General features: G+C 41.4%; 4 protein-coding genes across 4 annotated transcripts; 2 read left to right on the plus strand and 2 right to left on the minus strand.

Annotated features, from left to right (window-relative positions):
* Positions 1 to 1263: 1263 nt before the first annotated feature.
* On the minus strand, positions 1264 to 28988 carry LOC134675270 (4-hydroxybutyrate coenzyme A transferase). Its single transcript, XM_063533490.1, has 10 exons — positions 28665 to 28988; positions 10092 to 10254; positions 7809 to 7947; positions 6849 to 6939; positions 6189 to 6377; positions 5712 to 5838; positions 4697 to 4785; positions 3287 to 3406; positions 2472 to 2618; positions 1264 to 1966 (listed from the first exon to the last, which is right to left on the minus strand). Exons 1-10 carry the CDS (start codon positions 28837 to 28839, stop codon positions 1782 to 1784), a joined length of 1425 nt encoding a protein of 474 aa, XP_063389560.1. The 5' UTR covers positions 28840 to 28988; the 3' UTR covers positions 1264 to 1781.
* Positions 28989 to 29930: 942 nt separating this feature from the next.
* Positions 29931 to 46972, plus strand: LOC134675174 (V-type proton ATPase subunit B). Its single transcript, XM_063533366.1, has 11 exons — positions 29931 to 30086; positions 32103 to 32221; positions 33229 to 33358; positions 34634 to 34765; positions 35991 to 36115; positions 37148 to 37378; positions 40422 to 40524; positions 41611 to 41765; positions 43895 to 44032; positions 44718 to 44846; positions 45814 to 46972. Exons 1-11 carry the CDS (start codon positions 30014 to 30016, stop codon positions 45949 to 45951), a joined length of 1473 nt encoding a protein of 490 aa, XP_063389436.1. The 5' UTR covers positions 29931 to 30013; the 3' UTR covers positions 45952 to 46972.
* Positions 46973 to 55923: 8951 nt separating this feature from the next.
* Positions 55924 to 66241, minus strand: LOC134675082 (serine/threonine-protein phosphatase PP2A 65 kDa regulatory subunit). The gene is made up of 6 exons (XM_063533243.1): positions 65867 to 66241; positions 63450 to 63684; positions 62662 to 62848; positions 62092 to 62246; positions 61391 to 61508; positions 55924 to 56986 (listed from the first exon to the last, which is right to left on the minus strand). The coding sequence occupies exons 1-6, from the start codon at positions 66090 to 66092 to the stop codon at positions 56135 to 56137; spliced, it is 1773 nt and encodes a 590-aa protein (XP_063389313.1). The 5' UTR covers positions 66093 to 66241; the 3' UTR covers positions 55924 to 56134.
* Positions 66242 to 67967: 1726 nt separating this feature from the next.
* Positions 67968 to 69990, plus strand: LOC134675046 (uncharacterized). The gene is made up of 2 exons (XM_063533191.1): positions 67968 to 68449; positions 69511 to 69990. The coding sequence occupies exons 1-2, from the start codon at positions 68248 to 68250 to the stop codon at positions 69966 to 69968; spliced, it is 660 nt and encodes a 219-aa protein (XP_063389261.1). The 5' UTR covers positions 67968 to 68247; the 3' UTR covers positions 69969 to 69990.
* Positions 69991 to 72089: the final 2099 nt, after the last annotated feature.

Raw genomic sequence — 72089 nt, forward strand, 5'->3', positions numbered from 1 at the left:
CTGAGCAACTTTTACTATGGGACCAACCCCGAAAACGAATGGAAAAAAAATGGATGTTTCATACATTTTGCTGGTCTGATGTTAAAATTTCCTATGGGAGGGTCAATTTTTAGGGTTCCGTACCCAAAGGGTAAAACGGGACCCTATTACTAAGACTTCGCTGTCCGTCCGTCCGTCCGTCCGTCTGTCTGTCACCAGGCTGTATCTCACGAACCGTGATTTCTAGACAGTTGAAATTTTCACAGATGATGTACTGTGACTAAAAACAGAATAAAATAAAGATTTAAGTGGGGCTCCCATACAGCAAACGTGATTTTTGACCAAAGTTAAGCAACGTCGGGCGTGGTCAGTACTTGGATGGGTGACCGTTTTCTTTTTGCATTTTTTTCCGTTTTTTTTTTGCTTTATGGTACGGAACCCTTCGTGCGCGAGTCTGACTCGCACTTGCCCGGTTTTTTTTCCGCGTTTTCGGGGTTGGTCCCATAGTAAAAGTTGCTCAGTATGACCTAAACATTTATGGGTCTCTTTCTTGGCCTTTCGTTCCGATACATACTGTATATTGTGGCAAACCCACTATTAGTAGAAAAAGGCGCGAAATTCAAATTTTCTACGGAAGGACAACCTTTCGCGCGTACATTTTTTTAAATTTGCCGCCTTTTTCGACTGATGGAAACATGATGGAAATGGGTTGACAGGCTACATATAGATGGTCAAGCAAATCGTGTCAGTAGAAATAGGCGCGAAATTCAAATTTTCACTTGGCACAGCCGCTTTGTTAGGAGAAAAACCAGAAAAAGGCGGCAGAATTAAAAAAAATATAGGCGTGAAGGGTTAATCTTCTATAGAAAATTTGAATTTGGCGCCTTTTTCTACTGATAAGTTTGGAATGAGTCTAAAGATTCTTTTGTGCATATGTAACCAAATAAAATATCCAGAATAACTATATTTTTATTTACAAATATAGGAAAAACAACTACAAATTGTAATTAACATCTACGTTTTTCTCTGAATCTGAAATAAATGTGTTTGGACAGTTATGGTCACGGTGGAGTGCTCAGGGTGGTATTCCATTTGTCCAATATGTATTGCGTCTCACATGAGAGTGTGAGACGCAATGACATTGTACAGGTGGAATACCACCCTTAGGCGTCGTTCGAGGTTATATTATTTATTACTGTGTTGTGTAATGTTATTACGATACGAGTACTTTCTGGATATGAGTGTAGGTAAATTTACTCCATAGATTTAGGTTAATAAAAGGAATTTTATTCAACTAGAAGTACGTTTAATACATAAAAAAATACAACATAATTAATCGAAAATATTGATTGTTAACGATATAAATTCGCAGCGTTACACGAAGCAATAACTTACAAAAAATACTATAAATAAATCTGAACAAAATGGAAAATAATGAAAAATAAGTGTTGATTTAGTGATCTTAAAAAAACAGTACGCTTACACTACCTACGAATGACGAGGTATCACCTATTTATAAAATAATACATTTTATCTATTGACAATATAAGGCAATCTGTAATATTAGGCTATATTGGAGACTACAGACCTCTAGCGTCCTAAAACCAATCCAAATGCATAATGGAATCACTGGAAACAGCCAATGTAAATTACAATTGTAAATTGTATAAAGGCAGTGCGTATAACTATCATGCAACTAGGTAAACTACCATAACGTAGTTATTTTTTTATGCTGGCAACCCACAAGGGAGGTTATGAATACTTCTGTGTTTGGGGTTACTTTTTTTTTTCTTTTTTTTAATTTAAGGCGCAGGCATGCACTTCAGTCTTTCGAAAGCGGCCTTCTCGAGTGCCTCACGGTGGTCGGGATGGGCGATCTTGATGAGTTCATAGGCACGCTGGCGCAGAGTTTTGCCGAACAGGTTCGCGATGCCTTGCTCGGTGACTACGTAGTGGACGTGGGCGCGTGTGGTCACTACACCGGCTCCTATGAATAAAACATACGTGAAATAAGCTTATGTAATGGTAGAAAACGTGGAGGTTAGGTACACTGGACTGTATGATCGTCAAAATAAATTAGTGTTTGACCGAACTTTCGGTGTCAGTATTTGTTTCGGCAGGTACATATCTGTATTAAAATCATGTTTCGGCCGTAGGTTCAGCTTTAGTTTCCCTGTCACTGGTTTAAGTGGCGATTCGAGGGTAGATTTTGTTTACTTTTATTTAAATTCCTAAAGATGCAAACTATAGAGCAAAACCGAACCTTCAGTTTCGGTAAAAAAATCCGGTTTCAGTCGGACTCGTATTTGTAAGACTTAGAATCAAAGAGTAATTTGGAGTTAATTCATACATTGGACTGAAATAAATTTTGAGGGGGGTTATTACACTTGGTGCCGTGACCAGGATATTGAACACACTCACCGGCACTAGTATTAGAACAAATTAAATTATTTTCAGAAAGTTGTTATTTATTTATTTCAGTTTACACTCACCGACTTTAAGAGTTGGCACGATCTTGCTCTCGCCGCGCTTGGTGTTGGAGACGATGGCGATGATGGGCTTGCCGCGCCCGTCCACGGCCTCGGCGGCGCCGCGGATGAAGTCTACCTGACCGCCGAAGCCGGAGTACATGCGAGTGCCTGGAATACGTTTTTAAAATAAATAAAAAATACAAAAATGTACTAAGTCCCACAGTAAGCTCAATAAGGCCTGTGTTGTGTTGTGGGTACTTAGACAACGATATATATAATATATACATATTTATAAATACTTAAATACATAGAAAACACTCAGGAACAAATATCTGTGTTCATCATATAAATGAATGCTCTTACCGGGATTCGAACCCAGGACCATCGGCTTCACAGGCAGGGTCACTACCCACTAGGCCAGACCAGTCGTCAATCGGTTTTTGAGCAGATAAACAATTGATATGCATTATTACTGCCAAATTTGCCCCGTTAAGAGTATTATGAAATGAGTTACTATTGTCTAACCAACCGTTCCATCACTAAAAACGAGAGCAAATTTGAAGAGTCTTAGAATTTGAGAAGAGACTTCAGAACAGTTGGTATTGCACATAATAATAATTTCAGCCTATATACGTCCCACTGCTGGGCACAGGCCTCCTTTCACGCGTGAGAGGGCTTGGGCTATAGTCCCCACGGTCGCCCAATGCGGATTGGCGACTTCACATACACCTTTGAATTTTTTCGCAGATGTATGCAGGTTTCCTCACGTTCTTTTCCTTCACCGATAAGCTAGTGGTAAATATCAAATGAACAATGGAGCATGCGAAAGGGCTAACCGATGGAATCCGCCGCCACTTGGCCGGTGAGGTCCACTTCGATGCAGGAGTTGATGGCGGTCATGGTGGGCTGCAGGGACACGATGTGCGTATTGTTCACGTAGTCGATTTCCAGCATTTCTGTAACCAACACAAATGAATCAGAATAAATAATAGTACTAGGTGCAGAAGACTCACTCTCTAATAAACGCGTCTATTACGATCAGGACAGGTATGGCCGCTAGGTGGCGACAGTGCCACGCGCGGCTTATGGCTAGCCACCAAAATTGATGTGGAACGGATGTACTTTTAGCTATCTGTAGCAAAGCGACGAAATCGCAGAGTGAGCCACGCCTGACAAATGGTTAAAATACACACCCGTTTCGGTTTAAAGGCACGTTCTTTTGACCGACGGCTATACATTTAATCCTTTGAACGCAAAAGACGATAACTGACGCGCGTGGCTACAGCTACAGCCCAATATCATCCTTCATATATTATATTCTGACAAGGTTCACGATGAAACGCCGCACACGATAAGGCGTGGCGCATAGTTTGGAATTTTTCATTGAAATAACAAATACAATTGCTCATGTTATTAAATAACCCAGGGATTGCATGCGGCCATTGCTGCAAAAAAACAGCCAAGGACGTTGTGCAGCGATTTTGATTTCTCAGCCTGTGGAAGTGTTATTTTAAACGTTAAAATTCTATGAAATCATGGCGTATATGTTAGCGATGTGACGAGTCCACTTTTTTTCGATTCGAATCATTCGAATCGATTCGGCCACTGATCCGAGTTGAAATTCGAACTGACTCGACTCGACGGTTTGCGTGGTTCGCGACAAGGTCACGGGCCGCGGAGCCGCAAACGAGTCAAGCGGCAGTTGTTGTAAACAGAACCTTCAGGACACCGAATTAAGGTTTATTTTTCAATGGCCATACTACCAGTGAACTCGACTCGGGATGGCAAATCAAGCGGCAGTTGTTGTAAAAAGAACCTTCGGGCTATGGAATTAAGGTTTATTTTTGAATGGCCTTAGCGTAGCGTTGACTCGGCTCGGAGAGTTGGTGAATTGGCGATTCATTCGCCGAGTCAGCGGATCGGATACCAAGTTACCAGTCAGTTTAGTGGCCGAGTTGATTCGGATTGCCAATAGTCTTGATTCGAATCAACTCATCTGTAGGTTGATTCGGATTATTCGAATCAGATAACTCGACTCGCCCATCGCTAGTATATGTTAGTAATACTAACATATACGCCGTTAGTAATACTAACATATTAGTAATACTAACTTAGTATGTATCTATGGGCCTTAATTGCCAGATAATAAATGATATTTAATTTAAAAAAAAGGTTCAAATGTGCCTCTAGCTGACTAATGGCACTGAATGTAAGACCACCCCATCGGTAAATACGTAGATACGTACCAATGGCGGGATTGTTGTCAACAAAGTCATAGAGCTCCCGGGTGCCGACCATGAAACTGCCGACGATACGACCGCGGTGAGTCTTCTTCCTGTAATATGAATATTGAATGAAAACCAGCGTTGCAGTTAATTTTACTGGAACATCATGCTGAGTCGAGTCCCTTTTTAACATGACGCTGTTTATATTGTAAACATAAATCTAATTTGTTTTAAAAGTTTGTAAGATTTTATGTGTAAATGCTTAGACTAAATACACATTATTAGATTTATGTTCAAATGTACCATTAATGTAATGATGTTAAATAAAGTTTTTCCATGTATATGTCTTCTATGAATATGGGGCCAATTAAAAAAAAACTCTCTCTCTCTCTCTGGGGTTGTGCACGCGAGGTGTTTTCGGCTACGTTTTGACCCCTTCCCCTCGGTGATATCCGGTGAGGAGTCGTGAGGTTTTTGGCTACTTCCCTCCCCCACATAACCTCACGTATATTTTTTTAATTTTTTCCATCTGATCAAGGCCTCGCGCGCTAAAATTTCGTAAAATAGACACGCTATTTTGAAGTGCGGAGTGAAGATTTATGCTTAACGAAACCGAGAAAAAGTACCTAAAGGTAGGTATTTTTTCTTAGTTTCGTTCACAATAGAAAAATACACGTGAGGTCTCCTTATACCAAAGTCTGGCTGATACGTGTGGTGGGGCAGTTTTAAGACTATAGTTCGTTTTTTTAGCATTAGAAAGAACTTGCAAGAAGGTAAGCGATCTTGACATGTCTTTTAATTGAAAAACGCTTTTTAAAAACCAAAAACTATTACTTATGAAAGCAGAAGAATATAAATGATCGTATTAGATTCATAATTGTTACAAATTTGCCGTAACTTATTTTTAAAATGTGTTTTTCAATTAAAAGACACATCAAGATAGTTTACCTTTTTTCTAATGCTAAAATAACGAGGTATAGGTTGAACTGTACATAATTTCGCCGTCCTATCCCCAATAATTAAAAAAAAAGCTCACTTGTTGTTAGTAATGCAGCCGCGACGGAACAGGTCAATGACTCCAACACTGAACATCTCGGAGTGGATTCCGAGGTCCTTGTGGTTCTTCAGGGCGGATAGCACGGCGTCGGGGATGCTCCCGATACCTGTAACAAATGAAGACGATGATGACGTATACAGGGTGGCCAAAAAATAAGTGCATTCCCGCTGAGTCAACTCTACTCGAAACCGTAAGGTCTCATTGACTTACCCATCTGAAGCGTAGCACGTAGCACCATCTTCAACCAAGTTGTCTCCGATCAGTTGTCCAATCTTCGTCTCATTCTTCGTCAAAAGTGTCATTCTATGGAACTTGGTAACTATGTAAACAAACCGCCATATTGAAAATGAATCTGATTGATGATTTTGATGAATTTACTAGTGACTTTTGTGTACATAGTTAGCAAGTTCCATAGAACGACACTTTACTTGGAACCGTAAGGTCTCATTGACTTACCCATCTGAAGCGTAGCACCATCTTCAACCAAGTTGTCTCCGATCAGTTGTCCAATCTTCGTCTCCTCAGGACTCCCGCCTTTGCCGCCATGCTCCGGTAACGGAGTGTTGTCCTCAACGGCGTAGTCGATGTGCGACACGTGGATGATGGCGTCGCCGAATGTGCGAGGCATGTTCACGTTCACTTGAGCTGGAAAAAATAATTGGGTGAGTTTTTTCAACTTTTGACCCATGGGTGGTATTCCACCTGTCCAATGTGTATTTTGTCTCACATTTTGCTTAATGAGAGAGTGAGATATTGGACAGATGGAATACCACCCTTATCAAGGTTTACAATAAAATCTCAATAAATATACGCATACTATGGCCGTGATCGACTAGGAAATCATCATTATCTGTAGGCGAATTTATGTAATAAAAGGATATAAAGCACCCTTAACAACTTTTACCGATTATGGGGCCAAGTACCAAATCGAGAAAAAAAATGTTGATATCGATGTTTATGGACTTCATGTTCGAAATAAAAATATTTCATTTCATTTCATTTTAGGCAGTTTAATTGTTATTCTTCTCTTTAGATCCTTATATCTAGATATTTCTTAATTGCATGCGAATTGTAGTTTGTGTAGCAACGGTAAATATACTGAAATAGATGACTCACCGATAATGATTTTAGAGTTGACTAGAGCGGCGCGTACGCAGTCTACGGACGTGCCCAAACTGCAGTAGCCGTGGCTGTCGGGGGGAGATACCTGCGAACAGGAATTGATTATATAACAAAATAATACTGCAGAAAAATGCAATTAAGATCATAAAAGGTAAAGAAAAAAAACGTAGACTGCAAATTTAAAAAAATCTAGGTGCGATGGGTTATCGTCAAATAGAAAATTTGAATTTCGCGCCTCTTTGTACTGACAAGATTTGCTTGACCAAGTATAGTCGTTATTCGACTTGCAAATATCCAATACCACATTCCACCTATCCAATTACTTTGTCCAATGTGTATTGCGTCTCACATTTTGCTTAATGAGACACAAATGGACAAAGAAATTGGACAGGACAGGACAGCATTGACAGCAATGTCGGGCTGGATGGTCTTCTCGTGAAACAGTTTGGGGATGTCCTGGAGGAAGATGGGGATGGCGTCGGAGCGACCCTCGGCCACTGCCTTGCGGACGTTAGCCGCCAGCCATTGACGCTGTTTGATTGTGAACCTTGTTGCAAAGAGATAAGGTCCAACGGTCTCATTACCTGGATGACAGCAATGTCGGGCTGGATGATCTTCCTGTGGAACAGTTTGGGGATGTCCTGGAGGAAGATGGGAATGTCGTCGGAGCAAACCTCGGCCACTGCCTTGCGGACGTTAGCCGCCAGCCATTGACGCTGTTTGATTGTGAACCTTGTTGCAAAGAGATAAGGTCCAACGGTCTCATTACCTGGATGACAGCAATGTCGGGCTGGATGATCTTCCTGTGGAACAGTTTGGGGATGTCCTGGAGGAAGATGGGAATGTCGTCGGAGCAAACCTCGGTCACTGTCTTGCGGACGTTGGCAGCCAACCATTGAGGCTGTTTGATTGTGAACCTTGCTGCAAAGATATAAGGGCCAACGGTCTCATTACCTGGATGACAGCAATGTCGGGCTGGATGATTTTCCTGTGGAACAGTTTGGGGATGTCCTGGAGGAAGATGGGAATGGCGTCGGAGCGACCCTCGGCCACTGCCTTGCGGACGTTGGCCGCCATGAACAGGGAACATGACCTGCAAAACAATGTATTTGTATTAATTTAGGTATTTGATTGTACCCTTTGCGCTATTTAAATGAAACAATTGAATAAAAAATATACCATTCTTTTAATGGTGAAATGTAGTTGTACAATATCGTTCGTTCGTAATCTGTTCGTTTATAAGTCTAAGGGCCAGTTGCACCAACCACATTTGACAGACTTGATCAACGTCAGCTGGCACGCTCCGGCGCTTTCCTATGAAACTTTCCATACATAAAAATTTAGCGAACTCTTTAACGATACGAACAATTTGGTGCAACCGACCCTAAGGGTCCCTAATGGCTGCTCTTCACGTTGGGCCAACGCCAACGAGGGACGCATTTATGCGTTAGAGGGAGCAAGTGATATTGCTATCTCATTCTACCGCATGGCTGCGTCCCTCGTTGGCGTTGGCGTTGGCCCAACGTGAAGAGGAGCCTTAAGGGTTGGCCCTAAGACACGCGCGTTATGTTCGGTTGTTAGATTGGAAGAGAGAGATGAGAGCGGCGCGCTGCTGTCTGGGGATGAGTCGTAATAGGCGAAACTCTGGCGCTAGCATCGCGCTTTCGTTGTACTTCCCCGTATCATCGTGCTTTGCCCACACTTAACTGTAGATAATGGACCTTATGCCTTTTGTAATAAGGTCCACCGATGTACAGTTAGGAGTCACATTATACGTCATAGTCACGACATGTCCATCTGACGGCGACTATCTGTCTGATATCAGGCATATCTTTACTCGACTGCAAGTAGTTTACAAGTTAAAAGAAATCTTAATTTGATAGCAGTAGTGGTCAAATTTGAATATCAAATCTTTTCGAAAATGTCATACGAAACCGTTGAGCCATAAAATAAAAACGTTGAGATAAAATTATCTCATATCATCAGATAAACTTGTCGTTTTATGGCTTGGAAATATCTGAATTCAACAAGTTACTGTAAATGTACCTACGTTTCTATGCTAATGCTAATAGTAATATTACAATGTGTACACAGTCACATTGTGTGACTTGTTCGGGGAGTGTGCCCAAGAGCTACACGAGCTTATTCCACCGTCCCCATTCTACCATCGGACTTTTAGACGCACGGCCGGTTTCCATCCTTACTTGGTAGATATTCCACCAATTCGCACGAAGCGCTTTGCTTCTACTTTCCTTATGCGCACTGCCAAGGAATGGAATTCCTTGCCGGCGTCTATATTTCCGTGTTCTTATAACCCGGCAACCTTCAAATCAAGAGTGAACAGGCACCTTCTGGGCGAGCTCGCTCCATCGTAGGCCACGTCTACGCCTCGGCTAGTCTGTGGCCATGAGTAAGCCCATTCATAATAAAAAAAAAAAAAATTGTGATGTTCTATTACTCAGCTAAATAAATAAAAGTGAACAGATATGAGTATGACTTAATGGTTTCATTTAGCCTCATGAAGAGTGAGTCCTTGAGAGAGCCGGCCTTGCCCATCGTTGTCATTGCACCTTAACTCTTAGCACTAAAGCCTAATTTCAAACAATCCTCACCTGAAGATGCCTTCACAGTCGGGCGCCACATAGGCGGCATCTTTCTCTATGTGCATGTGTACAATAACCCTGATGTCCTCGAGAGAGCCGGCCTTGCCCATCGTTGTCATTGCACCTTAACTCGTAGCACTAAAGCCTAATTTCAAACAATCCTCACCTGAAGATGCCTTCACAGTCGGGCGCCACATAGGCGGCATCTTTCTCTGTGTGCATGTGTACAATAACCCTGATGTCCTCGAGAGAGCCGGCCTTGCCCATCGTTGTCATTGCACCTTAACTCGTAGCACTAAAGCCTAATTTAAAACAATCCTCACCTGAAGATGCCTTCACAGTCGGGCGCCACATAGGCGGCATCTTTCTCTATGTGCATGTGTACAATAACCCTGATGTCCTCGAGAGAGCCGGCCTTGCCCATCGTTGTCATTGCACCTTAACTCGTAGCACTAAAGCCTAATTTAAAACAATCCTCACCTGAAGATGCCTTCACAGTCAGGCGCCACGTAGGCGGCATCTTTCTCTGTGTGCATGTGTACAACCCTGATGTCCTTGATAGAGCCGGCCTTTCCCATCGTTGTCATTGCACCTTAACTCTTAGCACTAAAGCCTAATTTGAAACAATCCTCACCTGAAGATACCTTCACAGTCAGGCGCCACATAGGCGGCATCTTTCTCTGTGTGCATGTGTACAACCCTGATGTCCTTGAGCGAGCCGGCCTTGCCCACCGCTGTCATGGCGTCCAGGAGTGGCGCAGGGGTGGCCGCTGCGCCTTGAGCGAATACCGTTTGACCTGGAACCAATGAAGATTTGATTTAGTTTTTTATAATTAGTGTTCTGTAAGTAAATTTCTTGTAAAATATAAAAGCAGCCAGGTATATAGTCAGACCGTAAAAAGTCTGCAGCGATTTTGATAGGCCACGCTGTGCAAGTGTCATTTGAAATTTGAATACAGAAAGATCGCCGCCGTTCAAATTTAACCTATATTACTTTGACATAAAGTATATTGTGTAGCTTTCAAATAGAGCTCAACGGCTCATCCTATTGTCTATTGTTAAGTAAAACCGCACGTGCTACTTACCTGCAAAAAAGGGTCTTAATTATTTTATTTGGCACCTGAGCGCCGGCTAGGCCTTAGGCTTAGGCCTTATATAAATAACACTTGCACTGCGTGGGCTATCAAATCCGCTGCAGACTTTTTTTGGTCGGATTCTACATATTTTTCCCACGCCGTCCGTTGTCGTTGCTTGCATTTCACCCCATACACAAATGAAATACCCAATAGGGGGTCATCCATTAATTACGTCACATGTTTAGGGGGAGGGAGGGGGTCAAGAAAATGTGACATATTGTGACATGGGGGAGGGGGAGACACAAACTTTGTGACGTCACTTTAACTTCATCAGTAACCGAAAATTTATTTAAATTATTTAGTTCGCTGTACATTTAAATAACAAGTTTTTAAAAGGAAAATAGTTTTTAATCGTTTAATTTTCTTTCCTAAGCAGTTCTGGGTTATAAAATTACTAATATTTATATCGTCAAAAATATTTTGATAAAATATTAATAATACTTAGGTATTTACTTAATTCGATTTGGCGATTTCGTAGAAAAAATGTGACGTCACACTAGGGGGGGAGGGGTCAAAAAACCTAGAAATTGGTGTGACGTAATTAATGGATGACCCCTAGGTACTTATATCTAGATAACAAACTATTTTACAATTATATCATTTTATTTTTAGAAGATGAGCCACCCGGAGCTGAGAAATCAGTGGTCTAATAAAGAACACTAACGTACATCAAAAGACCCGCACCGCAGCATGCGGCTCCTCGAGTTGCGAATTACCTTTTCACACGTGTAATATTGAACAAAGTTTTACAGTGCATATCGCCTTTTGAATTCTTGACATAGGCACGTATTGTCCTTAATCCCGCCCTAGGGCGGTAAAGTAGCATAGCAACATATGTATGTACAGCAGTGGCGGCGCGTCAAACATATCCATAGGCAAGCCGGGGCTAATTTTGCTTACATATTTCCTTTACAACTCTGCTCAAACGTCCAAAAACAGGCAAGCCGGTGGGAATCGGCTTTTATGGACGCGCCGCCACTGATGTACAGTCAGCAGCAGAAGTTGCTGTTCGAGCCAGGTGTTCAAAATGATCTTGACGCTATATACTTTATTGTTAAGAGAATAAGAGCGTGTCAAGGTAATTTTGAACACCTCGCCCGCTATGCAACTTCTGCTGCTGACTGTACATACTGTAAATATATAATAATAAAAGGTGCAGTGACCCACGATAATATCTTACATAACGAAGCGTTAAAATAAATCTGCCACACTCATATTTTATGGCGTAAATTTATGAGCGTAGGTATAATAATACTTCCTTAGTTCGTATGCAAGGTATTTTTGAAGTTGTAATTGTAACGACTCAATGAGAAGCTGTGGAGCATCTTGGTAACAAAAAAACCGGCCAAGTGCGAGTCGGACTCGCGTAAAATGTTTAAAATTCATTAGTTTACGTTACATGTGCGTCTTTGGGTCACTAATTTACATAAAGTGTACCAAATTTCAACTTAATTGGTCCAGTAGTTTCCGAGAAATTAGGCTGTGACAGACGGACAGATGCACGTATAAGGGTTCCGTTTTTAGGGTTCCGTACCCAAAGGGTAAAACGGGACCCTATTACTAAGACTTCGCTGTCCGTCCGTCCGTCTGTCACCAGGCTGTATCTCACGAACCGTGATAGCTAGACAGTTGAAATTTTCACAGATGATGTATTTCTGTTGCCGCTATAACAACAAATAGTAAAAACAGAATAAAATAAAGATTTAAATGGGGCTCCCATACAACAAACGTGATTTTTGACCAAAGTTAAGCAACGTCGGGCGGGGTCAGTACTTGGATGGGTGACCGTTTTTTTTTGCTTTTTTTTTGTTTTTTTTTGCATTATGGTACGGAACCCTTCGTGCGCGAGTCCGACTCGCACTTGCCCGGTTTTTTTGCTTTTGAGGTACGGAACGCTAAAAAACGTAAGAAAATATTGCGCAGTGCGCTGATTTATTATATAATTCTATATCGTTATGTCATCTATTAAAAACAAAATAACAAGACGCATTTACACGCCCTCTTTTTTTTTTTTTAAATTCAAAATTCTTAAAATTCAAAATTCTTTATTCGATAAAAACATGTACAAATGATCAAAGGGATGGAGCCTCCCTGTAAGCAAAATAAATGCTTGTGTTGGGAGACACCGCTCTTCCTTACATAGGTAACTAACTATAACTACATGGTAAACTATTTAACTAAACTTAACTAACTAAAGTAAGCGATAATACCTTTTATTTTGCATACTAACCTACCGGTGTAACAACGTTGAATGTATGTTAATCCATATTAATATCTTATATGTACCTTGAAACGAGCAATCCTTTTATAGATATATATTTATATATGTATATTCGAGGAACTCGGAAACGGCTCTAAAGATTTCGATGAAATTTGCTATAATTATGGGGGTTTTTGGGGGCGAAAAATCAATTTAGCTAGGTCTTATCTTATCTCTAGGAACACGCGCATTTTAGTTTTTTTTTCCCAGATATTTATATGTATAAATAAATAGCCAGATTTATGCATTGTCAATGTTTTTCATAAAAACTCGTTTTATTGCGATCTAATCTAATACAAACAAACTGTTCAATATTCAACTATATTTAATTTAAATACATATCGCTATAGCAACTACTCTAAATGCTGAAAAGTCTTATACGATTGAGACGTATAGCGTTATATGCCATTTTTCTCCCAAGGGTGTAAAGCATGCGGTAAGTGTTTACGATTTACAGTTTTGTAGGCAGAATGCCAAGATAAGGTTGGGTTTATTGTACCATCATTTAGCTGACCATTTGTATACCTTAATGCAACGATATAAGGTATATGTTTGTACAAGTTATTGTGCTGTTGTTAGTATAACTACTGTCATTTGATAATTTTGCGGGAACATACCTATTTATATAAAGTTATATTAAAACTAGCGGAAAGTTGAAAACAGCTCGAGACCGATGAAACGCCATGACAGCTTGTAATAAAAAAAATATTTATTTCGTAAATACAGAAATTACAATAAACGCTATAGTCTGTATCTTTGTGTGGGTGGGAACGAAAGGTCCGAAAGGGCGCTGTGTCAGTCGCGCAATGTCGTGGCCGCGCCGTAAGAGCGCTTTAAAGAGCAGTTATAGACGATTTGCATTAAACATGCAAGATGCAGCCAACACGCTCAAACAGGCTCAAGGTGAGCAGTGTTGCCAACTTGGCATAAATGATGCCAGATCTGGCATATTTTCACTCGCTTTGGCACCAAAATTTTCCATTTAGCATCTGGCATATTTTTTAGCATAATTTAGTCTAAGCCAAGTTTGCACCAACTTAGCAGCAACAATATGCGCCATCGCCTTATGTGGTTCATATTTTCATATGAATTTTGAGTTTTGTGGACGGATGGACGTCATAGGACTATATAAAGTTGGTCAAGCAGATCTTGTCAGTAGAAAAAGGCGGTAATACTGGAGTCAGTTACGGATCGCTGCCATATATGACCCAAAATTTTTTTATTAAGCTATGAGCTTCATCACATATGATCTCTGAGTAATTCTAAGCATTTCTAGCCTCGGAGGCGATAAGAAGCGTGCGTCTAGTCGAGGAGGGCGGAGTACAAAGATGGCCGCCACCCGTCATCATTCAAAAAAATCTTTTCTGGTCTTGGTGGCTACTAGGGCAAGTTTGGTATCATTTTCGTATAAACCGAAGACGTGGAATTCATTGCTGATATTTGTTTTTTTCAGTTTCATAGTAATTTTGCAAGAAAAACGTAAAAAGATAAAAATTTGGGATGGAGGTTTTTGCTTTGAGAGCTAATAACTTTTGTATAGTGGCCAAAAGTATCATACAAAAAATACTATAATAAAGCGCAATTCATGCAGCTTCTAAACATACACATGTTTAGTAATATCCTATTGCAAAAAGATGGTGAAAAAATTATTAAATGACCGCAGCGCGGGCAGTTGGACTCTCGCTAGGCGGCGTTTATCTTACAAAATGGTCGAGTACGAGTATCTACGTAGGTAACTATGCTTACTTTGCTAGATTTTATGATGACGAATAAAATGCTTTCTGTATATTTAATGTCCGCAGTTTCCAGTACACAGACATAATTCTGGTATAGGTTAAAAAAATACACACAGGTATCCCCATGTCTAAAGAGGAGGGCGGCTCGCTTAACAAATAAGATCATGTACAACCGCAATTTCAGGTTGGGTTAGGTTAGGTTCGTTAGTTACCTTTTATCCCTCAGAGCAGAAAATAGAAGCCCCGCGAGGCGGGGCTTCGTTGGTTTGTCACCAAGTCATACTTGCATAACCTATATTATTTTCTAAATGTAAGCTCTCCGCATAATAGTTATTTGTTTTACAAGGGGGCAAAGTTGTTGTTTAACCGCTCGTGCTAATATTGATACCCGATCAAGCGAAAGATTTCAAAATTGAACCACGAGCGTAGTGAGTGGTTCGAAAAATGGAATCTTGAGCGTTGTAAGGGTTTCAAAGAACGAGGGTTAAACAAAATTTGCCGCCGAGTGAAACACAGAATTTTTCGCCACACCAACCTGAAGCAAATATTAAATGTAAAATATCAAACAAAATCAAACCAGGTGCAGGTTGAAGTTATTTATTAAAAACAACAAGTAAGTACCTATAAAATTACTTAAAGTGAGTTATAGCATGAAAATTATCGTGAAAATACATATTTTGCCTCTTCCTAAGTAGTACAATTTCTCTCATAAATAGTGTTTTAATATTATCAGCAAAAATAAGAGCGCTATTTTATTAGAATAATTTCATTTATAATAGTTATTTCTCGGACCCAATTTTGGACCCTGTTTAGGTATGAGCACTGTGAATGTCATCTCGCTTTGTGTGGTAGGGCACAGCACAGCGGATGTCATTCCAGATCTATCCGAGCAGAGCCCAACTGGGGAAGTACGTACTTACCTCCACCTTACAGAAAACACCGGTCAAATAACACTAGGCCCCACTCAAATCGTTGCAAGTGCATTAAAATTAAAGTGCATAAAATTATGTCTGTATGATGAATTATGTCTGCATGAAAGTATTTTATTCGTCATCATAAAATCTAGCAAAGTAAGCATACCTACGTAGATACTCGTACTCGATCATTTTGTAAGATAAACGACGGTCCGCAAGATAAACGAAAGTCCAACTACCCGCGCTGCGGTCATTTAATAATTTTTTCACCATCTTTTTGCAGTAGGATATTACTCAAGGTGTACATGTTTAGAATCTGCATGAATTACGCTTTATTATAGTATTTTTTATATGATTGTTTTGGCCACTATACAAAAGTTATTAGCTCTCAAAGCAAAAACCTCCATCCTAAATTTTCATCTTTTTACGTTTTTCTTGTAAAATTACTATGAAGCTGAAAAAAACAAATACCAGCAATGAATTCTACGTCTCCGGTTTATACGAAAATGATACCAAACTTGCCCTAGTAGCCACCAGGACCAGAACAGATTTTTTTGAATGATGACGGGTGGCGGCCATCTTTGTACCCCCCCTCCCCTTATTGCTTCCCAGGCTTGAAATGCTTAGAATTACTCAAAGATGAAGTGTGATGAAGCTCATAGCTTAATAAAAAATTTTTGGGTCAACTTCATAACTGACTCCGCTATAAATTTGAAAAAAGTATGAGTTATAAGTGTCATTTTTTTAGCATATTTGTTTCAAAAATCTTTGGCATAATTTTGGCATAATCTAGACATTAGTCTAGCATTTTTTCAAAATCCGAGTTGGCAACACTGAAGGTGAGGTAACGACAGCGTTGTATATCGGAACCTGTTGGCTGGATTAGATCTCTGGCCATTTATTAAAGTGGGAGCGAAAGGTCCGATCGCTGTGTCTCGCTCCTACCTATGGTTGCCGCCGCCGCCGTCGTCAGTCGTGCAATATCGTGGCCGAGTCGTAAGCGCTTTAATGCCTGTGCACACCGGCTTGCGTGTGCGTGACGTGCACGTGCGCGTGCGCTAAAATGTTGGAGCCGCATACGCACACGTCATGCAAGCGGTGTGCCGTCTCTCATAAGGATCTGTATACTATAACACCGCACGCGCACGTGCACGTCACGCACACGCAGCCGGTGTGCATAGGCCTTTAAAGAGCAGTTATAGACGATTTGCATTAAACATGCAAGATGCAGCCAACGCGCTCAAACAGACTCAAGGTGAGAGGTAACGACAGCGTTCTATATCGGAACCTGATGGCTGGATTATATCTCTGAGGGCCTACCGCGAAACACGTTCGACGTGTTGCCTCTCCGTCGCACTTGTAAATTCGTACGTAAGTGTGACAAGAAGGCAACACGTCAAACGTGGTTCGCGGTAGGCGCTCTGGCCATTTATTAAATCAATACGAATGGCTACTAAATGTCAAGTCGTGTCTGTTTTTGTTAAGTACATTTTTAGGGTTCCGTACCTCAAAATTGGAACACTTATAGGATCACTTTGTTGTCCGTCTGTCAAAATCAAACTTCTAAGTTAGGTAACGTTAAAAAAAACGTATATTTCGACACTCTCAAGAGAATAAAAACTTACATGGTACTTCCCGTTGACGTAGAACTATGAAATTTGGTAACTAATATCGTCTTAATTGTGTCTCATGCTCATGCCATGAGTTGCGTACTCGCGCCCGTGGGGGTAAACTGGTATTTTACGGGGGTAATAAGCTAACCTAATATAACAATACAACAAACGTACACGTTTTATGTTTTATTACCATTGGGAGGAGGGGTAAAATCAGGTTCCCTAGTTAGTCATAGGGGTGACCGGACTGAAAAGGTTAGGAACCACTGCGCTAGATGTATGTCGCGCGCGAGAACTCAACTCATGCTAGCAGGTCTGGAAAGAAACACGAATCTACTTACTACTTTTTTACTATGTGGATAAACGTTACAAAGTTTTTTTGCCAGGTAGAAAGGAGTAAGAGGACTGGTTATCTTATCTTTGAACCGAAACCGTTGATGAACATGTGAGGGTTATCTAAAGATCATCTTATACAACAGAAAAATACCTAACTGATATTACGATAAGGAACAGATGTTATGATCCCATTGCTTTCAAATCATACGTTTACCGTAACTGTTAAGAGTGCTATTACATTTCGGGGTTGAGCGAGTTTAGGTATTTTACGCGCTGCGGCAGGCCGTGCGAGCTCAGTATTCCGATCCCTTCTACCACACTCGCACTACAATGATGGATTAAACATTCTTGATCCTTCGCGAAGCATATTGAAATCAACCATAACAACACTAACTGTACTTAACTTATAAAGTCCTAAAACTGTTATTTGGTAAGTACGAAAATACTAAATGCAGTGCAAATGTACATAGGGGCTGTTCATAAATTACGTCATCTATTTTTGACCCCCCCATCCCTCAAATCATCCAAAAATCATGCTTCGGATGACTCTGTTTCCTCCTACGTCATGCTACCATCATCCGATGTCCAGACCCCCCCCTCCTCCCATTTAAAACGACGTAATTTATGAATAGCCCCATACTCGTACTTATGAACGTATATTACTCGAAAGAAATTATAGGTACTCGCTTATTTACAAGAAACAAGTTACAAGAAACTGAAGATACACAGGGTCTGATGATGGAGCTGGAAGGTGGCCACGGGTACCAGTCTATCATGTAACTAAACCACTTCGTGTTTGGGCTCGTTTGATTCGTCTCAACAAGATCTTTGACACTGAAGATACACAGGGTCTGATGATGGAGCTGGAAGGAGGCCACGGGTACCAGTCTCTCATGTAACTAAACAATTTCGTGTTTGGGCTCGTTTGATTCGTCTCAACAAGATCTTTGACACAAGACAGTACTCAGGGTCTGATGATGGAGCTGGAAGGTGGTCACCATTACCAATCAATCATACAACTAAACCACATCGTGTTTAGGCTCGTTTTATTCATCTCAACAAGATCTTTGACACTAGGTGATACTCAGAGTCTGATGATGGAGCTGGAAGTTGGTTACCGGTACCAATCAACCATGCAACTAAACCACTTCATGTTTAGGCTCGTTTGATTAGTCTCAACAAGATCTTTGACACTAGGTGGTAAAGCAAACACGAAGCCCAAACACGAAGTGGTTCAGTTATGTGATAGACTGGTACCCGTCGCCACCTTCGAGCTCCATCATCAGACCCTGAGTAGTATCTAGTGTCAAAGATCTTGTTGCGACGAATCAAACGAGCCCAAACACGAAGTGGTTCAGTTACATGGTAGACTGGTACCCGTGGCCACAGTCCAGCTCCATCAACAGACCCTGAGTACTAACTTGTGTCCAAGGTCTTGTTGAGACGAATCAAACGAGCCCAAACATGAAGTGGTTAAGTTACATGATAGCAGTGTTGGCAAAACATCAATTCGAATTGACGATTGACGATTGAGAATTGACCGATCAATTCGAATTGACGAAACTAATTCTAAATCTACTGATTGAAGATTGACGATTACTAATCGTTAATTCGAATTGATCGGTCAATCCTCAATCGTCAATTCGGATTGACGATTACTTTGTATGTACCTACCTAATGTCCTTTTTATTTAGGCCATTTTTGTGAAACTGACCAAATGCGGTCAAAAGCGGTGTCTGAGTTTACCAAAGGTTCCGAAACATGTTTCCGACGGCTATATATGAAGGATGTCCTTTTTGGAACATTTTCGGGACTTTCCTTGAAATTAACCGATAGCGTTCAAAATCGATATCTGAGGTGCCCAAAGGTTTCGAAACTTGTTTCCGAGGGAAATATTGAGAGATGTCCTTTTTTGGGACATTTCTAGAAATTACCCGATTGCGTTTAAAATCGATATCTGAGGTAAACAGAGGTTTCTAAACATTTTTTCAACTGCAATATTGAAAGGTGTCCTGTTTTGGGACATTTTAGTGACATTCTTTGAAAGTGACTGATTGCATTCAAAATCGATATCTGAGGTGCAAAATATGGTTTCAACGGCAATATTTAGATTCTACACTTTAGCCGCGTACTTACTTACTTTACTACCTGCATTACGCCACCCTGCTGAAAAAAGGTCATTTCTCGGTATTGCCGTCAGAAACATGTTTCGAAACCTTTGGGCACCTCAGATATTGATTTTGAACGCAATCGGTTAATTGGAAGAAATGTCCCATAAATGTCCAGAAAAAAAGGAAACTCCGTCTGTATTGCCGTCGGAAACATGTTACGGAACCTTTGGAAATCTCAGATATCGTTTTAAAGGGCCAACGATCAATTTTAAAAAATGTCCCGATCCTGAAGATCCTGAGTACTATCTTGTGTCAAAGATCTTGTTGAGATGAATAAAACGTGCCTAAACACGAAGTGGTTCAGTTACATGATAGACTGGTACCCGTGGCCACCTTTCAGCTCCATAATCAAACCTTGTGTATCTTCAGTGTCAAAGATCTTGTTGAGATTAATCAAACGAGCCCAAACACGAAGTGGTTTAGTTGCATGGTTGATTGGTACCGGTGACCACCTTCCGGCTCCATCAACAGACCCTGAGTACTATCTTGTGTCAAAGATCTTGTTGAGACGAATAAAACGAGCCTAAACACGAAGTGGTTTCGTTGCACGGTTGATTGGTACCGGTGGCCACCTTCCGGCTCCATCATCAGACCCTGAGTACTATCTTGTGTCAAAGATCTTGTTGCGACGAATAAAACGAGCCTAAACACGAAGTGGTTTAGTTGCACGGTTGATTGGTACCGGTGACCACCTTCCGGCTCCATCATCAGACCCTGAGTACTATCTTGTGTCAAAGATCTTGTTGAGACGAATCAAACGAGCCCATATACGAAGTGGTTTAGTTGCATGGTTGATTGGTACCGGTGACCACCTTCCGGCTCCATCATCAGACCCTGAGTACTATCTTGTGTCAAAGATCTTGTTGAGACGAATCAAACGAGCCCAAACACGAAATGGTTTAGTTGCATGGTTGATTAGTACCGGTGACCACATTCCGGCTCCATCATCAGACCCTGAGTACTATCTTGTGTCAAAGATCTTGTTGAGACGAATAAAATGAGCCTAAACACGAAGTGGTTTAGTTGCGTGGTTGATTGGTACCGGTGACCACCTTCCGGCTCCATCATCAGACCCTGAGGACTATCTTGTGTCAAAGATCTTGTTGAGACGAATAAAACGAGCCTAACCACGAAGTGGTTTAGTTGCATGGTTGATTGGTACCGGTGACCACCTTCCAGTTCCATCATCAGACCCTGAGAACTATCTTGTGTCAAAGATCTTGTTGAGAGGAATCAAACGAGCCCAAACACGAAATGGTTTAGTTGCATGGTTGATTAGTACCGGTGACCACATTCCGGCTCCATCATCAGACCCTGAGTACTATCTTGTGTCAAAGATCTTGTTGAGACGAATAAAACGAGCCTAAACACGAAGTGCTTTAGTTGCATGGTTGATTGGTACTGGTGACCACCTTCCGGCTCCATCATCAGACCCTGAGTACTATCTTAAGTCAAAGATCTTGTTGAGGCGAATCAAACGAGCCCAAACACGAAGTGGTTTAGTTGCATGGTTGATTGGTACCGGTGACCACCTTCCGGCTCCATCATCAGATCTTGTGTCAAAGATCTTGTTGAGACGAATCAAACGAGCCCAAACACGAAGTGGTTTAGTTGCATGGTTGATTGGTACCGGTGACCACCTTCCGGCTCCATCATCAGTCCCTGAGTACTATTTTGTGTCAAAGATCTTGTTAAGACGAATAAAACGAGCCTAAACACGAAGTGGTTTGGTTGCATGGTTGATTGGTACCGGTGACCACCTTCCGGCTCCATCATCAGACCCTGAGTACTATGTTGAGTCAAATAAGTACATATAGAATGTCAGGTCGTTTCAAATATTTTTAATCCTGTCCGGTAGTTTATTAAACTGTACCATTATAAATTATAATACTATAAAAACAGTGCTAGGATCAAAGTCTCTCGTTGCGGTTTACACGCACACAGTATAGCGTTTTACACGGCGCCCGCCGCACACAATGATAAAAGACCTCGTCATCGCCGTTGAAAATGTGCGGAGCCGACCGACACACGTCCTGCCTGTACAAGCTCTGCCGCGGCACTGAGCTGGCGAGCGCGCGTCATCGGTAATATAGAGTAGTTTTCAAAAAATTGCCAAAAAATTATAGTAGAATTTCATAAACACTAATGTATACCAACAGTATAAGCAAACGTTGCAGATTGCTTGAGTATGAAAATGACTTCGATATTAAGTAGATTTTCGTAGAAATTGACACTTGTTTCGGAGAGAAAATTGAGTTCGTTTTACTTTGATTTTCTCTTTCTCAAAGGTATGTAGGAAAAATATCGTTTGATATGCCTAAAGTACAGGATATTAGTAATACAAAATAGCCAGGTTTAGCAGAGTAAACTTCTCAACATTTCCAAATAAGAGCTTGCCGTTCAGTGCTTCACGGGGTTTTTCGGAAACGACCATCAGAAATAAATTCATTACTAATTTAATAAGTCCTTTTTCTAATATTTACAACGATATTTAAAAAGATAAGAAGACGCTTTTACTGGAACAAGTACTCATTGTTTCTAATAATGAGCACAAAGTTCTGAATTTCGTCGACTAGTATCATCAATTTTGCATTATTTCGACTTTTCTTGTAAGAGCGCTCTTAATATATTTTTTCTACGTACTTTTATTTGTCATTTAAAGGGTCGTGCACACACCTTTAAAACCCTACCTTATAGTTGTCAAGAAGTCTTTAGTCTATTCCCCAAAAAAGCATTTGTGCATACACGGCATACACGCAGTATCTTTTTGGCGATTTAACGATACTACGTGTAATGACCACTTAAATAATATTGAATGAAATACAGTGTTGCCAACCTTATTTTAAATGTCATCTCTGACAAATAAGTGAACCATAGACATGATTTTTTTTAAATTTCATTCATCCATTCATTCGTTTCCCGCCCGTACCCTCCATTTTTGCTACTTCTTGAATTAAAAAGATTTGTTAAATTTTCAATTTTATTTCAAAGTAAGTGCTTGGTCGTAGAAAAAGTATTGTATGCAACGTTGTTTAACTGAGTCAAAAAATACTCGTGGCGTCTTTATTAACAATTTTCGGCTTCGCCTCAAATTGTTACTCACGCCACTCGCCTTTTTTGACCTCTCTTAAACAACGGTTGCATAAAATACTATTTCCATTTTTATTGTGGAACATAGGGTATCGTCTTGGGTCGTCCCATTCATTTTTCGTCAAGTTCTTAAATTAGTCTTATTCTGCTTTCGGCACTCATTCTACATTCGTCACAATCGTCGATGGCTTTCAATGTAGAATGAGTGACGAAAACAGAATAGGACTAATTTAAGAACTTGACGAAAAACTAATGGGATGACCCAAGACGATACCGAACATAGGTACCACAACATTACAACTTATATTTAATTTACTGTGTAAATGCCTGAAAAGGTAAGATTTTAGTTATATAAGTTATTAATGAACTTAATGTGCTGTGCATACTTAGCTTTAATCTATTACACAATAAATTACAATTATCGGGGGGCACGGCAGTGCCCCCGCCAAGTCGAGCGCAAAGCAAACACTGCCGTACCATCCTTTACTGGAACCATTTCGCCGCATTTTCAGGCCCCTATTTGAGAACCTCTGGATAAGACCAGAACGCAGAAATTTTGGTCATCCAGTAAGCTATAATCACATACTTAAAATCCAAAATTTCAAGTCTGTAGGTCATTTAGTTCCGAAGTTAAGCGAAAGCAAAGTTTCGCATTTATGAAACTCACTCATGATCATCAGAATAGAACTAGTACTTCCCATTAACTCAGAGAGCTGAAATTTGGTACAGAGTTAGGGTTTAATAGCCACATAAAGGGAAAACCTAAAAATATTGCAATATCAGTCACGTATTAAAGATCTAAGAACTGCATAAGTAAGTTTGTAATCCCATATAAATATATGATATTACAAAGTTACTGTTGCAGTTCCTACAAATAGTAGGTAAAGTAAAGTAAAGGTACACTACGATGTACGATGTGAGTATGAATGAAGATATGTTTAGTTATGATATGTGTATACATAGTATGGGTATGAGTACCCGAAAAGAAGGACTGCCTACAAAAAGAGATGAGATCCCATCAAAAACATTACATGTAAAAAATTGCAAGTCTCGCAACGCTTTTACTACAAAACAGTTTTGAGATGTAATGTGAAACCAAGTCGGTTATTTTAATCAGTGCCAGGGGGTGTTAAAACCGTATCAATAAGATATCTTTAATTTGTAATACGTATAATGACTTGGCCATCGCACGGCTGCATAATGACAAAAGGATCATCGTCACCTATTAAAAATAATTCTAATTGAACATAACGCTAGCGCTAATTGCAGTTTGAGCATTACACATATTTACGAGTACGGTACGAGTAAAGCATTATGTGCGATTGCCAAGTCATTATATGATGATTAGTGACGGATTGCTGATTATTATTTAATTATTAGATTTAATGAATGGGCAATACGAAAAACTGTTGCTACTGTACAAGAATCAGAACCGGAAAAAAAGAAAAGAAAGATTTGTAATAGTAAAAAATCTACTCCTAAAAAGAAAAAAAATGTGTTAAATAAGAAAATCTAATAAAATAAATCAATATGCCCACGTTTCTACAAAAAGAAGTGAAATCCCACCAAAAACATTATGTAAAAAACTAGCCAAGTCTCGATGGAGCTGCTTGTTTATCTCTAAAAAGTAATGAAATCTAGACAAAGTCGTGCCAAGTCTAAGGTTCCTTACTGCGATTTATTTATTATTATAGTTAATGTTGTGTGACTTGGCCGTTGAAGGGTATACAAGGGTACAAAACCAGGTGCTCCATGACACCATTGCACCAATCTGTCGCCAGAACCGCTACCCATTGACGATGGAAAATTGCCACTTGGAAAACGTTGATTCAATAACCAGTCAATTGTGACTTGATAAAGCTGCGTATTTCAATAATACTTATGTATGGGCGAGCCTGAAACAAACACTTCTTTTTGGTGCAATGGCAGATTGGTGCAATGGTGTCATGGAGCACCTGGTTTTGTACCCTTGTGTACCCTTCAACGGCCAAGTCACACAACATTAACTATAATAATAAAGAAATCGCAGTAAGGAACCTTAGACTTGGCACGACTTTGTCTAGATTTCATTACTTTTTAGAGATAAACAAGCAGCTCCATCGAGACTTGGCTAGTTTTTTACAGAATGTTTTTGGTGGGATAGATTTTACCGAATCTGGTTTACAGTAAATTACAAAATTTCATTTTTTTTTAATTAAATGCCTTTATTGCCTTCAGTGGACTATTTAGCCAGTGTCAAGTTATTGAGAGCTAAGTATAGGTACAACTAGTTAATATTGTATGGTTAATACAAGACAGTGTATGAGTGTACGGTAATTAGCTCCTGTAAAGCGATAGCTGGATTTTACAATGGGCCATGTGTGTAACTTGGCTACCCTGGCGTTGGCTCCAGAGCCGCGGTTAAACTTGTATCAATAATCTTTTCATTATTCACACACTTCCACATTAGCTTTTTTTTTTATATAGCCCTTTATTCTGAACATGATTGTTGGTTTTAGGGTTCCGTACCCAAAGGGTAAAACGGGACCCTATTACTAAGACTTCGCTGTCCGTCCGTCCGTCCGTCTGTCACCAGGTGATAGCTAGACAGTTGAAATTTTCACAGATGATGTATTTCTGTTGCCGCTATAACAACAAATACTAAAAACAGAATGAAATAAAGATTTAAATGGGGCTCCCATACAACAAACGTGATTTTTGACCAAAGTTAAGCAACGTCGGGAGTGGTCAGTACTTGGATGGGTGACCGTTTTTTTTTTGCTTTTTTTTGTTTTTTTTTTTGCATTATGGTACGGAACCCTTCGTGCGCGAGTCCGACTCGCACTTGCCCGGTTTTTTAGTTTTGAATGTTTATATGAAGTCTCTTGGTTCAGTGTGCCTGTCGGCATAGGCCACACATTAGGTCCACATTAGTTTACTGCATAAAATAAAAAGCTATCAGTAGTAATACTTTCAAGACAGGCACGACCTTCAGTAATGGAGAATACGAAGAAGAAGAGAAGTAATACTTTGCTCTTTATTTATGCTCATTAATATTGTTTAAAGTTTACGCTTTAAAGCAAAAATAAAGAAATCGCAAGCCGATGTCACCAAGATCACAACAGGCTATCAGTGTTTGTATTTGTATCGCCACAAATGTATTTATTTCGTCGTCAGTGGTACTGTATTGTATTATTATACATTTGTATCAGAATGACTTGCGTTTACCAGGTTTAAGTCAATCAAGGTGCTGCCACATTGGTGATACAAAGTATTATATAAATAAATAAATAAAATAAATATTATAGGGACATTCTTACACAAATTGACTAAGTCCCACGGTAAGCTCAAGAAGGCTTGTCTTGTGGGTACTCAGACAACAATTATATTATTATATAGAAAACATGACTCAGGAACAAATATCTGTATAATGTTATATCACATGATAACATTCACTAACATCTTGTAACATTTGTTACAACTTGTTAGATATTTGAATTGCTCCCATACTGGTAAAAAGGCATAACATGTGTACAACAAAATAAATGTTGTATAACAATTGTTTTATAACTTTATCACAAATTGTAACAAGAATTATATTTATTACCACTGTTATACAACATATGCTTCAAACATATGTGTAATGGCTCCTCTACACGATGGACCAACGCCGGCGACTCCAAGGGCCGCAGCCATGCGGTAGAATGAGATAGCAATATCACTTGCTCCCTCTAACGCATAAATGCGTCCCTTGGAGTGGCTGGCGTTGGCCCATCGTGTAGAGGAGCCATAACACCAATGTGGGAGTGTGGGAGTGTGGGACTTCTAAAACTTGGTGGAAAGGTCATTAACTTATTATTAAGTATGTTATTATTTTTACAACAATATATACCAGATATGTGAATGTCAATGTCTCAATTATAGTCTTGTAGTAACATAATAAATTATCATTATCACAGGATAAACAAAAACATGCCTACCAATAATTTATCTCAGATGTTGTATACAGTGAGTAAATCTAATACGGGCGAATCTCTTAACGGTGGTTAGTATAGGACAAAGTAAAGGTAATTAGATAACATTTACTTAAAGTTGCAACAATAATTTTGTCCATACAAAATAATTCAGCCCGCAATGTAATGCAAACACACTCACGTTAAACGCTCGTTGACAATTACTTTCAAAAAATCCTATTGCGTATGTAATGTCATTAACTGTCATGAGTGGGTAAATAATAAATAAGTATGATGTTTTTTATCAGACGAAATTACTACCTAGTTTAAAATCAAATTAAATCAAAAAATCTTATTAATGCAATAATTTATTTTAATAACGACCCATTTAAATTACAACTGAAATGTACTGAAGTTGCTGAAATACTTACCTAAAGAAAACCAACTAAAAAAGAAAACTAAAAAACACAATTACTCGAGCGTTTCTTGGTACAACCCGATGAGGGAATCGCTCTCTGTACACAGCTAGTGCTCGATGACCATTTTGTAGTGTTTCACCGTAAATTAAAATCATGTCCATTAATTCAGGAGAAGTAAAAGTTGTTAAACGAGGCATTTTTATAACATACGATTACTTTTGAATCGAACGACTGACATTGTCAAATCTGAGTTGAAATAAAATAAGAAACTTGCAATTCCACCAAAGAGATTGCCACGTTTTCACACAATGTAGGTACCAACCAAGTTTTGTGGTGTTTAGACGGTTTAGTTAATTCTCGAAATAATTTTGGTAATAACTGTACAACTATTAGGCGGGCCGTATGCTTATTTTCCGCCATCGTGGTATAAAAAATCAGGCAAATTAAATACGAAATGAATACACAATAATCACTTATGAGATACTGATATTAGATGAATTTTCAAAAAGGGTGTGCTATCAAAGGTGCTTGTCTATTGCTCGGATTAAAAATAATCACGTCAAGTGCTGTCATCGTGACTGATTAAAATGAAGTCAGTTTCTTGTTGATAAACATGATAAATAAATAAGATTTAATATCTTTTAACACGCCTAGTAGTACTTTTATCTACCAAAATATCTACAAAACATTAAACGCAGTGTAATGCTAACATGTATTGTGAATGTTCCTCCAGATAGGTAAGTTTGTAAATGCTATTGTTGTATTGCTAATGAACATTTGACATTTCGGTACCGCAACCATGTTTACAGTACATTGCTGCTGAGAAATTTAAAAAAAATTAATTATGGGGTCGTAATGAACTGCAACTCAAAAAAACCTTTTACTTCATGATTACACTAATGAATACTATGTCTGATTTAATTTATCGCCCGTATTAGATTTACTCACTGTATTTATGATCTTACAAACTCTAGTGTGAATGGCAATACAGATATTTATTAGTAATAAATCTTAGAAGTATGCCTGAATGATTCATAGATAATAAACAATAATAACTTATATGAGGAGGAAGCGAGGGGAGGCCTGTGCCCCGCAGTGGGACACTTAAACAAGCTAATTAAAAAAACTTATACTTCATCAAAGAAACAGCTATAGGTACTATGAATGGAATATGCGACTATTAACTATGTTATTGCGTGTAGATATCAAATCACGCAATCTGAGCATAAAAATACACCATAACCAAATGATTCATGTTTTTTATTCATATTTTTTAAAGTTCGTATTTTTTTACGTTGGTTATAATGAGTAGAGTGTAAAAACAGAAGTAGAAGTTCATCAAGTTCACTAACCGATTAACCGTGAAATATAATGTTCAAGGTGCAAGCAGATGTACACAGATTAAACTCATTGTAGTCTTCTTGATGAACTTTGTACCCAATGTACCCATTACCTTTGACGTCGTAGCGTTAGTAGCATCCCACCCTATACCAGCTAATCAGCAATAATAGGCCTGCAATAAACCTATTACGACCAATCCAAGCACTATACCTGCATAGTTCTACAACTATGAAGCTGCGTATGGAGCTAGGGTACTCACCTGATTTCAAACATTTTTCGAACGCCTCCTTCGCAGTCAGCGTCTCGGGCTTCCTGTCCAAAGGCTGCGATAACTCCTGTGTATATGTAAAATACGTTCTATTCGACAACGCAGCACTTATACGCCCGAAATTCCGGCTCGAAACGTTAGGTATAATTTTTCCCATAACAGACATGGTGGCGGATATATTACGTTACTTTATACACGGTAACTATTTGTAGCGGGATATTTTGATATCGCGGCGAAATAATAAATGTTGTTTTTGCGAAGACACCTCCGGCTTAAAAATAAACAGGTTACGAGCGTGACGTTCGTGTCGTCGGCTCCGCCGCGGCAGAGTGAAAATAATGAATGACATTTGCGTGGAATAGTAAATCTATACGGCATAGGCAGAGAGTGGCGCCAAGTTCAGAAATTAATGTGAAGGAAAAAGTTGGTGGGCTATATTAATGCAATAATATAATGTGACTTAATCCATCTAATAAGTATTAAACATAAATACCTAGTTCTTCGCATTCTTCTCACGCTGCTCCTATTCGCAGAATGCATAAATGCAGCTGAAAAACAGATCAGATGAATCTGACATAGAGCATAATAAATCTAAGACCAGAATGAACATTTTTTTACTTTATCAAAAATGATTTGATTGACGAGTAACCTGTTTGGACGTTAAACTTTTTAAACAAACTTTTTTGTAAATTGCTACTACTGACTATAGAAGGTAGAGTTACTTTTACACTCCATACTACTGACTATGCACTTGCTATCTCCTAGTGAGTATTATATTCTTTGTAAGAGATTCATAAGAGCTTGTTGCTCTCGTAAGAATTAGTAACCTAATAAATTAACAGGGAACGATCAAAAGTGGACCGCTTTCGAACAAAGAAAAAAAAAACCTAATATAAAAACACCCAACTTCATCTAAAGTAGACAAGGATGCTCGCTTATTGTTTTTGTGTCGAGTCTACCGGTGTAGTTCATCTTTAACCAAACATATGTACCAACCTAAAAAATTTAACATAATTTGGCATTTATTTTCTACCAATATACAGAAAAAATAGAGCTGCATTCAGTATTTTTTTTTTTCAAAATATATTTAATTGTGAATGAAATGTACTGATCTTATATTAAATTGAAAATGAAAGTTAATTCATTCAATTAATATTAGGAGTCAAAATCAATTTAAAATTAATTTCAGTTTTATTGATTGTCATAGAGTAACGTCATCTTGTGATGAGGTCACGTGACGGCACGTGAAGAACATAGACAAGACATCCATTCGTCAGTTTTCAGGCGGACAGGACAGCGCAGTTTAGTGTTTTATTGAGCTGGTTGCCTGTGTACTCAAAATGAATAAGGCTCAGGCGACTAAGGAGCATGTTTTGGCAGTGTCCAGGGACTTCATATCCCAACCCCGTCTGAGTGAGTAAAAGTTATTAGCTTATTTATCTAGAAATTTGGTTCGTGGACGTCTTGGGACGTCATTCACTTGGTAACGTCAATTATCGATTTTGCTGCACCTTCTTACGGTATTTTGTTATTATATCAGAATAATCCCTCAAATCCTATGTTTTTCCTTATTTAAATGTGTATTTACGTTCCCGAAGTTCTGTAATGGCTTTTTTTTAGGGAGTTGTTAACCTTGGAAGCCTTATCTATGTAATTCGGATAGATCATGTATATTTAGTTCACATAATTAGCTGTAACTCTAAAATTTCATGTTGAGAATATGTTGTCCAAGTCAAATCTTTAGTAAATCGATGTATTATTCCGTAATTGGTTGGTAAAATCTGGGGTTTAAAAGAGAACCTTATGTTTAAGGTGCTAAGTTTTAATTTTGATTAGCATGTCCAATTGTCAGTGCTGATCATATGACTATGGCCATTGGGCTGTTCTGAAAAGATTATATCAAAGATGTTACATATTTAGTCTGAATGTGTTTAACCTTTTTATTATTTTAATGATCAACTGTTCTTTTAATTCATACACTCTGGGTTCCTATAGGATTCATATAATGTTTTTGATATCAGCTGATTGAATAATATTATAAACCTTAACATTTCTATGATTCTTTTTCTTTTATATAATGTTATAAAAAGTAAAAAGTAATATTCTTGGTACAAATTTTTATCTAGAAAGTGTAGGTTTTACCAGTCATGTGATTATGATTTTCAATTATAGACTTAATATTAAACTACCTCAAATTGGGTCCAGATGTATCATGTAATCATTGATGGTAATAAGGTAAACTTTCTAAACTGAAAAGAGGGAAAAGAACTTAAGCTATAAAAAAAGCATTCTTTTAAGGGGGCAATTCAGAAACTTGATAAAACCTTAACATCAAAAATATTGCGAAGTCACCCATGGAAACCCACCTCAAGCCACACAATGGTGTAAAGTTATTCTAAATTTGGCTTTACTTTACTGAGACATGGATATATGCACAATAATTTAAATCTATTCTTTTAGATATTAAGGTCATCATTTAAATATTTTATCAGGCCCCATATTAGGAATACAAAGATATAACAAACTAGGAAATATAACGAACCTAATATAAGTTTAAAATGTACCATACTTTTCCGAAAGAAAAAAGGGAGTTAATACCGTGTGCTGTTTCAATCCTCAGCCATATTCCGAAAGGAACATTGATTAGACATCTGATTAGCAGAAATGTAAGAAACGGACAATTTTTATTTCTAGATTTCAGAGTTTGTTTATTAGGAAAAATTGTTCAGTACACAAAAAGAGTTGAAAATGCATGTAGGTGTTTACATGGGTTAGGGCCAGCAGATGGGTTAGGGGGAGGCGCTTGATACGGCCCGTATGCTAGGGGGCAGCAATTGATATGGTTGATGGGCAAGGAAGGGGTTGGGGCATCCATTTAGTTACAAATTTTATACTCTAGGGGTAGACTGCTGACTCCTCCTGCCACCCCCTGGCAACACCCTTGGTTATTTAGAGTTAGAATACCACTCCAAAGCTAGGGCTACTGCTAACCAAGTAAACATGGCCCTATTTTCCTGTCATCAACTCAATTGTTCTAAGGTTAACTGTAGGAGATCCCTGGACTGGAAGAGGTATAAGTTCGCCTTTATACTAATGACAAATGTTATTTTTCCTTCTTTGTTTTGATTTTTGTACAACAAAGTGTTTTACTACTACAAAAGTAAATGTACTAGTGCTCAACATGATATTGCCCAATAGATGACTTGCTGTCACCTTTATTGACAATGACAAGATGACATGTACTGGTACTGTGTTGAGCACCAGTACGTTTACCTTAATTACTTAACTTGTGATGTAGTGGTGTAGGTAATACTTCACTACTACATCATTATTATCTATTAGATCTCATTACGGGGGTGACAAAACCCCTTAAAAAAAGAATTAAAAAAAAATTGTAAATGACTGAGCACAAGTGTTTTTCCAATGCAGCTTACAAGACGGTGTCGGGTGTCAACGGTCCCCTGGTCATCCTCGACGAGGTGAAGTTCCCCAAGTTCTCGGAGATCGTGCAGCTGAGACTTGCAGATGGAACCCTCCGATCTGGTCAGGTAATAATCATGTTCGTTCATCACATATGATCTGTCAATATTAACCCTTTAACCGCCAGAGTCTGATATATAATATTACATATCCAGCTCATTTCGCCACAGTCTGATAAATAAGACAAAGATCTGATTTGGTTTTTACCGCACATTTATAACTCCCGTAACTATGCCAACCTTACTCTGCGTGGTACAATTACTGTCGGTGGCGACACGAGCACGCTCGATCAAAAATTGCTGGTGGTTAAAAGGTTAAAGAACTACTTCTATTTTACGAAAGAATGTAAATATTAGATCCTTTTAGTATTAATATGATAAAACAAAATATGTATTCTTATATATGTTTTGAAAAACATATATCCTTGACTGTAGCACTACTTTCGGGGAAACTTGGCTCCATTCAGCTCAGCATTGCTCCAAGCAATTATTAGGGTTGGCACCGTCGCCGTCAAGTGACATCCTTTTGCGTGCACAACCACAATAAGAATTTAATTTTGTCTACGCCTCGGCTATAATAAAAAAAACCCTAATAGCCGAAAGGGATATCATGATTCGTCCCTGAATCGCTGTCAAACTTCGAATTTGTAGGAAGTGTCCTTTCTGGAGCCCTACCACGATGTCCTTATTGCGATTCTGTTTATGACCTAAACCACAGAATAATTAATAGTACTACCATACAGAACAAAAACGAAGTTTGACAGCGGTTCAGGGTCGAATCATGCTGTCCCTTTCTAATTTATGGCACTATCCCTTTCGGCTATTTAGGGTTGTCAAAAATCAAGTGATTATCTTATTTGTGGTCGTGCACGCAAAAGGAAGTCAAGTGGTTCCAACCCTAATAATTGCTCGAAGCTATGCTAAGCCGAGCGGAGCCGAGTTTGACCGAAGTCAGGAGTTTCGCACCCCTGCCTAAACTGAATCGCATTAAGGACATCATGGTAAGGCCCTTACTGTACGGTAGTACTATTATTTATTCTGTGACTAGCTAAGCCAGAAATGTGGTTGGTGTCCAGGTGCTGGAGGTCAGCGGCTCCAAGGCCGTGGTCCAGGTGTTCGAGGGCACCTCGGGCATCGACGCCAAGAACACACTCTGCGAGTTCACCGGGGACATCCTGCGCACACCTGTCTCCGAGGATATGTTGGGTAAATAAATAATAGTTATAGGATATTTTTTACAATTGACTAAGGGCCCCCCCACAACTGGCGTCTTTCGAGCGTCGGCGTCTACAATTCTATGGCCGCTGCTCGACGTAACTGCGCAGCGACGTCATTTTCCATAGCGCTGACCAGACGCCGACAGACGCCGACGCTCGAAAGACGCTAGATGTGGGGCCCTAAGCCCCACGGTAAGCTCAAGAAGGCTTGTGTTGTGGGTACTCAGACCACGAAACAACCAACTCAGGAACAAATATCTGTGCTCATCACACAACTAAATGCACCGCTCCGGCCCGCTAAAGGATTTTATCTGGCCCGCCGGGCCTTTTAAAGAAAGGACTACTTATATGGCCCGCGAAATAATAGAAATGCATCTGCAATTCTGGCCCTCTGAAATTTATTAAACTTTTTCCCCCTATGAAGAGTTTGCCCACCACTGGCCTAAGCTCTTAGGGGAATGTTGTGTAAGATTTGGCCTACAGCCTTAATTGCTGAGGTGTAAACTACATCAATTTACTAGCAAGTTTTGACGTCACCTCTAGTAATTAGTGATTCACTTTAAGACTAATTTCCACCTCTGAAGGAGCATTCCATGAAATTATCTACCGTTGTCCCGTACAAACGCGAAGTTTCTGAAGATTTAAAGGTATAAGAGTTTCCTTTTCTATGACAAATGGTCAAAAATATGCACAGAAAAATAATCGCCTGCTTTAAATACCGGGAAAAAAGTCGCAACACGGGAAATAAAATGCGTTTGTATGGGACCGCCCGTGGAATGCTCCTGAAGCAACATATCATCTTACAAATATGGGACTTAAACCGTAAAATTAATATGCCAACGTTTTCGTAGCGCTACAAGCGTAGCCGATTCTAACGTTTTCCCGCTTTGTAGAGGAAAGCGACTACGAACAGAGCCCCCGTTGCCGGCACTCAATGTGTTAATGTTAGTAGGTAGATAGATAGATAATCTCTTTATTTGTTTGCCACAATACACACAGAATATTCAAATACAAAAATGACATAGAAAAAAAGCAATCAATAGAATAAACCGAAAATAAAAACACAAATAAGAGTCACGCAGATTTTTACAAAAATAGAAAAAGAAAGAAAAGATACATATAAATACTGTTTCAAATAGAAATGCTGTGTGCGTGGCAGCAAAACAAAAGGGTTCGGGAGAGGCACTGATATTCTGCCAGGATCAGATCACGTCAACAAAACAAGGTATTAATGTTATTTGAATGTTTTTATTTTGTAACACAGGCCGCGTGTTCAACGGCTCCGGCAAGCCCATCGACAAGGGCCCCCCGATCTTGGCCGAGGACTACCTGGACATCCAGGGCCAGCCTATCAACCCCTGGTCCCGTATCTACCCCGAGGAGATGATCCAGACTGGTACGTTCTAATTACCTGCAAAAACATTTTTCTGTACTAAATGGCTAAAAGCTAAAAAATCTTAAATTTAAGTCGATAATCATATTTTTTCTCAATTTGCACCACTATAGTTCGTTTTTTTAGCATTAGAAAAAAGGTAAACAATTTTGATGTGTCTTTTAATTGAAAAACACATTTTAAAAATAAGTTACGGAAAATATGTAACAATTATGAATCTAATACGATCATTTATATTCTTCTGCTTTCATAAGTAATAGTTATTGATTTTTAAAAAGCATTTTTCATTTAAAAGACATGCCAAGATCGCTTACCTTCTTTCAAATTCTTTCTAATGCTAAAAAGACGAACTATAATATTACCTTTATATGCAATCACATTTTTCTGTACTGAATGGCTAAAAGGAAGTATAAATCTTAAATTTAAGTCAATAATCATATTTTTTCTGTTGTTATTGCGTTTCTCAATTTGGGTTACACGCTAATTAGCACCAGTAACTTAGTAACCATGGCAATAAAGTAATACAAAAGTCGGAAATTACAGTAAAAGTCTTCACTTCAAAGAAACACCGCTTGCTAAACGGTACTCCAAAAAAAAAAATTAATGTTTGGATGCGCCAAAAAAAAACAACAAAGTGCAAGTATAAGTAGTTTCTTGATATGACATAGCTAACATAGCCTAGCTAAAAGATACATTGATTTAGTTTCATAAAATCTAAGACAATTTCGTGCTTCGAAAGTTAGAATTTGACCGATATACGAGATGGCGCTGTACAGCTCCATAAGGGCTATTCATAAATTACGTCATTTCAAATTAGGGGGGGTCTGGACATCGAATGACGGTAGCACGAAGTAGGAGGAAATGGGGTCATTTGAAGCATCATTTTCGGATGATTACAGCGGGGGCGGGGGGGGGGGGGGGGGGTCAAAAATCGTCAAAAATCGATGACGTAATTTATGGACAGCCCCATATTTGCGGTAACTCTGACTGTCAAAAGTTGACGTTTGACAATTCAGTGACCGTAAAACATATGGCGCAGTACAGCGCCATCTGTTTTGGATATCAAACTAGGTGGCACGTTTTTTTCTTAGACTATACCTCTCTATTACAATTTATTCTCTTGATTTATACTTAAAAAAATAAACGTGAGTATAAAATATTTTAGCTGCTGTCTGATTTAGTAAATTAAATTACTCTGGACACTTTTCTAATGACAGTATTTGTGCAGGTATCTCCGCTATTGACGTGATGAACTCCATCGCCCGTGGACAGAAGATCCCCATCTTCTCGGCCGCCGGTCTGCCCCACAATGAAATCGCCGCCCAGATCTGTAGACAGGCCGGTCTGGTCAAGGTATGTTCATATCCTATACATAAATAAATAAATATTATAGGACATTTGTACTCAAATTGACTAAGCCCCACGGTAAGCTCAAGAAGGCTTGTGTTGTGGGTACTCAGACAACGATATATATAATATATAAATACATAAAAAACAACCATGACTCAGGAACAAATATCTGTATCATAATACAAATAAATGCTCTTACCTGGATTCGAACCCGGGACCATTGGCTTCATAGGCAGGGTCACTACCCACTAGGCCAGACCGGTCGTCAAAACATTCATACTTTTGGCATTATTGATTCATTAAATCTTTGGGAAACAATCAAGCATACTGTTCGGATGAACACACAAGTTTTCTCTCTTCTGCCCAATAGACAGCTTGTGGGCATGTAGGTAATGATTTTATCATATCTACTTATCCAAACCAAAGAGACTTTGAAATAGAGAGTTACTGTCATGATAAATGATGTATTATTTAGTTTGCACAAACAGAATAGAGTGTTTAGAAACGGATTGTCAAAGTAAATTATGTAGCCACTACATTTACTGCCATCTTTCGACAGAAGATTAAAACTGTTAGAACGCCATTTGACTTTGATCCTTATCCTTTCACTCATATGTGTTAACTTGTTAAATATTAATATAATGCCATCTCTAGGCCACGGCTCATGGGAGTCTGGGGTCCTTTGTCAACTAATCATGAGAATTGGTGGTTTGCTGGTTTGGCGTATTGGTTATAGGGATGTTTCCTGTACTTAAAATAAATTATATCAAACTGTGCTCGAAATAAAGCACCAGATAATTATTAGAAAAACATAGATAGCAGCTATTTTTAAACACAATTTGTATTTAATAAATCGGATTGAAATATAAGAAGTAGGTGAGTTTACCGTGACGTCACTACATTCGTTTTCATATAAATTCCATATTAGGAAATCATTTTCACAGTTCTAAAAAAGAAGCTGATTTGACTAGTAGGAATGTAGCCTATTGGTGGGAAATTTCCGTGAATACATTAACTTTTTATTTTCTCCGCCAGCAAACCGGCAAATCCGTGATCGACGAGCACGAGGACAATTTCGCCATCGTGTTCGCCGCCATGGGTGTGAACATGGAGACGGCCCGCTTCTTCAAGCAGGACTTCGAGGAGAACGGCTCCATGGAGAACGTGTGCCTATTCTTGAATCTGGCCAACGACCCCACCATCGAGAGGATCATCACCCCGCGTCTGGCGCTCACTGCCGCCGAGTTCTTGGCCTACCAGTGCGAGGTTAGTTCATTGAAAAGTAGATTTCTTAAAGATTTCCACAGGTTAGTTAGACTTTCATACAGATTTCAACAGGTTTTCAAGGGTTCTCGACCAGGGTATACCTTCGATTCTGTCTTATTCAGGCATTTGAAGTAAAATGGTGTTTTATTACCATGTAGTTCTTGGCCTACCAGTGCGAGGTTAGTTCATTGAAAAGTACTAAATTTCTTAAAGATTTCCACAGGTTAGTTAGACTTCTTACAGATTTCAACAGGTTTTCAACGGTTCTTGACGAGGGTATACCTTCGATTCTGTCTTATTAAGGCTTTTGAAGTAAAATGGTGTTTTATTACCATGGACTCTCCTTCCGTCGTTGATAATGCTACAATTTGGTTTGATGTCGATGTTCTTCATCTATTATTATTAGTAAGGGTCGTATGAATCGTCCGGTGATCAACTAGTCTAGTATAAGGTAAGCAAGTATTTAGGCTCTTTTAATTGTTCTGGAGACTACAGCATCCCAGAATGGAGTGGATGGACCCTAAAGGTGTCATAGCGTGTGAACATGGAGACTGCCCGCTTCTTCAAGCAGGACTTCGAGGAGAATGGCTCCATGGAGAACGTGTGCCTGTTCTTGAACCTCGCCAACGACCCCACCATCGAGAGGATCATCACTCCGCGTCTGGCGCTCACCGCCGCCGAGTTCTTGGCCTACCAGTGCGAGATTAGTTCATTGAAAAGTCGTATTTCTTAAACTTCTTACAGATTTCAACAGGTTTTCAAGGGTTCTTGACCAGGGTATACCTTCGATTCTGTCTTATTCAGGCCTTTGAAGTAAAATGGTGTTTTATTACCATGTAGTTCTTGGCCTACCAGTGCGAGGTTAGTTAACTCCTAAAAACAACTCCTTCGAGGATTTCCATGGTTTGCCAATTTGTTCAGGGAATACTTTCGACTGTACAGTCGCCATCAGATATATCGGAGCGGCCAAGGTGTTCACAATATCTGAACACGCACTCTAACGCCCTGACAATAAAGGCGTGTTCAGATATTTGTGAGCGCCTTAGCCGCTCCTATATATCTGGCCCCTGTTTCACCAACGTGACAGGTGCGACGAATTGTAAAATCACTGTTGCTGACGTCACAGGCATCCATGGCCTACGATTACCGCTTACCATCGGGCGGGCCGTATTCCTGTTTGCCACCATCATTGTATTATTAAAAAAAACTTTATGATATCGGAAAAAACAGATATTTCTCTTGCTAAGTTTATGACAATTGTCACAAGAAACACTACAATTGTCACGAAATTCCGACATATAACTCATTACCTGTCAAGAATTACCTACAATTCTTCTAAATCTTTGACAATTGTCAGAAACTTCGCAGGAGAAATATCTGTTTTTTTTCGATATAATAAAGTTTTTTTAAATAATACAATGATGGTGGCAAACAGGAATACGGCCCGCCCGATGGTAAGTGGTAATCGTAGCCCATGGATGCCTGTGACGTCAGCAACAGTGTTTTTACAATTCGTCGCACCTGTCACCGATGTGAAATTGGGGCCTGATGGCGACTGTACCATGTCCAAGGTCAAAGTCCAATATCAACGACGAAGCAGAGTACATATATACTCTGCTTCGTCGTTGATAAGGCTACAAAATGTTTTGGTTGGTGTCAATGTTCTTTGTCTATTTATGTTAAATAGTAAGGATCTTTGACTTCAGGGGACAGTCAAGTCATGAGGGACATACTCGTAGCCATGGGCGGGGTCTATAATAAATAAGTTTCAATGTTTTGTTTGCGAAATAGTGAGTCGTATTGACCATGCGATCCCCGGTCAGGAACTTAATGGTAACATTCCATTTCTAACCGCAGCTGCACTCCTAGTACTGAACGCGTCGCTGTTATTGTCAATTTCCATAGTAAAATGAACAGTAATGCAGCTGTCGTTGGAAATGGACTGTCACCTTAAAGCTGGATCCCCCTTGAGGGTAATTTCCTCATTGTACTTCCTTATGACAGTATTGCCTTGTTGACTACCTGAAGATAGTCTTTTATTTAAAGACTACAGATTTATAGTATACATTTGTATATACATACATTATTCGAAATTATTTTTTTGTGAGACTTATTTTAAAATATTTAGATCACAACGGTTACACACACTTGTATTTAAATACATATATTTTTGCGGTATCGTCTTGGGTCGTCCCATTCGTTATTCGTCAAGTTCTTAAATTAGTACTATTCTGCTTTCGTCACTCATTCTACATTGAAAGCCACCGACGATTGTGACGAATGTAGAATGAGTGAGGAAAGTGTAGGGTATGCTTGTAACTAAGATTAGGGTAGTTTTAAGTTCTTATCAATAAAACAGTTAGCTTCCGACTGCAGACTTTCATTGACGTTGCATTGGCGACGACTCGGGAATTTAATCGTTTTAGATTGCAAATATTATTAAATCAGGGATAAATATCGATACGCGGAGTCAAAATGCCGATCGGTAAAGTGGAACCTTTCGATTTACAGTCGAAACAGTGGTTAAATTATATACGCTGCGTAAAGCAATTTATATTACTCAACGAAATCAAAACTGAATTGAAAGTGGCAACGTTAATAACATTAGTCGGTGAACCCACATATAATTTGATGTGTGATCTGTGCGCGCCTGCTAATCCGGAGGACAAAACATTTGCGGATTTGGAACAATTAATGACAAATCATCTTGAGCCCAAGCGGTCGGTTATCGCCGAACGTCATGTGTTTAGATTACGTAGACAACGAGTGGGCGAATCGTTATCAGAAACACCTAGTCTAGTTATCGTTGTCACAATAGGACTAATTTAAGAATTTGACGAAAAACGAATCGGACGACCCAAGACGATACCATTTTCGCGAACAGCTAAGAGGGCCGGGCAATTTGTAATGAAATGGCTGACTCAGCGTATGCTGAGCCCTTTTCTTTTGCCACACATGCCAATTTTTTTATTTTGTTATAATATTTTGTAACCTGTTTGTTTTTTGTGTGGCAATAAATGATTTCTTATTGTTATTGTAACAGAAACACGTGCTGGTCATCTTGACCGACATGTCCTCGTACGCCGAGGCGCTGCGTGAGGTGTCCGCCGCCCGTGAGGAGGTGCCCGGCCGACGTGGTTTCCCAGGTACCCTATCCTCTTGGGGTTCAATGTCACATAGTGCGGGTCTCTATTGTTTCCCAAAAAGTTTTAAGTCATAATCTTTTGAGAAGTTCTTGTAAGATTCAGAAGGGAATTCTAATTGTTGATACGCTATGTGATAAGTCCAAATTTGAGAAATGAAAACCATATAATACGTATAGTTTTCAGGGTAATATTTCAGTTTTAAAAAACGAGCACATGTCGGATTTTACAAGCAGTAGTTCCGTAATTCCGGTGTTGAATCCCAACATTGAAAATCAGTTTCAGAATTCCGTTCGATATTAGGATGCAAGACGAAATTTAAAAATCTAGTAAAAATAAATTCGTATCCAAAACTGAAAAAAAAAACTTAGAGCTTTTAGTAACTGGAGACATCATGGCTGTCATTTTCTGTACAAAACAGTCTGCCGATTTTTGCGGGGGAGGGGACGTCAAATGTATTGCTATTTCTACATGATTTGTACGTAACGTACAAATCATCATCTCATCTGATTGATAGAGTCGAAAAGTGGTAGACCGGTTTCTTGGCTGACTGTACAAATGGACTGATCCATATAAAAGTTTGCACAATTGTGCAAATTTTTCGGCAGAGGGGTAAGCTCTTAAAGGCGACTTCAGTTATTAAATGCTCTAAGAAAAAAACCGGACTCGCGTTTCTAGGGTTCCGTACATAATTCTGACTCACGCTTGACTGCACATTTCAAATAGGTTTTCCTGTCATCTATAGGTAAAGAACTATTTAGTGTATTTTTTTGCAAAATTTTTGACCCAATACTTTCGGAGATAAACAGGGGGGGGGGGGAAGGTGATTTTTTGGCTATTTTCTTAAATAACTCCGAACCTATGTATTTTAAAATTATAAAAAAACATGTCCATCTTTGGGTCACTAATTTACATATGTGTACCAAATTTCAACTTAATTGGTCCAGTATTTTCCGAGAAAATAGGCTGTGACAGACGGACAGACACACAGACAGACGAGTGATCCTATAAGGGTTCCGTTTTTTCCTTTTGAGGTACGGAACCCTAAAAAAGCTTGTGAATCATGATAATATTCTTGTGTTTCTCCAGGTTACATGTACACCGATTTGGCCACTATCTACGAGCGCGCCGGGCGCGTCGAGGGCCGCAACGGCTCCATCACGCAGATCCCCATCCTGACTATGCCCAACGACGACATCACGCATCCCATCCCCGATTTGACCGGTTACATCACTGAGGGACAGGTGAGGCTTTATCCGGAACTAGCGACCGCCCCGGCTTCGCATGGGTTGACAAATTATCCACTCAACCGTCCGGCCCGCGAGACTGTTTTCCTGTCAACCGTCCGGGGTTTTTTAGCGACGCACGCCCCGCGCAGCGCATTCACAATTTTCTACAAAAATTATAACTACACTGCCACCTAAATTTTTTTAGAGCTAACTATTTAGTTAGGCTACGTTGTTGCATCAAGAGAATTAGTAATTAATGACGAAATATTCCGTTAGATGGCTCTGAAATAAATTCTTTTTTCCACCCCTTTGGATAGTAAGGTTCCCGCGGACGGTTAAGAGCATATTTTTTTCGGATACTATACTATCGTCGGACGGTCAAGTGGTTATACACCTGAACCTTACAAGAATCACTCTATTGATAGGTGAAAACCGCATGAAAATCTGCCCAATAGTTTTTGAGTTTATTGCGAACATCAAACACACAAAAAGACGCAGTGGGGGATTTTGTTTTATAAGGTGTAGTGAATCATGAGAATATTATCACATGTAACCTAGAGATAGGTTACATTTACACTGATTTGTGCGACGATATCACGCATAGGTACTATTCCCGATTTGACCGGTTACATTACTGAGGGACAGGTAAGGGATTTATCCAGAAAACATGTGATCATATCTTGCCTACTTTCTGACTTACATTCCACACCAACTAAATATTACGCACTTTTCAGTCACCATGGATGCACTCTTAGGGAAATTCTTAATATTGAGATAAGCTGATGGCTCCTCTACACAATGGGCCAGCGCCGGCCACTCCAAGGGACGCTTTTATGCGTTAGAGGGAGCTGTAGTGCGTTAGGGGAGTGATATTGCTATCTCATTCTACCGCATGGCTGCGTCCCTTAGAGTGGCCGACGTTGGCCCATCGTGTAGAGGAGCCATCTTCAGTTTTCAATCTTGCAGTTTTATTGCGAAAAATTGGCAAGAATTTTACTTGAAATCTAGCCAGAATATGGAAGTTGTAATGGTTTAAATACTGGCCTTCAGCCAGTAGATAGATGCTGTTTTATTTTCAATGCAATAAACCATTTTACTGGATTGTCTAATACCCGGCCTTTTCAAGGTTTTAGACTTTATAATTAAGTTATAAAAATCTGGGATAAAAACGTTTAGAAAAACTGACGCCTTTCCCGTGAATGAACCAAATACTATTGTTCCATATTGTTCTATATTGGTCCATATTACTAAGACTAATCACGCAGAAATTAAGACACAGAAGTTTCGAACGTGCCTGTAAAGTTCAGCAACAATAATAGACTAAAATAAATTTATTCTACAATGTTCACAGGAAAACCGTAACTCCAACCAAAAAGTTTCTGACAAAGAGACAAAATTAGAACCAATATAAGTATAATGCTTACTTTGATTCTACTTCTAAGTCGGTCCCACACTGCTAAGGATCGTTACTCCGCTTGGAAATTTTTCCTATGGCAGCTCTCCACTTCTCCCTGTCGGTTGCTTTGTGGAAAGCGTTGCTTAGTATGATGACCATCTGGGCGGATATTTAGTCACACCATCTCGTTGGACTTGGTCCTCTAGGCCAGTGTTTTTCAAACTTTATGGTGTCACGGCCCTTTATGACCACTAAATTTTTTTCGCGACCCCCAAACCCCGTTATTAAGTTTTTCTTTCTATATAGAGTCTGTGCGGAAAGAGAAGAGTCGTGAAATGTATGGGATCCCATACATTCTACGGCTCTTTTAGCAAAAGATTTTAAAGGATTGGATTATTTTTAAGTTAAAAAAATGAAATCTGCTTTCCATAAGTTTCTTTCAAAGCTGAGCTTTGCGACCCCCTTGGACAAGTGCCGCGACCCCCCGGGGGGTCGCGACCCACACTTTGAAAAACACTGCTCTAGGCCGTCTGCCGTCCAGTTTTTCCATCACCACAATTCTCTCCGAGTTGTCAGGATCTCTGCGAGCTATGTGACCGAAGTATCTCAGTACTCGTTGAAGACAGATGATGGATAGTCTAGGTTCCTTTTCCATTTTGAGTTGCGCTAATATGGATACGTTAGTGCGGCGTGCCGTCCAGGGTATTCATTGATTACCCATATAATAAATCCTACCATTACTTTACAGATCTACGTCGACCGTCAGCTCCACAACAGGCAGATCTACCCGCCAGTGAACGTGCTGCCTTCCCTCTCCCGTCTGATGAAGTCCGCCATCGGCGAGGGCATGACCCGCCGCGACCACTCCGACGTCTCCAACCAGCTGGTATGTTCACTGTACACTGTAGGACATGTACTGTCAGCTACCACCGGCAGATCTATCCGCCAGTGCACGTGCTGCCTTCCCTCTCCCGTCTGATGAAGTCCGCCATTTTATGGAGTCATATCAACATATTCAACATTTATGACGACTCCAGCGGTGGCAGCATGGTAGCATTTTTATCGCCTGTCACTTTCGCACTTACTTGTTAGAACGAAACAGGCATGGTGACAGGACAGGCGATAAAAATGCTACTGTGCTACCGCCGCAGAGCTCTGCTGTATAATAATAATAGTTGATACAATTTTATAATAACCTTCTTACACACTTCTTGAAACAACTTTTTGCGTAAAATTCATTTCAAAGTATTTAGACACACAGGGAGAAAAGAGAGGTCTTTAGAATTGATTTAATGAGTGTTAGTTGCATGTGGAAAAAAAGTACATTAAACCATAAAAGCTCGTACAGTCGACGTCAAAGACATGTTTACATTTTTTGCCTTATTAAAAAGGAGTAAGGTGCAAAAGTGTAAACATATCATTGACGCCGACTGTATCAACTGAATATTATGCCAAAAACTTATTTTAAATTGACATTTAAAGTGATTTGGGCCGCGTAGAATGCTTACTGTCTGCCAATCTTCAAACCTAATGTGCCAAATAAAATGCTAACTCGTATAATTTCCCCGCAGTACGCGTGCTACGCCATCGGTAAGGACGTGCAGGCCATGAAGGCCGTGGTGGGCGAGGAGGCGCTCACGCCCGACGACCTGCTCTACCTCGAGTTCCTCACCAAGTTCGAGAAGAACTTCATCACCCAGGTAACGCGCTGAGAACTTGTATAACCTCTAGCCGCCCATACGTCAAACCTTGCCAAGCAAAATGAAATTTTATTTTATCAACCCAAAGTTCAAATTAAAATGGAACAATAGACCTTTTTATAGGCCTCTGGGCGGCTAGAGGCTATGGCGCAGAATAAATAATAGTACTAGGTACAGAAGACTCACTCTGTAACAAAACGCGTCTGGCACGATCAGCACAGATATGGCCGATAGGTGGCGACAGCGCGGCTTATGGCTAGCCATCAAAATTGGGGTCGAACGATGTAGTTTTAGCTACCTGTAGCAAAGCGACGAAATCGCGGAGTGAGCCACGCCTGTCTATTGTCACAGAATAAATAGAGTCGGATCAACAAAAAGACTGCAGCGGATTTGATAGCCCACGCAGTGCAAGTGTTATTTATACGTCATAATGTTTATGCTTTTCTTTTTGTTTTGTTTGTTTTCTTGTATAAATATTTGTATTCTCTGTTTTCTTAATTATTACTTCTCTGTATCTTTTGCAATGTTTTAATATGTATTTTTTTGTGTTATCTGACTTATCTGTCGTGGCATCACCGAATGGACTCCAGCGCTGGCTTTATAGCTAGCATTATGCTGAGTTGGGTCCATGTTGTCTGTACATGTTCGTACATGTTTTGTGATCGTCACGAATAAAAATCTTTTTTCGTGGGTTTTCATAGAAATTTGAAATCCGCTGCAAACTTTTCTTGGTCTGACTCTAATAGTACTAGGTACAGAAGACTCACTCTCTAACAAAACGCGTCTGTTACGATCAGGACAGATATGGCCGCTAGGTGGCGACAGGGCCACGCGCGGCTTATGGCAAACCCCAAAATTGGGGTTGAACGGATGTACTTGTAGCTATCTGTGTTACAAAGCGACGAAATCGCGGAGTGAGCCACGCCTGCCATAGACTAAATTACTTACGAATACTCTCTTCCCACAGGGTAACTACGAGAACCGCACAGTATTCGAGTCGCTCGACATCGGCTGGCAGCTGCTCCGCATCTTCCCCAAGGAGATGCTCAAGCGTATCCCCGCCTCCACCCTCGCCGAGTTCTACCCCCGCGACTCGCGCCACTAGACACGCCGCCAGCGTGACCGCCATTTTGAACTTGTCAACTTGTCTATGGTCATCAAAAGCGCGGGAGCGCTAAACGTCACTTTGACAGCTTTGAGGCGTTTTTTTCGGACGGTTGACCTTTTTACTGTCGTAAAATGAGGTGATTTTTTAAAATTCTAAATTGTTCGGTGCCCTTAAGTCCATAACAAGAAAAAAATAATGTGCGGCCTATAAAGGTGCTGCAAATTTAAAGATTGAATTTTTAAAGTCATCCCATTTTACGGTAGGTGCGTTTAGATATGCATACAATAATTACTATAAATTATTTTAACTGAGATAACGCTAGATGTCCGTTTTGTTAAAACCAAGTTGAAATGACGCGTCACGTTATCTTGTAAGATAATATATTGTTTACTAGTAAGTTGTTAATAGTTTATGTAATGTGTATTACTTACGATCGAAAAACTATATCGTGTTGCTGTTCAAAGTTGTCTGTGGTAAGATAGCCATAATGCTATATAATGCCGTCTTGTACATATTCCAAAGTAGACATGATAGTACTTGCAATATACTAAATATATTTTGAATAGACTTCTTTATTTTATCCTTCGTTGGAGTTTTAACGACAAATAATTAAATATAAATTATGTGCACAAATAGTGGAAAAAAATATTTAATGAAATATATTTAATCGAAATCAAATGTTACTATGCACTTTTGTGATATATTTCTGGCTTCAAATCTTATAGCATTTTGTGAATGTTTGTATGTAAATATACAACGATACCGAGCCTGGGCTATCACCGCGAACTTTGAAAAATCGAAGTCTATCTATCTCCGTCTCTGCCGCTCTTTATTGTAGCGACAGAGCTGGAGATAGATGGATTTTGAAAGTCGAGAGTTCTCGGTAGACCCCCTGTACGTAACCGTGGTTACATTCCATTCGCTTGTTGCCATCGCCGATGCAAATCTGGAGTTCAAATACCGCAAGTGAATTAGGATACTGTTGTTTTTTGAATGGAAATAAAAGAGTATAGAAGTTAATGTTATTTCATTCTAACGAGATCCTCACGACATCCTGAAGGGATTCTTTCTACCCTGTGGATCCGCCTAAGGACGAGAAATGGCTCAGCCACGTGATTAAAAAATGTAGCAAGATTTGTTTTGAAACCCCCGTAACACTCAAGATTCCACTTTCCAACGGGTTGGTCTCGGACTGTCTAGAACACAAAATGACTATAGTTCGTTTTTTTTAGCATTAGAAAGAACTTCAAAGAAGGTAAGCGATCTTGGCATGTCTTTTAATTGAAAAACGCTTTTTAAAAATCAATAACTATTACTTATGAAAGCAGAAGAATACAAATGATCGTATTACATTCGTAATTGTTACATATTTGCCGTAACTTATTTTTAAAATGTGTTTTTCAATTAAAAGACATCAAGATTGTTTACCTAATTTCTAATGCTAAAAAAAACGAAGTATAGTGTAATATTTTGCCTATATCCCTTGTCTACATAGCAAACGGTCTAGGACACAAAATGACTACAATTATTTAGACCTTTATTTACCTACATTTCGTCGGTTTATCTTTACGTTAGCGATGTCACCGGTGCTATTTCTGTGCTGTTTGGCCTTCAGCCATTTGAAGAAACCTAATTAGGTTTAGTCTACATCGCAAACGGTCTACAACACAAACAACACAACCGTTTGCGATGTAGACTAAAAGGGATATAGGCAAAATATTACACTAGTCATTTTGTGTTCTAGACAGTCCGAGATCAAAGCTTTCCAACTACTCGCTACTCTCATGATTCAATTTTGAAATTTTGCTTGCTCGAGTATCATTATTAGCACGAGGAGTAAACAGCTCCTTTGTAAAGTATTAAGTATTGTCTAGTACTTTTGACGTCTATACATAAAGGGCGGATCCAGCTTTATAATCAGGGAGAGGTCACTTAGAAAAATTCTAGGCTCAACCCTGGGCCTCCAGATTCGCCTATTACTGAAGTCAGTTACGGATCGCTGCCATATATGACCCAAAATTTTTTTATTAAGCTATGAGCTTCATCACATATGATCTCTGAGTAATTCTAAGCATTTCTAGCCTCGGAGGCGATAAGAAGCGTGCGTCTAGTCGAGGAGGGCGGAGTAAGTACAAAGATGGCCGCCACCCGTCATCATTCAAAAAAATCTGTTCTGGTCTTGGTGGCTACTAGGGCAAGTTTGGTATCATTTTCGTATAAACCGAAGACGTGGAATTCATTGCTGATATTTGTTTTTGTCAGTTTCATAGTAATTTTGCAAGAAACGTAAAAAGATAAAAATTTGGGATGGAGGTTTTTGCTTTGAGAGCTAATAACTTTTGTATAGTGGCCAAAAGTATCATATAAAATATACTATGATAAAGCGCAATTCATGCAGCTTCTAAACATATACATGTTTAGTAATATCCTACTGCAAAAAGATGGTGAAAAAATTATTAAATGACCGCAGCGCGGGTAGTTGGACTCTCGCTAGGCGGCGTTTATCTTACAAAATGGTCGAGTACGAGTATCTACGTAGGTAACTATGCTTACTTTGCTAGTTTTTATGATGACGAATAAAATGCTTTCTGTATATTTAATGTCCGCAGTTTCCAGTACACAGACATAATTCTGGTATAGGTTAAAAAAATACACACAGGTATCCCCATGTCTAAAGAGGAGGGCGGCTCGCTTAACAAATAAGATCATGTACAACCGCAATTTCAGGTTAGGTTAGGTTAGGTTCGTTAGTTACCTTTTATCCCTCAGAGCAGAAAATAGAAGCCCCGCGAGGCGGGGCTTCGTTGGTTTGTCACCAAGTCATACTTGCATAACCTATATTAAGCGAAAGATTTCAAAATTGAACCACGAGCGTAGTGAGTGGTTCGAAAAATGGAATCTTGAGCGTTGTAAGGGTTTCTAAGAACGAGGGTTAAACAAAATTTGCCGCCGAGTGAAACACAGAATTTTTCACCACACCAACCTGAAGCAAATATTAAATGTGAAATATCAAACAAAATCAAATCCAAATGAATGTTATGTGCAGGTTGAAGTTATTTATTAAAAACAACAAGTACCTATAAAATTACTTAAAGTGAGTTATAGCATGAAAATTATCGTGAAAATAAATATTTTGCCTCTTCCTAAGTAGTACAATTTCTCTCATAAATAGTGTTTTAATATTATCAGCAAAAATAAGAGCGCTATTTTATTAGAATAATTTCATTTATAATAGTTATTTCTCGGACCCAATTTTGGACCCGGGTATATCCTTAAACTACGTTCAAAAGAGAGGTATGGGCACTGTGAATGTCATCTCGCTTTGTGTGGTAGGGCACAGCACAGCGGATGTCATTCCAGATCTATCCGAGCAGAGCCCAACTGGGGAAGTACGTACTTACCTCCACCTTACAGAAAACACCGGTCAAATAACACTAGGCCCCACTCAAATCGTTGCAAGTGCATTAAAATTAAAGTGCATAAAATTATGTCTGTATGATGAATTATGTCTGGATGAAAGTATTTTATTCGTCATCATAAAATCTAGCAAAGTAAGCATACCTACGATACTCGTACTCGATCGTTTTGTAAGATAAACGCCGGTCCGCAAGATAAACGAAAGTCCAACTACCCGCGCTGCGGTCATTTAAGAGCGCTCTTACAAGAAAAGTCGAAATAATGCAAAATTGATGATACTAGTCGACGAAATTCAGGACTTTGTGCTCATTATTAGAAACAATGAGTACTTGTTCCAGTAAAAGCGTCTTCTTATCTTTTTAAATATCGTTGTAAATATTAGAAAAAGGACTTATTAAATTAGTAATGAATTTTTTTCTGATGGTCGTTTCCGAAAAACCCCGTGAAGCACTGAACGGCAAGCTCTTATTTGGAAATGTTGAGAAGTTTACTCTGCTAAACCTGGCTATTTTGTATTACTAATACCCTGTACTTTAGGCATATCAAACGATATTTTTCCTACATACCTTTGAGAAAGAGAAAATCAAAGTAAAACGAACTCAATTTTCTCTCCGAAACAAGTGTCAATTTCTACGAAAATCTACTTAAGAGCGCTCTTACAAGAAAAGTCGAAATAATGCAAAATTGATGATACTAGTCGACGAAATTCAGGACTTTGTGCTCATTATTAGAAACAATGAGTACTTGTTCCAGTAAAAGCGTCTTCTTATCTTTTTAAATATCGTTGTAAATATTAGAAAAAGGACTTATTAAATTAGTAATGAATTTTTTTCTGATGGTCGTTTCCGAAAAACCCCGTGAAGCACTGAACGGCAAGCTCTTATTTGGAAATGTTGAGAAGTTTACTCTGCTAAACCTGGCTATTTTGTATTACTAATACCCTGTACTTTAGGCATATCAAACGATATTTTTCCTACATACCTTTGAGAAAGAGAAAATCAAAGTAAAACGAACTCAATTTTCTCTCCGAAACAAGTGTCAATTTCTACGAAAATCTACTTAATATCGAAGTCATTTTCATACTCAAGCAATCTGCAACGTTTGCTTATACTGTTGGTATACATTAGTGTTTATGAAATTCTACTATAATTTTTTGGCAATTTTTTGAAAACTACTCTATATTACCAATGACGCGCGCTCGCCAGCTCAGTGCCGCGGCAGAGCTTGTACAGGCAGGACGTGTGTCGGTCGGCTCCGCACATTTTCAACGGCGACGACGAGGTTTCTTATCATTGTGTGCGGCGGGCGCCGTGTAAAACGCTATACTGTGTGCGTGTAAACCGCAACGAGAGACTTTGATCCTAGCACTGTTTTTATAGTATTATAATTTATAATGGTACAGTTTAATAAACTAGCGGACAGGATTAAAAATATTTGAAACGACCTGACATTCTATATGTATTTATTTGACTCAAGATAGTACTCAGGGTCTGATGATGGAGCCGGAAGGTGGTCACCGGTACCAATCAACCATGCAACTAAACCACTTCGTGTTTGGGCACGTTTGATTCGGCTCAACAAGATCTTTGACTTAAGATAGTACTCAGGGTCTGACGATGGAGCCGGAAGGTGGTCACCAGTACCAATCAACCATGCAACTAAACCACTTCGTATTTAGGCTCATTTTATTCGTCTCAACAAGATCTTTGACACAAGATAGTACTCAGGGTCTGATGATGGAGCCGGAAGGTGGTCATGCACCGGTACCAATCAACCATGCAACCAAACCACTTCGTGTTTGGGCTCGTTTGATTCGTCTCAACAAGATCTCTGACACAAGATAGTACTCAGGGTCTGATGATGGAGCAGGAAGGTGGTCACCGGTACCAATCAACCATGCAACTAAACCACTTCGTGTTTAGGCTCGTTTTATTCGTCTTAACAAGATCTTTGACACAAAATAGTACTCAGGGTCTGATGATGGAGCCGGAAGGTGGTCGCCGGTACCAATCAACCATGCAACTAAACCACTTCGTGTTTGGGCTCGTTTGATTCGGCTCAACAAGATCTTTGACTTAAGATAGTACTCAGGGTCTGATGATGGAGCCGGAAGGTGGTCACCAGTACCAATCAACCATGCAACTAAACCACTTCGTGTTTAGGCTCGTTTTATTCGTCTCAACAAGATCTTTGACACAAGATAGTACTCAGGGTCTGATGATGGAGCCGGAATGTGGTCACCGGTACTAATCAACCATGCAACTAAACCATTTCGTGTTTGGGCTCGTTTGATTCGTCTCAACAAGATCTTTGACACATGATAGTACTCAGGGTCTGATGATGGAGCTGGAAGGTGGTCACCGGTACCAATCAACCATGCAACTAAACCACTTCGTGTTTAGGCTCGTTTTATTCGTCTCAACAAGATCTTTGATACAAGATAGTACTCAGGGTCTGATGATGGAGCCGGAATGTGGTCACCGGTACTAATCAACCATGCAACTAAACCATTTCGTGTTTGGGCTCGTTTGATTCGTCTCAACAAGATCTTTGACACAAGATAGTACTCAGGGTCTGATGATAGAGCCGGAAGGTGGTCACCGGTACCAATCAACCATGCAACTAAACCACTTCGTGTTTAGGCTCGTTTTATTCGTCTCAACAAGATCTTTGATACAAGATAGTACTCAGGGTCTGATGATGGAGCCGGAATGTGGTCACCGGTACTAATCAACCATGCAACTAAACCATTTCGTGTTTGGGCTCGTTTGATTCGTCTCAACAAGATCTTTGACACAAGATAGTACTCAGGGTCTGATGATGGAGCCGGAAGGTGGTCACCGGTACCAATCAACCGTGCAACAAAACCATTTCGTGTTCAGGCTCGTTTTATTCGTCTCAACAAGATCTTTGACTCAAGATAGTACTCAGGGTCTGATGATGGAGCCGGAAGGTAGTCACCGGTACCAATCAACCATGCAACTAAACCACTTCGTGCTTGGGCTCGTTTGATTAGTCTCAAGGAGATCTTTGATACTGAAGATACACAAGGTTTGATTATGGAGCTGAAAGGTGGCCACGGGTCCCAGTCTATCATGTAACTGAACCACTTAGTGTTTAGACACGTTTTATTCATCTCAACAAGATCTTTGACACAAGATAGTACTCAGGATCTGATGATGGAGCTCGAAGGTGGCGACGGGTACCTGTCTATCATGCAGTGTTGGCATCAATCTGAACTAAATCAATTCGGATTGATCAATCGAATTGACGCGTCAATCCGAATTTATCAATTCGAATTGATTTAATTCTGATTGACGCGTCAATCCGATTGTATCAATTGGAATTAACGCATCAATCCTCAATTCGAATTAAATCAATTCTCAATCTAGATTAACCTAGGGTCCCTTTCCTTTCCCTAAGATTAGTTTTCAAAGGTGTCCTTTTTAGGGACTTACTTACTGGACTTAAAGTCGATATCTGAGGTTCCCAGAGGTTCGAAAACATGTTCCTGATGTCAGTATTGACTGATGTCCTTTTTAGGGACATTTTCGAAATTGGCCAATTACGTTCATATTCGTAATCGATGTCGACCATAGGTCCCGAAAAATGTTTCTGACGTCAGTATTGAAGGATGTCGCTTCCATTTCGGGACATTTTTTTAAATTGATCGTTGGCACTTTAAAACGATATCTGAGATTTCCAAAGGTTCCGTAACATGTTTCCGACGGCAATACAGACGGAGTTTCCTTTTTTTCTGGACATTTATGGGACATTTCTTCCAATTAACCGATTGCGTTCAAAATCAATATCTGAGGTGCCCAAAGGTTTCGAAACATGTTTCTGACGGCAATACCGAGAAATGACCTTTTTTCAGCAGGGTGGCGTAATGCAGGTAGTAAAGTAAGTACGCGGCTAAAGTGTAGAATCTAAATATTGCCGTTGAAACCATATTTTGCACCTCAGATATCGATTTTGAATGCAATCAGTCACTTTCAAAGAATGTCACTAAAATGTCCCAAAACAGGACACCTTTCAATATTGCAGTTGAAAAAATGTTTAGAAACCTCTGTTTACCTCAGATATCGATTTTAAACGCAATCGGGTAATTTCTAGAAATGTCCCAAAAAAGGACATCTCTCAATATTTCCCTCGGAAACAAGTTTCGAAACCTTTGGGCACCTCAGATATCGATTTTGAACGCTATCGGTTAATTTCAAGGAAAGTCCCGAAAATGTTCCAAAAAGGACATCCTTCATATAGCCGTCGGAAACATGTTTCGGAACCTTTGGTAAACTCAGACACCGCTTTTGGACGCATTTGGTCAGTTTCACAAAAATGGCCTAAATAAAAAGGACATTAGGTAGGTACATACAAAGTAATCGTCAATCTGAATTGACGATTGAGGATTGACCGATCAATTCGAATTAACGATTAGTAATCGTCAATCTTCAATCAGTAGATTTAGAATTAGTTTCGTCAATCCTCAATTCGAATTGATCGGTCAATTCTCAATCGTCAATCGTCAATTCGAATTGATGTTTTGCCAACACTGCTATCATGTAACTGAACCACTTCATGTTTGGGCTCGTTTGATCCGTCTCAACAAGACCTTGGACACAAGTTAGTACTCAGGGTCTGATGATGGAGCTGGACTGTGGCCACGGGTACCATGTCTACCATGTAACTGAACCACTTCGTGTTTGGGCTCGTTTGATTCGTCGCAACAAGATCTTTGACACAAGATACTACTCAGGGTCTGATGATGGAGCTCGAAGGTGGCGACGGGTACCAGTCTATCACGTAACTGAACCACTTCGTGTTTGGTTTATCACCTAGTGTCAAAGATCTTGTTGAGACGAATCAAACGAGCCTAAACACGAAGTGGTTTAGTTGCATGGTTGATTGGTACCGGTGACCACCTTCCAACTCCATCATCAGACTCTGAGTATCACCTAGTGTCAAAGATCTTGTTGAGACTAATTAAACGAGCCTAAACATGAAGTGGTTTAGTTGCATGGTTGATTGGTACCGGTGACCACCTTCCGGCTCCATCATCAGACTCTGAGTATCACCTAGTGTCAAAGATCTTGTTGAGACTAGTCAAACGAGCCTAAATATGAAGTGGTTTAGTTGTATGGTTGATTGGTACCGGTAACCAACTTCCAGCTCCATCATCAGACTCTGAGTATCATCTAGTGTCAAAGATCTTGTTGAGATGAATAAAACGAGCCTAAACACGATGTGGTTTAGTTGTATGATTGATTGGTAATGGTGACCACCTTCAAGCTCCATTATCAGACCCTGAGTACTGTCTTGTGTCAAAGATCTTGTTGAGACGAATCAAACGAGTCCAAACACGAAATTGTTTAGTTACATGAGATACTGGTACCCGTGGCCTCCTTCCAGCTACATCATCAGACCCTGTGTATCTTCAGTGTCAAAGATCTTGTTGAGACGAATCAAACGAGCCCAAACACGAAGTGGTTTAGTTACATGATAGACTGGTACCCGTGGCCACCTTCCAGCTCCATCATCAGACCCTGTGTATCTTCAGTTTCTTGTAACTTGTTTCTTGTAAATAAGCGAGTACCTATAATTTCTTTCGAGTAATATACGTTCATAAGTACGAGTATGGGGATATTCATAAATTACGTCGTTTCAAATGGGAGGAGGGGGGGGGGTCTGGACATCGGATGATGGTAGCATGACGTAGGAGGAAACAGAGTCATCGGAAGCATGATTTTTGGATGATTTGAGGGATGGGGGGGTCAAAAATAGATGACGTAATTTATGAACAGCCCCTATGTACATTTGCACTGCATTTAGTATTTTCGTACTTACCAAATAACAGTTTTAGGACTTTATAAGTTAAGTACAGTTAGTGTTGTTATGGTTGATTTCAATATGCTTCGCGAAGGATCAAGAATGTTTAATCCATCATTGTAGTGCGAGTGTGGTAGAAGGGATCGGAATACTGAGCTCGCACGGCCTGCCGCAGCGCGTAAAATACCTAAACTCGCTCAACCCCGAAATGTAATAGCACTCTTAATAATTTTTTCACCATCTTTTTGCAGTAGGATATTACTCAACGTGTATATGTTTAGAATCTGCATGAATTACGCTTTATTATAGTATTTTTTATATGATATTTTTGGCCACTATACAAAAGTTATTAGCTCTCAAAGCAAAAACCTCCATCCTAAATTTTCATCTTTTTACGTTTTTCTTGTAAAATTACTATGACGCTGAAAAAAACAAATATCAGCAATGAATTCTACGTCTCCGGTTTATACGAAAATGATACCAAACTTGCCCTAGTAGCCACCAGGACCAGAACAGATTTTTTTGAATGATGACGGGTGGCGGCCATCTTTGTACCCCCCTCCCCGTATTGCCTCCCAGGCTTGAACTGCTTAGAATTACTCAAAGATCATATGTGATGAAGCTCATAGCTTAATAAAATTTTTTTGGGTCAACTTCATAACTGACTCCGCTATATGACGGTTAACGGGTTAGAATGATCATGTGGGATGATGAATGAAACAAGTATTTTGGATAATGGCTTTTATTGATTATTTTTATACTAATTACAATTTCATATAAAGTGCAAAGTAAATGCTATGAAAAATCCAAAGAATCCTCACGGTTAGGTACTTTTTGCAGACTGTTAGGTTTAATTTGGGTAAAATCGGTTCTCCCCGCGTTAATCTCCTTAAGATACTGGGAATTATGGAATAAATACTAATTAAAAATAAGCTACTTAACCGGCGATCCCTACAATCGCCTCCGACGCGAAGTATTTCACGTCTACATCGGGATCTACATTAAGTTTCTCCAGAACTGGTTTCACTTGAGGCTGGATGACGGCCGGGTCGAGGAAGGGCGCCATTTTCTGCAGCGTCTTGGCCACGTTGAATCTCACGTTGGCAACATTGTCATCGGCCATAGACAAGACTGTGGGTAGGAGTACTCTGGTAGTTATGTCTTTGCCGCATACTTCGGAGAGGACATTTATGCAGAATAAGTAAGTCATTCTGTGCAGATAGTTCTGTTCGCGGGACATAGCGAGTACTTTAGGAATCACATTAGTTTCTGCCCAAGACGGTCCGTATTGCTCAACTAGTTTCTTAAGATTCAGGGTGGCTGCTTCGCGGATAGCGTAGACATGATCGATGAGCCAGGACATGCATAAGCCTGTGAGTTTTTCGTCGAAGAAATCTTGTCCAAGTTGTCCAGCTAACAAGGGCATATGTTCAATGATAGCCAAGCGTACGCGCCATTTTGTGTCTTCAGCCAAATCCACTATAGCGGGAAGGAGGCTTTGGACCAGCTGTTGGATTCCGATGACTTCATTCACACACTCGAGGTTAGAAATGATGTTGAGACGGACTTCAGGGCACTCGTCCTTGAGTTGTGTGAGGAAGAGTGGCAGCAGGTGTTCGATGGTGTTCTGGCGGCCGACGATGGGGCTGAGGCCCATGATGACGGAGGCCAGCGCGGACTTGACGTGCTGGTTGGGGTCGCAGACCAGGTCCTTGATCTGGGGCAGGATCATGGTCATGATGATGTGCTCCTGGTGGGCTTTGTCCAGGTTCATGCAGAAGTCTTTCACCTGGGAATGATTATTATCGTTTTAATAATGAATAACTTTCTATATGAATAGTTCTAGTTCACAAGGCGGAATAGAAAGTTGATAATCGTCAAGTGAAATATTCATTGCCGCGCTTAAGCTCGGTTTTGCTGGGATAGCGGTGCCGTCATATAGCGGCTGTCTTCATATAAAATAATACGGCTAAATATGGATGTCGTAGTAATTTGTACGGTCGCTATATGATGGCAACCAGAGCTTTAAGGGTGTGTAATATTAGCACGGCACTTCAGTTTTGTCTCTAGATTGCAACAATAATAATTATTAGTCAGTGTCAAGCATAGAGGTACAATAATATAGAGATGACACGGGGGAGGGGCCAAATGACCGAACGAGATGCACTTAAGGAAATTTCAGTAGTAGTAGCAGAGAAAGCGGTATTATTGCTTGACCTTGTCACAGTCTCACTTTTTGTTTGTTCCCCACCAAAAATTTAGTATGGTTTATGGTGGGCAACAAATAACCCGACCGAATTACGTAGATTGTTTTGGTATGTTGTCAGGATTCAGGAATGCTAAAATGTGTTTTTAATTTTGTCACTTTGCGTATGTTTTGTCCCTCACGGCGGAGGCACGCGTATAGCTCATCTATGTAATACTAGGTCTATGGTGTCAAGTCATTGAAAGATGTGCGGTAGAAAGATGGACTCGGAAAAGAAATGGCGTCGCTGCGCAGTTGCGCTAACGTTGCGTCGAGTTGACTAAACGCCGGCGCTCGGGAGACATTCTCTATCATCATCTATTTTAATTTTTTGTTTATGCATTATTTAGGACTTTAACACATTCACTGCCAGCGACCCGCGGGTTTTCTGTTCATAGGCGCTTTTCGCTACATACGGTTTTTCTTGTGGTATCGGCTACGCTCGTAGCGCGTAGCTCGCGCTGGCACTGAATGTGTCAAAGAGAAAATGGGGCTTGGTTCGCGTATTTTAAAAAAAAATGTGGACCGGGTTAAAGTGTCTGACCTTCCCGGCGGCGGCGGCGCGCACCTCGGCCTCGGTGTCCTTGAGCAGCGCCTGGAAGATCTGCGCCAGGTCCGCGCGTGGCTAGTACTGACCTTCCCGGCGGCGGCGGCGCGCACCTCGGCCTCGGTGTCCTTGAGCAGCGCCTGGAAGGTCTGCGCCAGGTCCGCGCGTGGCTAGTACTGACCTTCCCGGCGGCGGCGGCGCGCACCTCGGCCTCGGTGTCCTTGAGCAGCGCCTGGAAGATCTGCGCCAGGTCCGCGCGTGGCTAGTACTGACCTTCCCGGCGGCGGCGGCGCGCACCTCGGCCTCGGTGTCCTTGAGCAGCGCCTGGAAGATCTGCGCCAGGTCCGCGCGTGGCTAGTACTGACCTTCCCGGCGGCGGCGGCGCGCACCTCGGCCTCGGTGTCCTTGAGCAGCGCCTGGAAGATCTGCGCCAGGTCCGCGCGTGGCTAGTACTGACCTTCCCGGCGGCGGCGGCGCGCACCTCGGCCTCGGTGTCCTTGAGCAGCGCCTGGAAGATCTGCGCCAGGTCCGCGCGTGGCTAGTACTGACCTTCCCGGCGGCGGCGGCGCGCACCTCGGCCTCGGTGTCCTTGAGCAGCGCCTGGAAGATCTGCGCCAGGTCCGCGCGTGGCTAGTACTGACCTTCCCGGCGGCGGCGGCGCGCACCTCGGCCTCGGTGTCCTTGAGCAGCGCCTGGAAGATCTGCGCCAGGTCCGCGCGTGGCTAGTACTGACCTTCCCGGTGGCGGCGGCGCGCACCTCGGCCTCGGTGTCCTTGAGCAGCGCCTGGAAGATCTGCGCCAGGTCCGCGCGTGGCTAGTACTGACCTTCCCGGCGGCGGCGGCGCGCACCTCGGCCTCGGTGTCCTTGAGCAGCGCCTGGAAGATCTGCGCCAGGTCCGCGCGTGGCTAGTACTGACCTTCCCGGCGGCGGCGGCGCGCACCTCGGCCTCGGTGTCCTTGAGCAGCGCCTGGAAGATCTGCGCCAGGTCCGCGCGTGGCTAGTACTGACCTTCCCGGCGGCGGCGGCGCGCACCTCGGCCTCGGTGTCCTTGAGCAGCGCCTGGAAGATCTGCGCCAGGTCCGCGCGTGGCTAGTACTGACCTTCCCGGCGGCGGCGGCGCGCACCTCAGCCTCGGTGTCCTTGAGCAGCGCCTGGAAGATCTGCGCCAGGTCCGCGCGTGGCTAGTACTGACCTTCCCGGCGGCGGCGGCGCGCACCTCGGCCTCGGTGTCCTTGAGCAGCGCCTGGAAGATCTGCGCCAGGTCCGCGCGTGGCTAGTACTGACCTTCCCGGCGGCGGCGGCGCGCACCTCGGCCTCGGTGTCCTTGAGCAGCGCCTGGAAGATCTGCACCAGGTCCGCGCGTGGCTAGTACTGACCTTCCCGGCGGCGGCGGCGCGCACCTCGGCCTCGGTGTCCTTGAGCAGCGCCTGGAAGATCTGCGCCAGGTCCGCGCGTGGCTAGTACTGACCTTCCCGGCGGCGGCGGCGCGCACCTCGGCCTCGGTGTCCTTGAGCAGCGCCTGGAAGATCTGCGCCAGGTCCGCGCGTGGCTAGTACTGACCTTCCCGGCGGCGGCGGCGCGCACCTCGGCCTCGGTGTCCTTGAGCAGCGCCTGGAAGATCTGCGCCAGGTCCGCGCGTGGCTAGTACTGACCTTCCCGGCGGCGGCGGCGCGCACCTCGGCCTCGGTGTCCTTGAGCAGCGCCTGGAAGATCTGCGCCAGGTCCGCGCGTGGCTAGTACTGACCTTCCCGGCGGCGGCGGCGCGCACCTCGGCCTCGGTGTCCTTGAGCAGCGCCTGGAAGGTCTGCGCCAGGTCCGCGCGTGGCTAGTACTGACCTTCCCGGCGGCGGCGGCGCGCACCTCGGCCTCGGTGTCCTTGAGCAGCGCCTGGAAGGTCTGCGCCAGGTCCGCGCGTGGCTAGTACTGACCTTCCCGGCGGCGGCGGCGCGCACCTCGGCCTCGGTGTCCTTGAGCAGCGCCTGGAAGATCTGCGCCAGGTCCGCGCGTGGCTAGTACTGACCTTCCCGGCGGCGGCGGCGCGCACCTCGGCCTCGGTGTCCTTGAGCAGCGCCTGGAAGGTCTGCGCCAGGTCCGCGCGTGGCTAGTACTGACCTTCCCGGCGGCGGCGGCGCGCACCTCGGCCTCGGTGTCCTTGAGCAGCGCCTGGAAGGTCTGCGCCAGGTCCGCGCGTGGCTAGTACTGACCTTCCCGGCGGCGGCGGCGCGCACCTCGGCCTCGGTGTCCTTGAGCAGCGCCTGGAAGGTCTGCGCCAGGTCCGCGCGTGGCTAGTACTGACCTTCCCGGCGGCGGCGGCGCGCACCTCGGCCTCGGTGTCCTTGAGCAGCGCCTGGAAGATCTGCGCCAGGTCCGCGCGTGGCTAGTACTGACCTTCCCGGCGGCGGCGGCGCGCACCTCGGCCTCGGTGTCCTTGAGCAGCGCCTGGAAGATCTGCGCCAGGTCCGCGCGTGGCTAGTACTGACCTTCCCGGCGGCGGCGGCGCGCACCTCGGCCTCGGTGTCCTTGAGCAGCGCCTGGAAGATCTGCGCCAGGTCCGCGCGTGGCTAGTACTGACCTTCCCGGCGGCGGCGGCGCGCACCTCGGCCTCGGTGTCCTTGAGCAGCGCCTGGAAGATCTGCGCCAGGTCCGCGCGTGGCTAGTACTGACCTTCCCGGCGGCGGCGGCGCGCACCTCGGCCTCGGTGTCCTTGAGCAGCGCCTGGAAGATCTGCGCCAGGTCCGCGCGTGGGTAGTACTGACCTTCCCGGCGGCGGCGGCGCGCACCTCGGCCTCGGTGTCCTTGAGCAGCGCCTGGAAGATCTGCGCCAGGTCCGCGCGTGGCTAGTACTGACCTTCCCGGCGGCGGCGGCGCGCACCTCGGCCTCGGTGTCCTTGAGCAGCGCCTGGAAGATCTGCGCCAGGTCCGCGCGTGGCTAGTACTGACCTTCCCGGCGGCGGCGGCGCGCACCTCGGCCTCGGTGTCCTTGAGCAGCGCCTGGAAGATCTGCGCCAGGTCCGCGCGTGGCTAGTACTGACCTTCCCGGCGGCGGCGGCGCGCACCTCGGCCTCGGTGTCCTTGAGCAGCGCCTGGAAGATCTGCGCCAGGTCCGCGCGTGGCTAGTACTGACCTTCCCGGCGGCGGCGGCGCGCACCTCGGCCTCGGTGTCCTTGAGCAGCGCCTGGAAGATCTGCGCCAGGTCCGCGCGTGGCTAGTACTGACCTTCCCGGCGGCGGCGGCGCGCACCTCGGCCTCGGTGTCCTTGAGCAGCGCCTGGAAGGTCTGCGCCAGGTCCGCGCGTGGCTAGTACTGACCTTCCCGGCGGCGGCGGCGCGCACCTCGGCCTCGGTGTCCTTGAGCAGCGCCTGGAAGGTCTGCGCCAGGTCCGCGCGTGGCTAGTACTGACCTTCCCGGCGGCGGCGGCGCGCACCTCGGCCTCGGTGTCCTTGAGCAGCGCCTGGAAGATCTGCGCCAGGTCCGCGCGCGCCAGCTCCGGCCCCACCGCCTGCTGCAGCTCCACGAACCTGCACACCACACATATTTACAGTCAGACCAAGAAAAGCTTGCAGCGATGTTGATAGCCCACGCAGTGTGTTATTTATGGGCATTTTCATTTAACTTTTGTACTTTAAAGCGCGACTTAAGTCGTGTTTCAGTAACGTCTAACCATTACATTCCTGGTGTTTTGTAACGATTGCTAACTGGCCGTTAAAGGTGCAGAGTTGAGTGAAAATGCCCTTATACGTCATAATTTTATAGAAGACTCAAAATCAAAATGCGTGGGCTATCAAAATCACTGCAGACTTTTCTTGGTCTAACCCCTATAACAACTTCGCACTATAGTCTCACAAAAAAGAGTAGAAATTAGTCAGACTGTATGTGAGACGCTATAGCGATCCCTCTCGAACACCGGCGCGGCGTGCGAGTCCGCTTCCAGTAACCTTATCAAAAATTTTACAACATATTGGTTTCTCAACAGCCGAGTAATCTGACTACCTTTACACAAACTTTTCCACGAGGCAGAAGAGGTTTAGGATGTTTCATGTTATTTTTTATTTTAATTACAACAAGGGACAGATAATTTTTACAGAAGGTTTTATTACTCACTTGTCTGCCACCATGTAGCGGACCCTCCAGGAAGTGTCTCCGGCACGAGCGCGTACTGTGGGCATGACCAGTTGCTCCATATCTTCAGGTGGCAGGAGAGCCGCGACGGCAGCGCAGGCCTCCGCAGCCAAAAGACGTACAGAATCTTGCTCGTCCTGATAATAAAGAATTATGGTATTTAAAGGAGTACACCTAAGGTTTATATTAGGTAGCGGCAACTTCAGTTGGTAATATGAACTGGAAAATCGATAATAGTTAATAGTTTGAGAACAAGTTCAAAAAATATCATGTAATAAAAAGGTATACTGGTTGAAATCAAACTCTATCGTTCCGTCATATGGGGAAGTAGGGGAATATATTTAGAGTGAGACACACTACCACACTTATGGCAATGACTGATAAAATAAGCTACAGATAAATAAACCTTATTGATCTGACAGTGAGAGAAGGCTGAGGAGGTCCATTTGTGTAACCGTGTTATCCTGGCAGCTGGAAGTGGAAGAAGTAAGAAAATAGAAGACCTTTTAATAGGCTTCTGGGCTAGAGGATAAGATCATATGCTGAACTAACCTGCGCCAAATTGACGAACATGGGAATGAGATCCGACTTGACGTACTCCACCTCGACGACCCTGGCGAACTCGCCGAGCTTGTAGGCGGCGGCGCGGCGCACCATCGGGGTGTCGTCCTGGCAGAGCAGGCGGAAGTGCTGGCGCAGCTCCGCCTTCACGGGGGCTGACACGCGGCCGTAGCATACGCTGCAAGGGTTATTTTAATACATTGAAGAGCTTGTTGGGTAATTTTAATACACTGATAACAGTCACCATTTTTTTGAAGTGTTCCATACAAGAACTTTATCTCATCCCAATATTTTTCTTTTTGTTTTTCAACATTTAGGACAAAAAAAAGTATCTTATGTAATTCCTACGGTAATTCTATATCTTTCCAAATGTCATAAGGATTGGGAAACCATAGCACTTCAAGAAACAACCCAAGAAACTAGAATATAAATATCTGGCGCATCCAATCAAGGAGACCCGACCCCAAGCAGATAGGACAAGGGAAAGAAAAAGGAAATACCTTTCCACTAAATTCAATGTTTTTTAAGCTGGCAGGCAGTTATGACAACTGTAATTGTCTCCATACAATGATCTTCAAGATAATACCATTGTTAAGAAATACCTCCTATTTTTTTGTCTTTACTTTCTTAGCCGTAATCAATGTGTCTATACATTTCTTTTGCAAGGTGCTGGTCCATTAACCACCATTCCTTTTAAGTAAAGAGAGAGGGTGGGTTTATTCCCTCTGGTCTAGTTTCAAGAAGTAAGTTTAAAAAAAAATTGTTAAAATAAAAGTTACCTGAACAGGCCACAAGCCGAAGCCCTGGATGTGAACCAATCTCCGCCAGCCAAACGCTGCACCAACGGCACAAAGTGCTGCTCCAGGGCCTGGGGAGTGTGATGGGCGGCCACAGCCCGGAGGGACGCTACGGCCTTGTCGCGCACTACTGTCTCTTCTACGGTGGCAAGGGACTCCAGAGGCGGAAGGAGGCAGTGGGCAAATTCACCGCCACCAACAAGGTTGATGAAGTTGCCTGGAATATAAATGGTTGAAAATAAAAATGAGATGAGTTCACATTTTGAATTAAGAATAAATTTTATTACCAGTTATACTTAAATCACAGGAATCAAAATGTGGTTGATAAAATCAATCCAACTTAGACGTGCGCGCCGACCTAAAATTTGCCGGCGGCGGCGCGCCGGCTTTTTTGGTCGGCGCGGCGCGGCGGCGCCGGCGTGTAGCAAGTTTTTTCATTTAGGTATTACCTACTAAAAACTGCAAAAATTAACTATCTATAGTTTTTCACTAGCATTATACTTACGCACACGCTGTTCTTGTACATATCCCCGATTCTAACATACATTTTTTTTTAAACAAAAGGGGGTGGCTGTCTTCCGGCTAGCCACCCCAAACCACTTTTTGTAAGTTTTTTTTGGTCTAGATAGCAAGATATTCGTTAGTTCATGATTGTTCAGGCATTAGAATCGTTAGGGCCCCGATTCCTTAATTTTTTTTAATTTTTTCAAAGTGGGGTGCCTGTCTTCACGCTAACCACCCCACCCCGAAATCAGCCAAATTAACTAGGTATGTCCCAGATTATATAATAGTTCTTACGAACAGATACTTATCTCTCAAACAAAACGCAAATACCTACCGTTTTGATACCTACACAAAAATACAATGGAGTGACCTTCAACGCGCCGCTCCCCGCACCGCGCGCACCGGCACAACACTAGGGTTGCTGACGCTTAGAAATGATAAATAAATACCTACTTAAACAGCGGAGTGAAATAAAAGGAAAGCTAAATCTTAAATTATACCTAATATTCCGATTATGCGTTAGTGTTTGCGAAATAGTCATTTTAAAAAGTCATATGTCCCTGCAGTAACCGCAGTGTTTACGCCGTTTTATAAACCGCGCAATAATCCCAGCAAGAATTAGTATTAAAACTTCGTGTTATTTAAAACCACATAGGGATTAATGTTACACAATAAAGAAAAATAATAGAAACCCCATGAATACAGGTAATTAATTATAAGTTAACCAGAGTAAAAATAAGTTGGCACTTTCCGGTGTAAAGTTAACTTACTGTCGTTAAAATAAACATTTACCAAAATAAATTAAAAATTTGCTACCTATTTCAAATAGATAGATATCTAAAACTATACATTTGTCATACATAATAAACATTACATGTTTAATTAAAGAAATTCAATAGTAGGTAGGTACCTACTACGTAGCTTGTAACTATCGTAAAAATCGACAGTGCGGCGCGCGGTGACGTGCGTACGTGAGCGCGTGTGGCAACCAACTGGCTTGTTTTTCTACCGTGAACGGGAGCAGATTCGTAGGTATAAATCCGAGCTCGCGCGGAGAGTTCCATAGGCCTGACTATGTGAATTCATCGGACGACGTTAGTTCACGTTTGTTCAGGCATTAAAATCGTTAGAATCTCATTAGATTTGCCATAAAAAAATAAAATCGAAAAATTCATATATATGGCCGTGCATCGGCGCGCCGAGTGGATGAGCCGGCGGCGGCGGCGCGTATGAATGGCGGCGCGGCGCGGCGGCGCCGGCGCGGCGCGCACGTCTAATCCAACTTCAAATTTTATAATTAACTAAAATACTGTACGCATCCTGAATAAATATCTATTATTTCCAAAGTTCAAAAATGAAATATGCCACCTCAAAGGATAATTTTCTAGGCACTTTAATGCTATTAATTTACACATCCAGGAATATACAAATTACTATTTAACACTTGCTTAGATCTAAATAATTCTGTTTTGTATTGAATTTTATGATGTTGTGGGTTGCAAGAACAGTATTAGGCCTACCTTCACCACAAGCACTAAATTATTTCAATATGCTATTAGCACAATTTATGTATTGTAAGAGACAGTATCAGTCCAGAACTCTATTTCAGCATTAGTTCTGGTTGTGTTGTAATTTACAACAATTATAGAAAAAAGAAGGACCGAAATGTAGGTATGACGTCCTTCAAAATGTAATATACACACAAAGTTATTTTGCAACATGTTAAGCACAGAAATAATGCTAGACAATATTAACGTTCATTCACAACAATGCGATAAAGACTATAAACAGAAATCTGAAGGTCTTATCAAATTAAATTACAAACAAAAATCATCTTCAACTACAACGCGTTGTGTGCGAATGAGTAATCAGTCGGCAATCGCATTTTTACATACCGAGTTGCTCAGCAAGCGCCAGCAGCACTTCGTCTTCATCGTAGATCGTCTCTGTGAGGAACGGGATCAGTTCTGATCTGGTTCTTTCCACGCCCAAAGCTAAGGCAATGGTGGATAACTTCTTGATAGAATTCAATCGGAGTTGCACATCCTCGTTTTTCAACTCGTCAATCAACACCGCGATTGGATACAAAGACTCATCGGTCCCAGAGTCGCTGGCTGCCATTTTGTTATGGAATTTTCTGTATATCTTCGATTACAATAATTTCTTGCTTCACTTAGATTTACTTCAGATTTTTGTTAAAAGCTGTACGCACTCAAGATTCAATACAAGACGTGCAAAATGGCAGCTATCACAGCCATAGAGCAAGGAGTGAAAATGGTGTTGCCATTGTTATTGTTTAGAAACCCCATAAATAAATAGATTATGTACATATGTGGTTCTGTCTAATTTAATTTATTTATTTGGAAAACATACAGCACAATAATACAATAAGGTAAAAGATATAGTTAGAACATAAGCCAAAACAGTTTTCACTTATAGCTAATACAAAATTCCTTTGTACTGTCCTGTTTACTTACTGTTTCTTTAGTACTTGTTTGTTATAAATAAAATAAAATTAGCATTTTTAGCAATAATTGTGCAGATTTCAATGCAAGATTATTATTTCATCTTATTACAATTTCCCTCGAATTTATAGGTTTGCAATAGTAATACAATGGCAACATTAAAATGACTATAGACAAAATATTTCTCTTTTTAAATTAAAGTTAAGGCATTTCCAGACGAGTCAATTTTTCACGAATCTGATTGAATTGTCCGATCGAATCAGGCCGTGCGGATGCAAACGCCAATTAGGCTCGCCGAATTAAACCGCCGATTATGACGTGATTATGACCGATATTACCGATAAAATGGAGTACGGACGCAAGAATACCAATTTGTGACGCGAGGGCTACAACCGTGAAAATCGAACTTCGCAAATTGCGGGCATTTTTCTCTGTCACTCTTATCACGTCTTCATTGGAGTAAAAGAGAAAGATCCCCGCAATTTGCGAATTTTGGTTTTCGCGGTAGCCTCTCAGTATTTTCGTTTCATCATCATGAAAAGTTTATTGTATAAAATTAGACATACAGTAAATCACGTCCCTGAGTCCTGATCTAGGAAACCCTGTGTAACAGGACCCAGTTTCGTTACTTATACTAGTTTCTTTAATCTATACTATATACCTATTGGTAGGTACAAATTGTACAGAGAGTTACCCCCTTATTCATAAACGTTTACTAAAGTTAACAAGCTGATAATAATCGTTTGTCCCTTTCCAACGTATTGGTATGATGGAAAGGGACAAACGATTATTATCGGCTTGTCAACTTTAGTAAACGTTTATGAATAAGGGGGTAACACTGAAACTTACAGATAGCTATGCCTCTTTTAACATGTATATTGTTTGGGAACTACGTGTATATATATAGTGTGTGTGTGTGTGTGTGTGTGTATGTGTGTGTGTGTGTGTGTGTGTGTGTGTGTGTGTGTGTGTGTGTATGTGTGTGTGTGTGTGTGTGTGTGTGTGTGTGTGTGTGTGTGTGTGCGCGCGCGTGTGTGTGTGTGCGTGCGTGTGTGCGCGCGCGCGCGTGTGTGTGTGTGTGCGCGTGTGTGTGTGTGTGTGTGTTAGTGTGTAAAAATGCATACTATAATATTTATGATAAGGAAGTATTATTTCAATGTTTCAATGTTATCATAAATCTAAAATTGGTGATTGGTGATTGAACTCTTCACGTTGGCGTTGGCCCAACGTGAAGAGGAGCCTTAAAGTTTTTCAGGACTTGGTTACTTACTTTACTCTTTGGTCAGGACTGTCGCAGTTTAAACATTGACAGAAAGAATCATATATCTTGCACTAGTATACTGGGTGCTAGACCCAATAGAAAAGGATGAGTATAGTTTTCTTGGTTCTTATTGACTGACAAATTGGTTTGACCAACTATATTTTCACTAAAATGACTAATAAAAGTGGTAAGTATACGCGTGCCTCCGTGAGGGATAAAACATACGAAACGACCTCTAATATCTAAACGGCCCAGTTTAAATTTTATAGTTAGTCAAACCAATTTGTCAGTCAGTAAGAACCAGGAAAACTATACTCATCCTTTTCTTTTGGGTGCTAGTACTAGTGTAAGACAAAGATAATATGATTCTCTCTGTCTATGTTTGAAATGAGACAGTCATTTGACAAACTATAACAGATTTCTACAGGTTATTGAAGAACCTCCTTCTACACTTTGCCGGTATTCTGTCATCTGAGAGAAAATTATCAAACCCAAAATTTAATCATGAGATAGATGTGAGATAGTGGGCAGAGAGGTTACCACTCTCGCCATGAGATTCGGCAATGGAGACCTCACGAGTGAAAAGACGCAAGGCAAGGATGAAATCGCGATCAACGCCTCCATAGCCCACATCGTGTTGAGCTGCGTTGCCGGACAAGGAATAAGTCACTGGAATGAGATAAACTTTATCCAACCTGGAATGCATGGAAACCTATTCCTGTTTGGAATTTGTGGATACCTTCTGCACCAAAGTACGTTATTTGAATCTGTAACAACAAAAATCTGTTGAAGAAATCGCATGTAATTTTGGTAGGTATCGTCTTGGGTCGTCCCATTCGTTTTTCGTCTAGTTCTTAAATTAGTCTTATATTCTGCTTTCGTCACTCATTCTACATTAAAAGCCACCGACGATTGTGACGAATGTAGAATGAGTGACGAAAGCAGAATAGGACTAATTTCAGAACTTGACGAAAAACGAATGGGACGACCCAAGACGATACCGTAATTTTAGATAAGTATGTACATTGCTGGCTAAGTGGGTTCAACGAATTCAATTGCTCGATCGAAAGCCGCAATGTACGGTTAGTTCCCGATTCGCCGGATTCTTGTTTCGTCGGATTCCTCTTTCGCCGGATTTTCTTTAGGACGTCACAATTCACAATCCGAATAATATAAGAGAATCCGGCGAAACAAGAATCCGGTGAATCAGGAACTAACCCAATGTACCTATCACAAATCCCATGCGATTTGTTTTTGTTGTAGTTTGGCCATTAAGACCTCATGCCTATTAAGGCCATTAGACCTTATATAGATGGCGCTGGTCATATTTATGGTTATGGCACGTTTTTATGTATAATATAAAAATAGTGTTGAATAGTAGAGATGAAGCACTGGTGGCCTAGCGGTAAGAGCGTGCGACTTTCAATCCGGAGGTCGCGGGTTCAAACCCCGGCTCGTACCAATGAGTTTTTCGGAACTTATGTACGAAATATCATGTGATATTTACCAGTTGCTTTTCGGTGAAGGAAAACATCGTGAGGAAACCGGACTAATCCCAACAAGGCCTAGTTTGCCCTCTGAGTTGAAAGGTCAGATGGCAGTCGATTTCGTAAAAACTGGTGCCTACGTCAAATCATGGGGTTAGTTGTCAAGCGGACCCTAGGCTCCCATGAGCCGTGGCAAAATGCCGGGATAACGCGAGGAAGAAGAAGTAGATATAGGTACCTAGTACCTACCTATAGCCGCGTCATGCTCTTGGACGGAATAGTCTCTATGACGGAATTAGCCACATTGACTTTATTATTTTTTCCAGGCGCAAGATTTAAAATCAATATGGGCCCAGTGTATAATTTCAGCACAAGAGCTACGCGCTATCTTCCTATTCCATGCATGATGGCCGACCTCTATAAAGGTAACCATCTTTTCGCGGGCCTACATTTGATGTCGGGCTTAGTTCCCTTTTCATTGTCAATGATGGGCACTAGTTTTGACAGCGCACAAATCGGGAATTTAGTTATAGCTGGCAACATTATCTCTCTAGGACATTATTCTTTGGAAAACAATATGGAGTGGGGATTTTATACGGCTGCCGCCGCGGTTTTTACTTATTATTTGTGCCCCCAATCGGGTCCTAAGATCATATATCCTTTTGGCTTGGCACTGATGGAGTATTGCGCTTATAGGGCGTCTAAAATTAAATTAGAACGTAAGAAGATGATTTTGAATTTTATCGTAGCCGTGTTGCTTATCATTGATCCTTGCGGCTGCTGATTGTAGAGAAAACCAGCCCTCTGAAGAAAGATTAAAAATAAATATGTAACTAAGCTTTGCTATTAAATAACATAAGAAGGAGTGACGAGTTTTCATTGTAGCTTATACACTTACACCTTGTATGCACCTACCTAAATTTGTACGCATAATTAGCACCTGCCCGCGACTTCGACTGTGTGGAATAAGGATTATGATCATCATCAGAGGCCTTTAACATCTTGACAGGTGATTTATGCAGCGTCTTTAAGCGAGAAACAATGTCTCTCGAGGCTGTATAAGCCAATGCGGGATCGGCATTTGCGACCGCATTAGTGGCAGCTGCAGTAGGGAGCCATGTCGGCATCATCAGGTGGATTGTGCGTTTCCGGGAAAGGTCTTGGAACCATGCGTTGTCGTGGATTTGGCGATCTTTCGCGATGGTATCCCTCCATCCATCGCGATGATTATGTAATGATAGATTGTGATAGATTAATAAAAGTATGAGTGGTGGTGGCCGAGTGGATATGTCGTCTGACTTTCAATCCAGAGGTCGCGGGTTCAAATCCTGGTTCGTACCAATGTGTTTTTCGGAACTTAGCCCAAGCCCTCTCGCGCATGAGAGGAGGCCTGTGCCCAGCAGTGGGACGGATATAGGCTGAATTATAATAATATTATTATTAATTGATAAAAACTACCCTATGTCCTTCCTCGGGCCTCAAACTATCTACATACTAACAGGACAATTAGATCGGACACTGACATCAGAGGGGCTACCGCGAAAACCGAAATTCGCATATCACGGGGATTTTTCTCTGTCACTCTAATTACACCGTCATTGGAGTAAAAGAGAAAGATCCCCGCAATTTGCAAACTTCGATTTTCGCGGTTATAGCCCAGAATTATATTTGAATCACGTTTTTTAGTTATCGTGCGTCTCTTATATATTTGATGGCCACTGTTCCTGCATCGCTCTGGACTGACTCACTGTTAAGCACGGTATCTACCGTGTAACATAAACCTATCATTTTACCTCTCACATTTGAAATGATTCCCATTGTCTATATCTCTCTGTCACAAAAAGCTTTGTCATCACAAAACAAAGGAATCGATACAATAACAGGGTAGGGTAACCAACCGTCGCGTGTTCGAGTGAGTGTCCCTAATGCACGCGCTAGGGTGCCCCATTCGAGCCCCCTGCCGGGACAATTTCATTACGTCTTAGACGAGTTGAAAGGAGAATTACGCATTTTAACGTAAGTAATATAGTAATATTGAAGTCATATCGAGAGCATATACAGTACAGTCAACTGTAAAAATATGGGTATATAGCCAACTTATTCAAAAATATATCCCATAGTTCTTAATTCGCCGACATAAGAGCTTTGGGACATATTTTTAAGATGATTTGTGCACCTATATTTTTACAGTACATCGTTTGCCAAATAAAAACGGCAGATAGGTTGAGACATTTGCTATCTACTCATGCTAAGAAAAATAATTGGCCATGGTTTTTTTACTACTGCGCAAGTAAAAATTTGAAATTTACGAAAAACTGGCATAGAGCTGAAAAAAAGTGCGCTAAATTCAAAATTTCTAGGCCTGGGAAGATACCAAATGACTCAACCTATCTGCCGTTTTAATTTGGCAAACGATGTACCAAACACCCTGTATTATGGCAATATCCCTTTCGGCTATTTAGGGTTGTCAAAATTCAAGTGATTATCTTATCTGTGGTCGTGCACGCACAAGGAAGTCAAGTGGTGCCAACCCTAATAATTGCTCGGAGCAATGCTGAGCCGAGCGGAGCCGAGTTCGACCGAAGTCAGGAGTGTCTCCCCACTGCCAAAAGTCCACCATTGTTCCGTGATGGAAAATAAATGGTTACTACTACTGGTACTTGATACTAAAACGAAATATAAGAGGTAGTGCCTTTATATTCGGGAGCCGCAGATATCGGTTACCGCATCTGGTGGCCATTATCCAAGGATCCAGAAACCGAAACCGATACTGCATTATTCTCAGACGTGGACGTATTCGTAGACGTAGGTTTTTGTGAAGAAATACAAATAGTCACAGTTGTGTAAATAAGCTTGACCAGTTATATATGATCAATTGATCATTGTCAAGAGGGCGCTGTTATTC

The sequence above is a fragment of the Cydia fagiglandana genome, chromosome 21 (genome assembly GCF_963556715.1).
Source record: "Cydia fagiglandana chromosome 21, ilCydFagi1.1, whole genome shotgun sequence".
Classification (NCBI taxonomy): Eukaryota; Metazoa; Arthropoda; class Insecta; order Lepidoptera; family Tortricidae; genus Cydia; species Cydia fagiglandana.

Bases quoted from the DNA above. Each gene is read 5' to 3' on its own strand.
- LOC134675270 (XM_063533490.1), bottom strand. From the start codon at position 28,839: ATGTCTGTTATGGGAAAAATTATACCTAACGTTTCGAGCCGGAATTTC. The intron at 6,940-7,808 runs GTAATGAGACCG...TCCTGTTCGCAG, and splicing joins CCGACATTGCTGTCATCCAG to GTATCTCCCCCCGACAGCCA. The intron at 2,619-3,286 runs GTTAGCCCTTTC...AACGTATTCCAG, and splicing joins AGTGGCGGCGGATTCCATCG to GCACTCGCATGTACTCCGGC.
- LOC134675174 (XM_063533366.1), top strand. From the start codon at position 30,014: ATGAATAAGGCTCAGGCGACTAAGGAGCATGTTTTGGCAGTGTCCAGG. The intron at 30,087-32,102 runs GTGAGTAAAAGT...TTTCCAATGCAG, and splicing joins CATATCCCAACCCCGTCTGA to CTTACAAGACGGTGTCGGGT. The intron at 36,116-37,147 runs GTATGTTCATAT...TTTCTCCGCCAG, and splicing joins GACAGGCCGGTCTGGTCAAG to CAAACCGGCAAATCCGTGAT.
- LOC134675082 (XM_063533243.1), bottom strand. From the start codon at position 66,092: ATGGCAGCCAGCGACTCTGGGACCGATGAGTCTTTGTATCCAATCGCG. The intron at 63,685-65,866 runs GTATGTAAAAAT...TTTATATTCCAG, and splicing joins GGCGCTTGCTGAGCAACTCG to GCAACTTCATCAACCTTGTT. The intron at 56,987-61,390 runs GTCAGTACTAGC...AATCATTCCCAG, and splicing joins GCGCCGCCGCCGCCGGGAAG to GTGAAAGACTTCTGCATGAA.
- LOC134675046 (XM_063533191.1), top strand. From the start codon at position 68,248: ATGAGATTCGGCAATGGAGACCTCACGAGTGAAAAGACGCAAGGCAAG. The intron at 68,450-69,510 runs GTACGTTATTTG...TATTTTTTCCAG, and splicing joins TGGATACCTTCTGCACCAAA to GCGCAAGATTTAAAATCAAT.